The sequence below is a fragment of the Salvelinus fontinalis genome, chromosome 1 (genome assembly GCF_029448725.1).
Source record: "Salvelinus fontinalis isolate EN_2023a chromosome 1, ASM2944872v1, whole genome shotgun sequence".
In the NCBI taxonomy this organism is placed as follows: Eukaryota; Metazoa; Chordata; class Actinopteri; order Salmoniformes; family Salmonidae; genus Salvelinus; species Salvelinus fontinalis.
Genome location: NC_074665.1, coordinates 75,030,241 through 75,082,548, shown reverse-complemented (window position 1 = coordinate 75,082,548; position 52,308 = coordinate 75,030,241). Strand labels below are relative to the sequence as shown.

General features: G+C 43.0%; 2 protein-coding genes across 2 annotated transcripts; one reads left to right on the top strand and one right to left on the bottom strand.

Annotated features, from left to right (window-relative positions):
* Positions 1–95: 95 nt before the first annotated feature.
* On the bottom strand, positions 96–4,175 carry LOC129861980 (forkhead box protein J1-B-like). The gene is made up of 3 exons (XM_055933235.1): positions 3,865–4,175; positions 2,962–3,602; positions 96–1,974 (listed from the first exon to the last, which is right to left on the bottom strand). The coding sequence occupies exons 2-3, from the start codon at positions 3,529–3,531 to the stop codon at positions 1,126–1,128; spliced, it is 1,419 nt and encodes a 472-aa protein (XP_055789210.1). The 5' UTR covers positions 3,532–3,602; positions 3,865–4,175; the 3' UTR covers positions 96–1,125.
* A 5,235-nt stretch (positions 4,176–9,410) lies between these two features.
* On the top strand, positions 9,411–34,959 carry LOC129861972 (UBA-like domain-containing protein 1). Its single transcript, XM_055933223.1, has 3 exons — positions 9,411–9,734; positions 10,391–10,450; positions 32,955–34,959. The coding sequence occupies exons 1-3, from the start codon at positions 9,627–9,629 to the stop codon at positions 33,279–33,281; spliced, it is 495 nt and encodes a 164-aa protein (XP_055789198.1). The 5' UTR covers positions 9,411–9,626; the 3' UTR covers positions 33,282–34,959.
* The last annotated feature ends 17,349 nt before the right edge of the window (positions 34,960–52,308 follow it).

The following is a 52,308-nucleotide window of genomic DNA, read 5'->3' as shown; positions in this document are numbered from 1 at the left end:
TGTCTTCCCATCTATGAACAAGCTGTTCTTGACCCTTATTGACCAATGGATTGCATCTTTGACTTTCATATGCAGTATGGCAAACGAATGCAATAAAACATCTAAACTGCCATTTATTGCATTGACGCATGATTGCATTTTGAACAATTTATGAATTACACCAGAATTACATTGAAGACATCGTATCAAGTTTGAGCTGAACTTCACGATTGACTCAATAAGTACAAGCCTTTCATTGGTTCATCAGTTTTCCCAAACAAGATACCTTTTTAAATTAATCATCCTTTAAAAACATACAAAATTCTAGTAACTTGAAGTAATCAATCAGAAATCAATATCACTATAAGGAAGCCGAACACCCCAGAGAGAGAATTTAGATTTCCTCAGTATATCAATGGGTAGTCTAATTCTGAACAGACTCATCGACAGAGTTCAATCAAATGCAAGATTGGCAGAATATATCATGGAAAACTTGAACAAAAGCGTCTGTGCCTGCCAAGGCTGTGGTATTGTTGTCAAACAATGGAGTGTTCAATCTGTGTCATTGCATGTTTTATGGAACAAGGGCAAATAGCATTCTGACGGACAGCAGAGCATTAAAAAATTGAAATGTTTTCTATCCTCAAACATACCCGTTGTCTCTCATATGCTTGGATATTCTGATTGAGGCATTTCAGTTCATTTATGTCCCTCTCTCCACTTTGCCATAGCCTATGACTCAAAAGACTAGTGCCCAGCCAGACTCTTATCATAGACTCTAATGGATATATATTAAATTGACTACTTGAAAAGCATATTAAAATCTGATCTCTAGGTCCGACTACGACCCAACACCATAAGTGCATCTCCACTTCATTGACCTCTAGTCCTCCAGTCCGTGATCAAACCAGAAACATAGATAATCTTAAAGTCCTAAACATACAGTATAGATCTCTCAAAACATAAAGAAAAAAACATAATGTATATAAGACTTTATGATGCTAATGTAGCAAAATAGTAGTCTGTATGTAGGTCTCCTGGCCCACTGGTGATTTCTGACTTTCCTGTCCCAGCATTTACTGTAAGAAAGCCGTGGCTAGGGCCTGAATCCCTTGATTAATGGCTGGCGTAACAGTGGTTGGTCTGTCACAGGTAGGCCTCAGCCCTCTCCCAGGGTTGTATCTCTGAGAAGAATCCTTCACACAGCCCAAAGCCCTGATCCAGAGTCAGAGGGATAGCCTGCGCCTCCTCCTTCATCTCCTCCCAGGGGTGCACCTCCTGCTGCTCTGGAAACAGAGTCACCTCCTCGAACTGGTGCAGGTGGCTCTGTAACAACTGATCCTGGCTCAGCTGTTGCTGTTGAACGTGATGGTCCCCCATGTTACTGCTGTCACATCCCACTGAGCCACTCAGCTCCATGTAGTCGTAAGAGTAGTGGGTCTGCTGGGTCTGATTGTCCCCCTCTCCACACCACCTTCCCAGCCCAGCCGAGTGCCTCCCCTGCAGGGTCAGGTCCAAAGAGCAGCCCAGGGAACTCAGAGCAGTGTCGATATCCAGTTCTTCGAACGTACTGCAGTTACCACTGAGGACGTCATCAAACACAGACGCCAGGTCAAAATCTCCCCTCAGAACTATATCTGCGCTGTGTGCCTCCATGGCTAACAGCGGGGATTTGTGGGTCCGCGCCATCTTGCCGTGTTGCCTTGGAGAAGGTTGTTTACGCTTGCTGCTGGCTCCAGCTCCAAGGTAGTGGTAGCCATCTTGGCTCCCCTGAGTGCCTCTATGGTAGCCAGTTTCCTGGTTCTGTAGGAGCTTGCTCTGCCTGTTGGTGTTGTAAAGGTTGGAGGACATTCTCCTTCTCTTGAAGACTCCGTTAACGAACATGTCAGCGTACTGAGGGTCGATCTGCCAGAAGCCTCCTTTCCCTGGTTCATCCTTCTGCCGCGGCACCTTCATGAAACACTTGTTGAGCGAGAGGTTATGGCGGATAGAGTTCTGTTAGGGGAGGGGAGAAGGGGGGGGGTGGAGATGGGGAGGGGAGAATGGGAGAATGGGAGGGGGGAGGGGAGAAAGGGAGGGGGGAGGGGAGATGGGGAGGTGAAAGGGAGAAGAAGAGGGGGAGTGGATAAGGGGAGGGGAGAAGGGGGGAGTGGAGAAGGGGAGGAGGGGAGGGGGAGTGGAGAAGGGGAGGGGAGAAGGGGAGGGGAGAAGAAACAAATGTGTTATATCCATGTTGCATGTGATGTATATAATAATCTAATTTGATATAGTGTGTGTATGTGTGTTCGTATGCGTGTGTGTGTCAAATAGAGAGAAAAAGAGAGAGGGGGCCTTCTAAGGGGGAGGAGGAGTTATTGTTGTTGTTTGTGTAGGAAATGTACCTAATGAGGCTTTCTAGTGTAGAGCTCTGTGCATTTCAAACATGATCAACTGTGCTTAGCTGCCAAGGGAGATCTCATAGGGATACTCATTAACACACACACACACACACACACACACACACACACACACACACACACACACACACACACACACACACACACACACACACACACACACACAACCCCCTCCCTAGAGCAGTAAAGCACTTGTGTCTGACCCCCTGAGATAGAAGCCTGACAGAGATCTCTCGGAGGGTAGAAATAGCAGAGATGTACTCTTATTTGAGACACCTTTGTTTATAAAATTACAAATGTAAATTCAAATGAATATCACTAGGATCTAATAAAATACAGTATAAGTCACTGTTGATGATTATAAATTACTGTTGATGATTATAAGTTACTGGAGGATTATAATAAATAACAGGAACAATGTGTTTTAAATAGATGTTTGTGTATTAATATTCTTACAACAAAACAACAGGTTTAGTGTGCATATTGCAACCCTTCTGCTAGCCCTTATCTGGTCTCTCTCTCTTCTCTCCCTGTCGCCATTTAGCTCATCAATAATAGAGTGACAGAGGATAACCGGGTCATTTACCTGCCAGCTAGGATCTGCGTGTCTGTAGTAGCAGAAGTTGTCTGTGATCCAGTTATAGATGGTGGACAGAGTCACCTTGGGCTTCTTGCTAGCCTGCATGGCCATACAGATGAGAGAGGCGTAGGAATACGGCGGTTTGACTTTGGGGTTCGTTTTAAAGTCAATCTCCTCTGGTGAGATGATCTGCGCCTTGATGTGGTGGTCGTGGTGAGGGTAGTTCACCAAACGCACGTCGGTGGAGTTACTGCCAGAGGTAACCGGGCTCCCGAGGCAGAAAGGCATACCGGTAGCAGCGGTGTCCCCCGCTGGAGGGCTGGACGGGGAGTCGGTTCCACGGGGGTACATGCGCTGGTGGTAGGAAAGCAGGTGATGTGATGGGCAACCGGAGCCAGTGCCAGTGGGTCTTTCCTGGTTAGCGCTGAGGATGGAGAAGTTCTGCAGCCAGTGGAGGCTGGTCAGGCTATCGTCCAGGTGCACTGAGCCGGCTGCGCTGTCCTGAAGCTCCGGCTGGAGGTTCGGCCATTTCTCCTTAAACTTGGAGGCGATCTCCGGACTCAGCAGGACAGGCATTCTAAGCGTGAGTCACGGGACGTTCAATCGCGAAGATGTGGAAATTTTGAAGGACTGTTCAATGAGATGTCCTGCAGCAAAACAAATATTGAAATCGACCAAAACCACATGAAAAATTGCATTTGAGCCACCCCCCATTACAGTAGCCTATTAAAAACACACTATATAAAAAAGCCTATTTGTCTCAATAGTCGAATTCGAGTCACTACTCCCATTACAATAGCCTATTAAAAACATTCTATATAAAAAAAACTCTTTTTTCTCAACATGCCGACATGTCAAAACATGAAAATTAAACAAGTGATTATAACACAGTAGCCTATATACCCTTACCTCAAAAACAGGTCAGCGACAATGCTCGGGAACAGTGTACACCTGTTGCAGTGGTCGGTGATCGGTCGGTCCCTGTGCTCTATTCTCCTAGGACTCCGGAGAAGCAGCATCTATCTTCTGCGCAACAAGTGCAGAGGGGGAGGGCTCACCTAAGTATGATCCAGCAGTTTATATAGAAATGTAGAAGATTATTTAATCAATTTCAGTCCTTTTTGCATAATCCATAATATTTCAATCCCGGCCAATTGCTCACCAGAATGATACATGAAAAGGTCTGGGTGCTGGAAGGTTCTTGGATGCTCATAATAAAGGTGGAGAGACTCCCCACGAGCCCTTTAAACGTCTTAGAGGTCTCTGATTGGTTGCCTGCTCTCCAGGTTTCACTTGTCTTGACAGACAAAGCTGATGTGCATATGAGGATATGAGGAGCACGCTCAACTGCTCAACCAGGAATGTATCATTTTACCGACATTAGGCTGGCCCTATGTTAAGGTTACATTGCGGAATACAAGGATAACCACAAAATCAACAACAATTGACATCTCGTTCTTCTTTCCTAAATGCTATTGTTGTCCCGAGCCCGAGCCCAATCCTGATCCAAGACCTGTTGAGAGCAATATGGCGCGACAATGCCCCCACGGAGCGCTGAAATGTCGCGCCACAAGTCCCGCGCGTGTGCTACACTTTACACGCAGCATTCCATACCTTTTGTCAACATTTAGCTAACCCCTTATTAACTGTAGGCTATCAAATAGCACCATCCAACTGCAGAGAGGGTAATATGAGAGGGAATTCCTACACAATAGCATCATAGGCTATAGCAGGTCTAGGCCTACTATAACATATTACGGTATCTGAATTATTTCATTTTAAATAATGTAATGTATATTCAATTTGTCTCCAACTATAATGCTTGTGAAATAGAATACAAAATGACTCAAGTTGCACAACTTCACTCCTAGGGAATTAGCGTAATATTGGGGGATGACCTAACAAATTAGCCTACTCCAACAAATTATTGACATTTTGAGGGATTTTGTATAATCCCTATGGACATCTAGTTTTTGTCTTTACTACAATTCACAGTTTCTAAATGACAACAACAAAAAACCTGCCTCCATGGAAAGCTATCTCCGGTCCTCACATAGGGATGCACTGCCGCTCTGTGGAGATATAGTGTACTGCAGCCTAATTTGAGCAAGTTTGCGACAGAGGAAAATAATCCTCCAGCAACAAGAAATGTGAATTATTATGTGGATTATAAATCATATACATTTTTGTAGGGGTTGGTACATTTTTCATATCGGAAAATGAAGTCTGATATTTCAAGGTTTCAAAAAAACTCAAATGCCAACAACTCTAAATGTTCTGTATTTCAGGAAAGTTCTCCTGCAACTGGGTGATCATATTAAGATCCTACAAACTATACCTAGAGAGCTGAATCAATTTGTACTGATATGATAAAACTGGACAGGTGAAAGCAAATTCCCAGCAGGTTGGTGCATGTAGATCAATGCAAATTAAGGATAGGGCATGAGCAGAGGAAACCACATAAGACATTGAGATGCTGCCCATGGTGTTTTCAGCGTCTTCAAACAGATGGCCCCAGACCTAAGCCAGTAATAGATCAGAGATTTTCTAGAGGTTCGCAGAGATTAAGGATCCTAACCTGACCTTACCTCACTCTTCCTCACGCACACTGACCTGTCCTGCAATATTTTCCCTTTCACAGGCTTCATTTAACCTCTGTTGTAGTTGCTCTGAATCCATAGTCGTGGGAAGTAGGGGTGCTGAGGGTATTAATATATTAATATAAATTATATAATTTTTTTTCTCACAAAAGTAGTGCACTGGGAATTTACTAGTATTAGCGGACCGATATAGCGGGCATCTCTGATTTGGCAAGAAAGGTGGTTGTATAATTAAGAACAGTATCTTGCAGGATTCAATAGTTGGAATTGTAAGAGTTGTTGCCCTGTCCCCTTCTCTTCTAAATCCAGAAAGAACCAAACCCTGCCTGTCTTCAAATATTTACATCAAAAGGCATCAAGTTATGGGCGAAGACACAAAACATCCACATCAAAATCAATCTTTTTCTTAATCAAATAACATGGAAACCACCACTTTTTGTGCAGTATTATTTTACCATTCTTACAAACCACTTAATGTAAATGTACGTTACTGTATTGTACATAGGCTGGTCATCTAGGTTTGTACCTGTAGACTTTCTGTCACTAAAAACTATGCGCAATACAGTAATTGAGTACATTGAGACATCAAGTGGTTTGCAATGGTGTGATGACGTGGTGCAGTTGGTAGACCATGGTGCTTGCAATGCCAGGGATGTGGGTTTGATTCCCGTGGGGGACCAGTATGAAAAGGTATGTAAATGCAACTTATTTCTATGTGAAAACTGAAATGGTCTATTCATTCCTTTTCCATTTTAGTAGACACTCTTATCCAGAGAAACTTACAGTAGTGAGCGCATACATTTTCAAAGTGGACAACATATATCAACCAAATATTTTTAAATCCACAAGTATTATCAGATAATTATCAGACTCAAATTACAAATGCTTGTAAACACTCAAATACATTTAGGTTTAAAAAAAATCACAAATATAGTGGATCCCCCAATACATTTTTTAGAATTAACTGCCAACATGCCTACATTCCATTCAAATAATGCAGTCAACCCACAGCCGGTCACTGGCTGAAATCCGTTGATGATAGGACTTAGACAAGTTGTAAATGCAACAAGTACTGATATTGTATCATATAATAGCACTCACAGCTTTCCCCCACTTTTATTTTTTATTTGGACATCTATGGTCTGTTTACATATTTTAGAGGCTATTTATACAGAAAATTGGTATAAAACCTGTATAAACTATATTTATAATTATATGACAATATTCTAGGTTGACAAATGTGTTATTACTCCATTTCTGATATATTACATAACTTACGCTACTTTTAGTTTCCTGCTTTAAGTAAAATCAGGATTATGCCTCTACTGCCATTCATTCTAATTAGACTGGTTAGGATTTCTCCCTGACCAATATGGCTGCCATTTTCACCCATTCTGGAACTTTTAGGGTTTATGACATAGTCGCTCTAGTAATTTAATAGAATCTCTATTGCGTTTGCCCTGTAACTTGAGGGTTGGTGGTTGGAGCGCCGAGCTGGCTGTTCCCTCTCAGTTGTTACATTTGTGGCTGTAGTGGGAAAATACTGCAGACTCTCAATCATTACACTGTTAATAGTGGGCATACTAAAGAGCCTTTGGTCCATGCGCTTGTAGAAGAGCGGGTTCACAAACAGTAGGCTAGTTGCCTGAACAGATCTGGGGCAAAGCAGAGCTGTGAATGCTGGGACAAAGAAGAAGTGGGTCATTTTATGAGAGTGGAGCATGAATTACTGCATGTAAAAACTTAGATAAGCCAGTCCAGCTGTTGCAGGCTGTCTGTCACGGAAAGAAGGAGGCACCACATGGTTTCAAAATCCCACTGGGCACAGACGTCAATTCAACGTCTACTCCACGTTGGTTCAATGTAATTTAATTGAAATGACGTGCAATTAACATTGATTCAATCAGCGTGTGCCCAGTGGGATGTTCCCAGGTTCGTTTCTGGTCAATCCCGAAGGGACCTGGTGAAACAGGGTATTGTTTAACCAGCTGTTCTTATGGTTGCTAGAGGCAACAGCAGTGTTTGTCAAGAGAGGCCTATGGCATACAGTACGTCTACAGACGGGGGTCTGTTGTAATAGGGGATGTCTTGTAATCTGTCATTATTCACCTGTTTTGCATGACGTCTAGCCCACTTTACATGAGGACACTGAAATCAGGCCACGATATATGGTCTAGCTATGATGTCCTTAAGGGGTGATTATAAAGGTCATCAGACCAATCAAAAAGGGGATTATAGTACTAAAAGCAACAACATTGGCCATATTCATAGAGAGTCCAAAACTAGAATTTGTCAGTTTGGTTGTGCCCTGAGGATAGCTATATTATATTGATATAATGCATTTTTCAAAGGGACCATTTCACCAGCAGGTGTCTCTGTTTCCAAAACCTAACACAAACCCACGCACACACACCCACAGAGAGGCTGCGCATAAGAGAGGCTGCACACGGATAACAGGATATTTACAGTATCCAGTTTCCCACAATCCTTGTAGGTTTATTGACGGTATTGAGGGTTCGTTTTACACACAATCTACTCCAGGGATCATCAACTAGATTCAGGCGCGGGACGATTTTTCTTGAGCAGATGGTCAGGTGGCCGGAACGTAATTACAAATAATTTGTCAACTGCAAAATGACCGCAAGAAACCCAAACAGATATAATATTAGACTAAAACAGAATAATTTCAAACCTTGCTGATATTTGTATATGGTCACATACTGTATATATCTCTATTATGCGTGGGAATACTTTGGAACAGATTTCCAAAATTAAAATCACTTGGAGCTGATTTGCTGGTGTTTTTACAGTATTTTACGTCCAACAATAAAATAAACAAATATATATATTATTATTTTTTGCTCAGAAAACGCCAGCTGGGGAACCGTTGTCTACTCCCTGTGGCTGCACTGTTATTTTCCTTTCACCCTGCACCCACTTCAATGCAATTTAGGCGTTGGGGTCTGTTGTTAATAGGGGTCTCTTGGGGCCATTAAATGAAACATTGTCTTTCCTATGAGAGCTAATTGGGATGAAACAGTCTGCCAACTAGAGGCTCAGTACATAGGGTGTATGGACAAAGAGAGAAAATTATTGCAGATTCTCAAATCTGCACGAGCAGAATGAGAACAAGTCACACATGCAGTAGTCTCGCGTTACCAAACCTCCAAAATCACGTCGTTGTAACGCCTCCCTTGGATAAGCCTGGCTCTCGACGAGGCTACGCGTACAGTAATAGAGTCGTAGACAGTTTGAAACATATATATATATATAATATATTTATTATAAAGTATTCATAATACAAAACATAGATATAATTGGTTTATGACAACATTTAACAAGTAATTTATAAACATGTAATAAATTATTTAATGACTGCATATAGACAATCTAGGTTGTGCTGCGTGGTTTTGACTGCAATATTGACTTAAATCACCTCACTAAAGAAATGCGCAGACACGACGCTTCTGAATGTGGCTATATTAAATACACCCGTGAATAGACTGTCCCTAATGTAATTGTGGAAGTTCTGTTTACCATATTTGGCAAGATAGTGACACAGCGCGCATGGGAATTGGACAGGACCGGCCGTCATTCACAAAATTCCATCCCCTAGAACTTTACAAACAATGCATTGACTCATGGGATTTGTAGTCCAAAACAAACAAATTTAATAAATCCTAATTTTTGGGCACATAATCCTCTCATATTTGACGTTACTATTTTATATTTTCATGAACATGTGAACTGTCTAGATTCTAAGCATTTCCATGTTATTTTTTGCAAAATACTGACAATTCCTGTCTTGTGATTCGAGAACATGGAATAATTCATCAAGGTCCCTTAGTTAAGGCAGGACTTTTGCGGCATACATATCCCATTTGCAGTGCTTTCTCTTCACTGGCTGCCGTCACTCAAGGGGCATTACTGCTCCTACAGTAAATATTTGTGTTTTCTCAACGGGTTGTGATGGTGAACGACTGAGACCGAAAAGAGAGGAATAAAACCACGAATATCGAAGTCTAGACACAATACTACGAGACGCGAGTAGGAATAAAGATTCAGCGCAAAATGGAGGAGCTCAAACACCAAGTAATGATAAACCAGTTCGTCTTGACAGCGGGTTGTGCTGCAGATCAGGCAAAGCAGCTTTTGCAAGCAGCACATTGGCAATTTGAGGTATGGGGTTAGCTACGATCAGTAGCGAGATGGCTTGCTAATGTTTATGTTTGACTGCGTATGTGACAGACAGTAAATGTAGTTTTGACCGGGCAGCGATTTTCGTTGTTGTTGGTCACGGCCGAAATTTGATGTTGCACAAGAACATTCGAAGAGAAAGATCAGTATCAACACTTAATAAACTCAACTTCTGACATGTATTTATTTGTATTTTTATCGAATTGTGCTATTGTATTTGTGCTTTATAAATATCCGTAGTATCCATTATGTAAGGCTGGAATGGGAAACGTTTACCCAGTCAATATCCAATTATAATTTACTCTAGCGATTAAATGAACCTGTTCCCATGCAGTTGTTAGGCGAGGCTAGAAAATGCAAATATGCAATGAAGACAACCGTGAAGACAACCGTTCGTTTGTTTTGACTGCACATGATTGTTTAGTCTGCACAGAAAAGTGAAATAGATTTTTCACATCACGTTTGATTCAGCTCCATTGTTTATGTGCTGAATGTTTTTGTAAACACACTGTAATTACATAAATCTCTAAACAACATGGATTTATATTGATTTATAAAAATAAAACAATACATGTTCTGTGTTCTATGTATTAGAGTCTAAATGTAATTGATCAAATTATATTTTATTTTTGTTTTAGACTGCCCTCAGTGCCTTTTTTCAAGAAACGAATATTCCATACGGTCACCATCATCAAATGGTGAGTATGGGCTCCGTATCGGAATGCAGTCCACTCTTCACCTTAATCCTTTTTTAATATGATGCTGTCATTTATTTTTTAACAGTGTCAATAGTAGTATAGTAGAACTTCTCTTAGTTAATTAATTACTTAGAAAACGATCATTATGATGTAGCAACAATAACAAAGCACATGTCGGCCATGTTGCGTAGTTGGGGGCTCTGTAAACAGAGGCATGCTTGCAGCAGCAGCCACGTTCTTTTCAGCCAGCACAGGCTGTGTTCGATCAGAACGTTGGTGATCATGGAATGGACAGAGGAAAGTTGCGGATGGATTCGAAGAATATGTCGGTGAAATGTCGACTGCATAGTGGTGGATACACGTGAACGGATTTCACATTCTGTGTGCCACAAACACCATATATTGTAACATAGTCCGATAAATGGAGACACCAGGTAATGTCATTTCCCAGAAAAGGACAGCCAGTCCCTGCTGCTGCAGTTGTCTCCATTTGTCGGACTATGTTACATCATTATGTGTTGTTCTACGTGTATTACATGTGTAAAGCAATAGAGGAAACAACATCTCAAGCATAACATTGTCAGTCAGTCACTTGTTATGGTTTTGTAAGCACTACACTGCCCACTTAGTGGCACATAGGCCTTTGTGTTGAGCTGCATGTCATGGCAGGACCTAGCAACAGCTGCATTCTGGGACACACCAGAGATGAGGATTTGGGGAAATGTTGATCAGTTTGAAGCTGAGCAGAAACCCATCGCTATGTTTGTCCAGATTCTCTCTTTGTCAGGTGGCCTCACCACCTAGTGGACATTTTAGTGTTCATGCTGCTGTGTCAATGCAATGATTGGTATCAGATATACGTTTTATTTGTGTGCATGGCATGATGCTTACAGTACAGTGTATTCATCCAACGCTGTTTATTTAAACAGGAGAATATGGTGTTTTACCTGAAGCTTTTGTGATTGAAAATACAACACTGTAGGAGTATCAACCAAGACCTCTATTAGCTGTGCAGAAACAATACTTCTACCTTCCAACCTTTTTTTAGCCTATATGTGTGTCACCTGAAATGACTTTTTTATTTAGTAAGTCAACATTCACGCAGATATAGGTGAACCTGGGTCGTACACTTGTATTTGTGTACAGTAGCCTGTATCATATCAGTAGGGGGGATTTCATATCCATATACACAGAATAATGAACCTCCGTCTCAATACTGAACAGTTGGCTCTGTGTCTGTGTGTGTGTGGTAGTCTTCTTCATGACAGGCTGCAGCCATTGCCAACCCCCTGGAGCCTGTATGTGTGGCTTGGCTATAGAGACTTAATCCACTTTGCTCCAGTCTTTCCTCTGACTGACACACTTTATAGTGATTGACAGACCTGATGGATACAGCTAAAGCGCCGTAAAGGAAACCGGCATAAACCAGGTCCTGAGCAACTGTACTGAACATTAACCATGCCAATGCTCTACAGTACAATACACATGAATATAAATCTACCCCTAACATGAATGGTAAGATACTTAGCTATGTGTTTGTATGTAGTGTTCTAATGTATGCTAACCTCTTGTCCTCAAGCAGGTGGGATTTCTCTATTCTTTGCTCATGAATTCACATAAAGGTTTATCCTCAGTATAATGAGATGATGACTGTTCCAGAGTATACTATAAAATATTATCTTTATTAATTCTGACTTTCCTTTAGCTAAGTCTAAATCGTATTTACCCTAGCATCAACACATTCTACCAATGAGCTTTTTCCAGCTGGAGATTGATCACCAATTAAATATGGACTGGTTCCAGTAGCGGCATGCAGCAGCCCCTGTCTCTTCTTGCATAATGTTGTGAAAGGTGAGAGATTTAGCCTAACTTAAGCTTTTATTATTTTTTCAGCAGCTATTGCAAAGCTAGAGGAGTGCCGTGCCCTTTCCCTGGCACAACATAAACAAACGTTAAGCTTTGCACAGACACAGATTTGATGGGTGTGTGTTTGTGTGTGTGTTTGTACACAATCTTTTTTTCAGAGAGCATAACAGGCTTTAAATTAGTCGTGTTTATTGGATAGAATACTAATGAAGCATCCTCTGTTTGACAACACAAAGACTAATGGGCGTGAAGCAGACCCTTTACTGTGGACTTCAGTTCTGTGAGCCTGTTACTGATGTAAGGGGCTTAGTTAAAGCCTGTAGTTAAAGTGAGACTTAGCCTAGCCATGGTGGAGTTAGGAGCCTACTACTCAGTGTGGAGCTTAGGACCGAAGTAGTCTTTCTGGTACAGATCTAGGATCAGCTTTCCCTCCCTAAATCCTAACCTTAACCATCAGATGGACTAGAGACCTATAGACCTTTCAAATCAGTGGCGAGGGGAAATGTACTCCTAAACTCCTGCCGGCTGCCTGGGTAGATTCCCTCCCTACCCTCCACCCTGCTGCCCTGCCCCTCCCTACTCTCTTCCCTGCTCCGCCTGCCCCTCCCTACCCTCCAGCCTCATGCCCCCCCTACCCTCCACTCTGCTCCTCCAGTCCCTCCCTACTCTCTTCCCTGCTCCGCCTGCCCCTCCTTACCCTCCACTCTGCTCCTCCAGTCCCTCCCTACTCCCTTCCCTGCTCCGCCTGCCCCTCCTTACCCTCCACTCTGCCCCCCCCCCCCCCCCCCCCCTCCTGTCCCACCCTGGCTGTCTCCAGTCAGAGGTCACACGGCACCTGAATAGACAGAGGTCACACGGCACCTCTATGAGGGTGTGAGCTGGGGGACTTTCTGAATAGACAGAGGTCACACGGCACCTCTATGAGGGTGTGAGCTGGGGGACTTTCTGAATAGTCAGGTCACACGCACCTCTATGAGGGTGTGAGCTGGGGGACTTTCTGAATAGACAGAGGTCTCACGGCACCTCTATGAGGGTGTGAGCTGGGGGACTTTCTGAATAGACAGAGGTCTCACGGCACCTCTATGAGGGTGTGAGCTGGGGGACTTTCTGAATAGACAGAGGTCACACGGCACCTCTATGAGGGTGTGAGCTGGGGGACTTTCTGAATAGTCAGGTCACACGCACCTCTATGAGGGTGTGAGCTGGGGGACTTTCTGAATAGACAGAGGTCTCACGGCACCTCTATGAGGGTGTGAGCTGGGGGACTTTCTGAATAGACAGAGGTCTCACGGCACCTCTATGAGGGTGTGAGCTGGGGGACTTTCTGAATAGACAGAGGTCACACGGCACCTCTATGAGGGTGTGAGCTGGGGGACTTTCTGAATAGGAGGTGGTGAAACCACCCACTCTTTGAAGTGTGTGTGTGTGTGTGTGTGTGTGTGTGTGTTGTTGACTGGCGGCTTTGCTGGAGAGTGGAACTGAAAGTAACTTCTCTTATCTCTATCTGGGCCTTACAGCTGTAGTAAAGTGAATGGAGCATCACGTGACCTGGGAGAAGGAAGTGGGCTGACTTTCACTACAGCACATGTGACTGATCACTAACCTAGAGAACCAGCTATAGTAACAACCAGGAAATACAGTTTATAAAGCCTAGACTGATACAATATGCCTGTAGATTTGACTAATTTCATGTCACTATTGTATTATCAAAACCAGGGGATGTGACTCACTCCAACACAAATATACAGTTTGTGGATATGGATGTCATTGTTCATTCATGTCTGGTGTGATATTGTAGGTCTAGATGATCAATGAACAAACCATTAGACTCCATGTGTCGTCTTGTGGTCCAATGAACCACTCTTTACAATGCTGGCATTCACAGTAGCTGGCTAGCTGTCGTCTGGATACGCTGACGTAGTCAAGAAAGGATTGGACAGCAGAGTAAGTTAACAAGAGTAGTTGAACATTTGTTTCCTGGAACTATGAATACTCTGATGTTGGGTGGGAGAGAGGGATGGGGGTGGGAGAGAGGGATGGGATGGAGGAGGGTGTGGGAGAGGGATGGGTAGGGGTGGGCTGGGGAGAGAGGGAGGGGGTGGGAGAGGGGGGAGAGAGGGATGGGTAGGGGGTGGGATGGGGAGAGAAGAGGGAGGTGGGGGAGGGGTGGGAAAGAGGGAGGGAGAGGAGTAGGGGAAAGATGGGGGAGGAGGGAGAGAGAGATGGGGGAGAGAGGGATGGGCGGTGGGGAGGGGGGTGGGAGGGAGAGAGAGATGGGGAGTAGTTTCTGGTAACTAAACTTGTGATTTTGTTTCTGGGTGTGGCTAAAAAGACTGTTAGAAGAACTCTGATTAGCTGACACACACAAACAAACACACTCTTTCACACACGTACATTGTAATGTTGTAATATTGTGGTATTATACATTTTGTATTGTAGAAATATTGTGGTATAGAGTAGTGGTGTAATAATGTGTTGTATTGTAGATATGTGGTGGTAGAGTAGTGTGTAAAAATGTGTTGTATTGTAGACATGTTGTGGTAGAGTAGTGTGTAATAATGTGTTGTATTGTAGATATGTTGTGGTAGTGTGTAATAATGTGTTGTATTGTAGATATGTTGTGGTAGAGTAGTGTGTAATAATGTGTTGTATTGTAGATATGTGGTGGTAGAGTAGTGTGTTTATAATGTGTTGCATTGTAGATATGTTGTGGTAGAGTAGTGTGTAATAATGTGTTGTATTGTAGATATGTTGTGGTAGTGTGTAATAATGTGTTGTATTGTTGATATGTAGTGGTAGAGTAGTGGTGTAATAATGTGTTGTATTGTAGATATGTTGTGGTATAGTAGTGTGTAATAATGTGTTGTAGATATGTTGTGGTAGAGTAGTGTGTAATCATGTGTTGTATTGTAGATATGTTGTGGTAGAGTAGTGGTGTAATAATGTGTTGTATTGTAGATATGTTGTGGTATAGTGTGTTTAATGTGTTGTATTGTAGATATGTTGTGGTAGTGTGTAATAATGTGTTGTATTGTAGATATGTTGTGGTAGAGTAGTGTGTAATAATGTGTTGTATTGTAGATATGTTGTGGTATAGTGTGTTTAATGTGTTGTATTGTAGATATGTTGTGGTAGTGTGTAATAATGTGTTGTATTGTAGATATGTTGTGGTATAGTGTGTAATAATGTGTTGTATTGTAGATATGTTGTGGTAGAGTAGTGGTGTAATAATGTGTTGTATTGTAGATATGTTGTGGTAGTGTGTAATAATGTGTTGTATTGTAGATATGTTGTGGTAGAGTAGTGTGTAATAATGTGTTGTATTGTAGATATGTTGTGGTAGAGTAGTGGTGTAATAATGTGTTGTATTGTAGATATGTTGTGGTAGAGTAGTGGTGTAATAATGTGTTGTATTGTAGATATGTTGTGGTAGAGTAGTGGTGTAATAATGTGTTGTATTGTAGATATGTTGTGGTAGAGTAGTGTGTAATAATGTGTTGTATTGTAGATATGTTGTGGTAGAGTAGTGGTGTAATAATGTGTTGTATTGTAGATATGTTGTGGTAGAGTAGTGTGTAATAATGTGTTGTAGATATGTTGTGGTAGAGTAGTGTGTAATCATGTGTTGTATTGTAGATATGTTGTGGTAGAGTAGTGTGTAATAATGTGTTGTATTGTAGATATGTAGTGGTAGAGTAGTGGTGTAATAATGTGTTGTATTGTAGATATGTAGTGGTAGAGTAGTGGTGTAATAATGTGTTGTATTGTAGATATGTTGTGGTAGAGTAGTGTGTTATAATGTGTTGTATTGTAGATATGTTGTAGTAGAGTAGTGTGTAATAATGTGTTGTATTGTAGATATGTTGTGGTAGAGTAGTGGTGTAATAATGTGTTGTATTGTAGATATGTTGTGGTATAGTGTGTAATAATGTGTTATATTGTAGATATGTTGTGGTAGAGTAGTGGTGTAATAATGTGTTGTATTGTAGATATGTTGTGATAGAGTAGTGGTGTAATAATGTGTTGTATTGTAGATATGTTGTGGTAGAGTAGTGGTGTAATAATGTGTTGTATTGTAGATATGTTGTGGTAGAGTAGTGGTGTAATAATGTGTTGTATTGTAGATATGTAGTGGTAGAGTAGTGGTGTAATAATGTGTTGTATTGTAGATATGTAGTGGTAGAGTAGTGGTGTAATAATGTGTTGTATTGTAGATATGTTGTGGTAGAGTAGTGGTGTAATAATGTGTTGTATTGTAGATATGTTGTGGTAGAGTAGTGGTGTAATAATGTGTTGTATTGTAGATATGTTGTGGTAGGGTAGTGTGTAATAATGTGTTGTAGATATGTTGTGGTAGGGTAGTGTGTAATAATGTGTTGTAGATATGTTGTGGTAGAGTAGTGGTGTAATAATGTGTTGTATTGTAGATATGTTGTGGTAGAGTAGTGGTGTAATAATGTGTTGTATTGTAGATATGTTGTGGTAGAGTAGTGTGTAATAATGTGTTGTATTGTAGATATGTTGTGGTAGGGTAGTGGTGTAATAATGTGTTGTATTGTAGATATGTTGTGGTAGAGTAGTGGTGTAATAATGTGTTGTATTGTAGATATGTAGTGGTAGAGTAGTGTGTAATCATGTGTTGTATTGTAGATATGTTGTGGTAGAGTAGTGGTGTAATAATGTGTTGTATTGTAGATATGTTGTGGTAGAGTAGTGGTGTAATAATGTGTTGTATTGTAGATATGTTGTGGTAGGGTAGTGTGTAATAATGTGTTGTATTGTAGATATGTTGTGGTATAGTGTGTAATAATGTGTTATATTGTAGATATGTTGTGGTAGAGTAGTGGTGTAATAATGTGTTGTATTGTAGATATGTTGTGGTAGAGTAGTGGTGTAATAATGTGTTGTATTGTAGATATGTTGTGGTAGAGTAGTGGTGTAATAATGTGTTGTATTGTAGATATGTTGTGGTAGAGTAGTGGTGTAATAATGTGTTGTATTGTAGATATGTTGTGGTAGAGTAGTGGTGTAATAATGTGTTGTATTGTAGATATGTTGTGGTAGTGTAGTTTGTAATAATGTGTTGTATTGTAGATATGTTGTGGTAGTGTAGTGGTGTAATAATGTGTTGTATTGTAGATATGTTGTGGTAGAGTAGTGTGTTATAATGTGTTGTATTGTAGATATGTTGTGGTAGAGTAGTGTGTTATAATGTGTTGTATTGTAGATATGTTGTGGTAGAGTAGTGGTGTAATAATGTGTTGTATTGTAGATATGTTGTGATAGAGTAGTGTGTAATAATGTGTTGTATTGTAGATATGTGGTGGTAGAGTAGTGTGTAATAATGTGTTGTATTGTAGATATGTTGTGGTAGAGTAGTGTGTAATTGCCTTCATCTTGTTTGGACCACAGGAAGAATAGCTGCTGCCTTGGCAGGAAGTAATGCGTATCCTTAAAAAATACAAATACACGCACACATTTATTTTGAAGTCTCCATTAGGCTATAACTGGTCATGTTTTAGATGGGAAAATATTTATAATCACAGTCATAAATGACAACATGGCTGACTGACTGCACTTTTGCAATGGCTGCTAGGAGAGAAATGGTCCTATCCCTCTCTGTCTGACTGGCCCTGGACAATGACCATGATCTGTTTGTCACGAGGGCAGAGGGAGGGAGGGAAGAAGGGAGAGAAAAGAGAGGAGAGTAGTGAGGCAATAAGGAAGGGAGGAAAATAAAGTCAGAGTATTGGTTTTCCAGCAGGGTAGAATAGGGTAATAACAGGGTAATGATGATGAAGTATTTGGAGACGAGAGATTATTCTCCTCAGTTACTAACACAGATCATCTTTGTGTCTGTAGCAGTCTGCCTGGCTGGTGAAAAAAGTTCCTCTTTGTCTCTGGATAAATACTATTGGAATGAACTGAAATCCACTGTATGTTTCCCGTATTGAGAAAGACAGGTGTGTGTGTGGGTGCATGACTGTGTGTATCTGCGTGTATATTTTTGCTCGTAGTTCCAAGTTTACCATCTGTTCAGGCCACGCAGAGTGTATAGTATTTCCCTGTGTGGTGTGTGTGGGGTGTCACAGTACCAGGCAGGCTTGTCCTGAGCTCAGTATGTTCCAGCGTGCTGTTCTGCATGTTTCCACGAGCAACACTACCCAGAACACTTGACCTGGCTATCCACACGCACACACAGGTACAACACACACACAACACACACACACAGGTACAACACACACACACACACAGGTACAGTCGTGGCCAAAAGTTTTGAGAATGACACAAATATTAATTTTCACAAAGTCTGCTGCCTCAGTTTGTATGATGGCAATTTGCATATACTCCAGAATGTTATGAAGAGTGATCAGATGAATTGCAAAGTCCCTCTTTGCCATGCAAATGAACTGAATCCCCCAAAAACATTTCCACTGCATTTCAGCCCTGCCACAAAAGGACCAGCTGACATCATGTCAGTGATGGAGATCACTCTGTCATGCTGATTGAGTTGGAATAACAGACTGGAAGCTTCAAAAGGAGGGTGGTGCTTGGAATCATTGTTCTTCCTCTGTCAATCATGGTTACCTGCAAGGAAACACGTGCCGTCATCATTGCTTTGCACAAAAAGCCATCTCCTAAAATTGATTCAGCTGCGGGATCGGGGCACCAACAGTACAGAGCTTGCTCAGGAATGGCAGCAGGCAGGTGTGAGTGCATCTGCACGCACAGTGAGGCGAAGACTTTTGGAGGATGGACTGGTGTCAAGAAGGGCAGCAAAGAAGCCACTTTTCTTTAGGAAAAACATCAGGGACAGACTGACATTCTGCAAAAGGTACAGGGATTGGACTGCTGAGGACTGGGGTAAAGTCATTTTCTCTGAAGAATCCCCTTTCCGATTGTTTGGGGCATCCGGAAAAAAAGCTTGTCCTGAGAAGACAAGGTGAGCGCTACCATCAGTCCTGTGCCATGCCAACAGTAAAGCATCCTGAGACCATTCATGTGTGGGGTTGCTTCTCAGCCAAGGGAGTGGGCTCACTCACAATTTTTCCTAAGAACACAGCCATGAATAAAGAATGGTACCAACACATCCTCCGAGAGCAACTTCTCCCAACCATCCAGGAACAGTTTGGTGACAAACAATGCCTTTTCCAGCATGATGGAGCACCTTGCCATAAGGCAAAAGTGATAACTAAGTGGCTCGGGGAACAAAACATTTATATTTTGCGTCCATGGCCAGGAAACTCCCCAGACTTTAATCCCATTGAGAACATGTAGTCAATCCTCAAGAGGCGGGTGGACAAACAAAAACCCACGAATTCTGACTAACTCCAAGCATTGATTATGCAAGAATGAGCTGCCATCAGTCAGGATGTGGCCCAGAAGTTAATTGACAGCATGCCAGGGCGGATTGCAGAGGTCTTGAAAAAGAAGGGTCCACACTGCAAATATTGACTCTTTGCATCAACTTCATGTAACATACACACACACACAGGTACAGTGCACACACACACAGGTACAGCGAACAAACACACACACACACACACACACACACACACACACACACACACACACACACACACACACACACACACACACACACACACACACACACACACACACACAGGTACAGTGCGCACACACACACACACACACACACACACACACACACACACACACACACACACACACACACACACACACACACACACACAGGTGCAGAACACACACAGGTACAGCACACACACATACACACTAGAGGTCGACCAATTAATCGGAATGGCCAATTATTAGGGCCGATTTCAAGTTTTCATAACAATCTGTAATCAGCATTTTTGGACACCGATCATGGCCGATTATATTGCACTCCACGAGACTGCGTGGCAGGCTGGCTACCTGTTATGCGAGTGCAGCAAGGAGGTAAGGTGCTAGCTAGCATTAAATGTATCTTATAAAAAACAATAAATCTTAACATAATCACTAGTTAACTACACATGGTTGATGATACTACTAGTTCATCTAGCTTGTCCTGCGTTGCATATAATCGATCTGGTGCCTGTTAATTTATCATTGACTTCGCCAAACTGGTGATTTAACAAGTGCATTCGTGAAAAAAGCACTGTCGTTGCACCAATGTGTACCTAACTATAAACATCAATGCCTTTCTTAAAATCAATACACAAGTATATATTTTTAAACCTGCATATTTAGTTAATATTGCCTGCTAACATGAATTTCTTTTAACTAGGGGAATTGTGTCACTTCTCTTGCGTTCTGTGCAACAGCGTCAGGGTATATGCAGCAGTTTGGGCCGCCTGGCTCGTTGCGAACTGTGAAGACTATTTCTTCCTAACAAAGACAGCCAACTTCGCCAAACGGGGAATGATTTAACAAAAGCGCATTTGCGAAAAAAGCATAATCGTTGCACGAATGTACCTAACCGTAAACATCAATGCCTTTCTTAAAATCAATACACAGACATATATATTTTTAAACCTGCGTATTTAGTTAAAAGAAATTCATGTTAGCAGGCAATATTAAACTAGGGAAATTGTGTCACTTCTCTTGCGTTCAGTGCACCCAGAGTCAGGGTATATGCAACAGTTTGTGCCGCCTGGCTCGTTGCGAACTAATTTGCCAGAATTTTACGTAATTATGACATAACATTGAAGGTTGTGCAATGTAACAGGAATATTTAGACTTATGGATGCCACCCGTTAGATAAAATACGGAACAGTTCCGTATTTCACGTTTTATTTTCAAAATGATAGTTTCCGGATTTGACCATATTAATGACCTAAGGCTCGTATTTCTGTGTGTTATTATGTTATAATTAAGTGTATGATTTGATATTTGATAGAGCAGTCTGACTGAGCGGTGGTAGGCAGCAGCAGGCTCGTAAGCATTCATTCAAACAGCACTTTTGTGCTAGCAAAAGTAGCTCTTCGCAATGCTTCAAGCATTGCGCTGTTTATGACATCAAGCCTATCAACTCCCGAGATTAGGCTGGTGTAACCGATGTGAAATGGCTTGCTAGTTAGCGTTTCAAACTTCACTCGCTCTGAGACTTGGAGTAGTTGTTCCCCTTGCTCTGCGGCTTTTGTGGAGCGATGGGTAACGATGCTTCGAGGGTGGCTGTTGTCGATGTGTTCCTGGTTCCAGCCCAGGTAGGGCCGAGGAGAGGGACGGAAGCTATACTGTTACACTGGCAATACTAAAGCACCTATAAGAACATCCAATAGTCAAAGGTATATGAAATACAAATGGTATAGAGAGAAAAAGTCCTATATTTCCTATAATAACTACAACCTAAATCTTCTTACCTGGGAATATTGAAGACTCATGTTAAAAGGAACCACCAGCTTTCATATGTTCTCATGTTCTGAGCAAGGAACTTAAACGTTAGCTTTTTTACATGGCACATATTGCACTTTTACTTTCTTCTCCAACACTTTGTTTTTGCATTATTTAAACCAAATTGAACATGTTTCATTATTTATTTGAGGCTAAATTGATTTTATTGATGTATTATATTAAGGTATAATAAGTGTTCATTCAGTATTGTTGTAATTGTCATTATTACAAATAAATAAGTAATTAAAAAAATCGGCCTATTAATCGGTATCAGCTTTTTTGGTCCTCCAATAATCGGTATCGGCATTGAAAAATCATAATCGGTCGACCTCTAATACACACATATACAGGCACAGTACACACACACAGGCACAGTACACACACACACACACAGGTACAACACACACACACACACACACACACAGGTACAGCACACACACACACACACAGGCGCAGCATGCACACACACACACACACAGGCACAGTACACACACACGTACACGCACGCACGCTTTGGTTTCACACCCACACACTCTACTTTGTCTCAACCGATAACTGTGAGTGTTGTCCCGCTTGTACACTACATGACAAAAAGTATGTGGACACCTGCTCGTCAAACATTTCATTCCACTCTTCTGGGAAGGATTTCCACTAGATGTTGGAACATTGCTGCGGGGACTTGCTTCCATTCAGCCACAAGAGCATTAGTGAGGTCGGCACTGATGTTGGGAGATTAGGCCTGGCTCGCAGTTGACGTTCCAATTCATCCCAAAGATGTTCAATGGGGTTGGAGTCAGGGCTCTGCAGGCTCATCAAGTTCTTCCACACCGATCTCGACAAACCATTTCTGTATGGACTCGCTTTGTGTACGGGGGCATTGTCATGCTGAAACAGGAAAGGGCCTTCCCCAAACTGTTGCCACAAAGTTGGAAGCACAGAATTGTCTAGAATGTCATTGTATGCTGTAGTGTTAAGATGTCCCTTCACTGGAACTAAGGGGCCTTCCCCAAACCATGAAACCCCCAGACCATTATTCCTACTCCACCAAACTTTACAGTTGGCACTATGCATTGGGACAGGTAGTGTTCTCCTGGCATCTGCCAAACCCAGATTCGTCCGTCGAACTGCCAGATGGTGAAGCGTGATTCATCACTCCAGAGAACGCGTTTCCACTGCTCCAGAGTTCAATGGCGGTGAGCTTTACACCACTCCAGCCAACACTTGGCATTGCACATGGTAATCCTATGCATGTGTGCGTGGCTGCTCGGTCACGGAAACCCATTTCATGAAGCTCCTGACGAACAGTTCTTGTGCTGACATTGCTTCCAGAGGCAGTTTGGTAGTGAGTGTTGTAACAGAGGACAGACAATTTTTACATGCTACGCGCTTCAACACTCGGCGGTCTTGTTCTGTGAGCTTGTGTGGCCTACCACTTTGCGGCTGAGCCGTTGTTGCTCCTACACGTTTCCACTTCACAATAACAATCACAGCAGCAAGATTTGTGACCTGTTACCACAAGAAAAGGGCAACCCTCTGTCTCTCTTTCTGTCTCGGTCTCTCTCTGCCTCTTTGTCTCGGTCTCTGTCTTTGTCTCTCTGTCTCTCACTCTGTCAATCTCTTTCTCTCTCTGTCTCTCTTTCTCTCCGACAGTTCAACACTGCTACCAGTCTGTGCATCATTATGCGTCTTATCAGGTTGCTTTACAGTGGAACACAGAGACTCATCAATTATTCCATTACCTACCATGTAATTATATTAACTAGCATATTATTATATTAATTACAGGACATCCTAGTCACCTAGCCCCAAGGGTCCCTGATAGTCAGAGGAAGCATCCCAATAGTCTAAAGTTGATTGTTTTGCTTATCTCCTCTCCTGTATTTGCACAGACCTGAAAGGACTGGAGCTAGTCAGTCACTTTCTCCCTCTGTCACAACACAGGTCGATGACTTTGGAACAGACCTCCTCATTGGACAGAATAGATTTTGAAAACAATCCTGCACAATTCTACGTTATGCTCCGGTACATTCCACATTCAACCAGTTAAGACAGGTGCAGCTTTTTCATGGCTCTCGCAAAAAACTGTAAATACTTCCCTACCCTGTTTATTGAGCAAGGGATGTCATTGGACAGGGATTCATGCCGCGTTTATGTGCTAGTCGGAACTAGCAAACTCTGACATTTTTGACTAACTGGTTGTAGTTATACACGTGCTGCGTTCAACCAGTTAGCAAGTCGGAAATCAGTTAGCAAATCAAATGAACACGACACTAGAGGAAATGTTGGTGGAGAGATGATGTTGGCAAAATAAAAATCAAATCAAATTTTATTGGTCACATACACATGGTTAGCAGATGTTAATGCGAGTGTAGCGAAATGCTTGTGCTTCTAGTTCCGACCATGCAGTATAATCTAACAAGTAATCTTAACAATAGAAGTTACGCCTAGAAACTGATCTAAGGTCAGTTATGTGTTTGGCCCACATAATGGTTAGCGTTACGATTTGTGGAGGGTAGACTGATCCTAGATCATCTGTGCCTAAGGGCAACTTCTACCCAGATCTTTGTGGTTCTCTAGTTAAACTCTCATGAGTCTGTCTGCAAGGGGTGACATGAAACAGCCACTGGAAGAAGAGACAGACAGAGACAACTAACATGTGGTTGAATAATATGCAGGGCTACAGCATTCATGTAAAAGTTTGAACCTCTCCAGGCTGGATAGTGATCGGGAGGAATATCTGCTCCCCTTACAAATTCAACACATGTTGCTCCCTGTAAACAGGGTTTTATTCAGGAATGTCGTCGGTCAGAGACATTAGTGAAGAGTGAGGACTGGGGCTTAAGCCTCACCACAGTGGAGGGCTGGTTGGACAGAGAGACAGAAAGGCATGTCTAGAGTGGTGCAGTGTGAAATGTCAGATTGGAGTCCACAGTAAACTTAATGACAGACGTCCTACACACAAAAAAATGATGGTTCCTCAAGGGTTCTTTGGGATTGGTGATGGTTCTACGTGGGTCAACCTTTGAGCCCTTCAATGGTTCTTTACAGTTCACAAAAGGGTTATTTGCTCTTTTAGTGATCACTCAAATGTAGGGCCGGCAGCTCATTAGCATATTTTGAGGTGTGGTTTGCTCACAGCTCTTTTTGTGCAACCCTGAGTGAGAGTGTCATTCCAGTTGATCTAATGTTGTTGTGTAATGTCAGTACATATTAGTGATGGAAAATCCGGCTCTATTTGCGACTTCAGCTGTTTGACTGCTGCGAGAGAGATTTGCACAATAGGCTATCATTTGTGAAATGTAGCAGCCGCACAAACTATTGGTTTTGGAGTTTGAGTGTTGAGCAGAGGCAGGCTGTGTATGTTCTGGTTCTACAAAGCTGTGTCCATCCGTAACGTTCAATAATCAATTCATTCTTGCACCATGCAATCATTTCTCAGTTATTTCCCTTGTCAATGCTGCCTGCAGCATGATCTATATTATTACATGATAGACAGTTGGTGGTCTGAGCACCAGTCCGGAGCCGCTGAACCAGAGGAGCACGTATTAATCCTGCTTTAGAATTTATTGCGGACAGGCGAGCCAGCAGATCAAACAAACTATTAAAGTTAAAGAGTCACTCGGAAATACAAATCGTGACTCACGAGTCAGTTAAAAAGAGTGCGAACTGCACACCACTACTGCATGTTATACTGTATATGACTATGGCCAGTGTCTTGTGAGAGATTCACTTATGGCCTTCTGTCATTTGAAAATGGTTGACTAAATCAGTCACTAGTTGTCCATTCTCCCCTCAGAGACCCCCAGCTGTTCTAGAGGTAGCTGACTTGATTCAACTTGTCAATAAACACATAATAACACCTATGGAATTGAACAATATAATATGGCTGACCAGAATAAAAAAAAACATTATGGTTCTTCAAAAGGATTTTCAGATTGAGAAAGGTTATTTTATAGAACCGTTCTCCATAAAGGTTCTAGAAAGAACCATACAAACGTGTTCTATATAGCCCCAAAAGGGTTGTAGCCAGAGCGAAACCCTTTTTTGGTGCTGTATAGAACCTTTTATTAATGGTTCTTTATAGCATTTTAGTACAGGGTTCTTTATAGTACTATACAGGTTCCATTTAGAACCTTATCAGCATGGTTCTTTATATCAAAAAGGGTTCCACTAAGGTTACAAGCCAAATAACCCCTATCTGGTACAATTTAGCACCTTTATTTTTGTGTGTATCCATCACCACCAGATCTGTCTTCATCATAACAATGGGCCATCCCCATCACAACGCCTCAGTGTTTGCCTATTTTAGATCACTCTCCTTCTAGAACAAATACACTCTCTCTCTCTAAATAATGGATGCTGTGGTCGGGAACATGCATTTCTCTTAGTGTGTACATGTATGCATTTATGCACCTTTCTCATTTCAAGTGCACATGCCCCCACTCATCCAATCGGATTTTATGCTTTGCCCTCACACACTGTCCCAGCACCCATTTCAGCATTACCTGGCTGTGTCCTTCACAGACAGACAGGACCTAATTTTTATCTTCTGCCAGCCTGATCAAGCTACTATGGCTTTACAGCAGGCCGTAATGCTGTAGTCTGCAGTCTTCACAGCCCAGTGTGTGCTGCCTGGCTATGACTGAAAATAAACTGTACACAGACTATTCCTCTGAGCATGTGCTTCCTTCCAGCCTGGATACACATCAGCACTCTGTCACTGACTGCAAGGTTGAGGACAGACAGACCTCTACAGACACTGACTGCAAGGTTGAGGACAGACAGACCTCTACAGACACTGACTGCAAGGTTGAGGACAGACAGACAGACCTCTACAGCCACTGACTGCAAGGTTGAGGACAGACAGACCTCTACAGACACTGACTGCAAGGTTGAGGACAGACAGACCTCTACAGACACTGACTGCAAGGTTGAGGACAGACAGACCTCTACAGACACTGACTGCAAAGTTGAGGACAGACAGACCTCTACAGACACTGACTGGAAGGTTGAGGACAGACAGACCTCTACAGACAAGGAGTGTGTTGCAGCCTCTATACTGAGCACCGGTCCGTTTCCCTATGGATCAATGTGTGTGTGTGTGTGTGCGTGCGTGCGTGCGTGCGTGCGTGCGTGCGTGCGTGCGTGCGTGTCTAGGAGTGAATGTATGTGAGTGAGAAGGGCAAATGTGAGCTCAGCAGTAAGACAATCTGGGGTGGTCCGTTTAGCGTAGCGGTGTTACATACTAGTGGTGCTAGGGACAGCTGTATGTTCACCTGCATTTGCTAATAACCCATCCACAACCGCCTGACTATATGTGATAAAGTGAAAATCTCAGGCCCACACCCGACTCTAAACCGCTAATATAGAAAATGCGCTGTAGGCTACAGTCAGACGGCGGAACTATTTTTTTGACAGGGTGCAGGTTTGAATTTTTCTTTATATATAATTTCTGACATTTTGGCAGGCTATTTGTTAGTCAGCTTGTCTATAATTAGATACATGCAGCTTCTCTCCTGTCATTATATGTTTCCCTAGAATGCTAAATAAACCCTCACAAGAATAATGTTATAAATCGAAATAATGACCGCTTCAATCTAGTTGAAATCAGTAAAAAACTTATTTGGGGCTCCCAAGTGGCGCAATGGTTTCAGTGCAAAAACAACACTACAGTCCCTGGTTCAAATCCAGGCTGAATCACATCTGCCTGTGATTGGGAGTCCCATAGGGTGGCATGCAATGGCCCAGCGTTGTCTGGGTTTGGCTGGGGTAGGCTGTCATTGTAAATAAGAATTTGTTCTTCACTGGCTTGCCAAGTTACATATAGGATAAATACAATTATTTCTTGGAGCAAAGATGTTTAGGGACCGGGGGGGGAAACAGGAAAGATTTTTCTGAGCAATAAAGGGAATAGAAAGCTGTGAAAACGACTCATGTTTCTGATCAGATTTCAGTTCGGCTTGGATGCATATTTTATGTGGATGAAATACTATCAGCTTTTATGATGCTGATAAAGACAGCACCTCTACAGACGGCCCCTAACTGCACATTCACATTCTCTCAAGATGCTGATACAAAGAAATCATATATCCACTCCTGTTCCCAAGTCAAAATTTTGCCTAGATTTTGGTGTATAATTTTACTGCACGAAAGGGTCTGCAGGAGTTAATATTAAGGCTATGTGAGAGGTTATAGGCCTATAGTCAGTGTCCAGATTTCAGTTTCCATTTAACCCATCTCAACAATAGACTACAGTTCGCTTGACATCCCATAGGCCTATCCCCGTCTTGTAACCGTGGAATTTGTATAGCGCCTCACAATCATCACCAAATCTTTCCCAAACATGACTTTTCTGGCCCTCGCTTCTCTTTTATTTTCAACTCTCCATTTTGCAGCTTTTTGCCTCCGTGGATCGACGTTAACGTTTTCTGACTGTTCCCAAAAGCAATTGGTGTGTAGGCTATTTGGCAGGAGCACAGTTAGGCCCTAAAGCTTAGGGTAATGCACTAATGCCAGCTAGCCTAAAGTAAAGAAAAACCTCAATGTAGCCTATAGATATAAATTGCACAACAATGATACATTTATGAATTTTTCAAGGTATTGTTTTCTCTTTACTCAACCCGCCCTTCATCCTCCCTAAACTGTGGGTTATGAGTCAACACGCGTATCACTATTTCAATACCTAAGTAGAGGAAATAGGGAGGAAGTAGAGGGGTTAACCAGGAAGTAGAGGGGGTAACCATTAAGGACAGGACGTTTCCTCTCGCTGCTGGGTGTCTGTGTGCATACATGGCATTTATTTTGTTATAGGCTAACAGTGTTGTGTAGACACAGTACTCGTGAGCCATTCTCAAAATTAGCATTCATCGTCACAAGTTGGGCTATTCTAGTTTACCTCCTGTTCTGCCATTGGGAGTTGAAGGCTGTGTAACGTCTTGTTGTAGTTCAGGAATAGACAGTAGCTCTATGGGGCTGCCTGTGTAACGTATTGTTGTAGTTCAGGAATAGACAGTAGCTCTATGGGGCTGCCTGTGTAGCGTCTTGTTGTAGGTCAGGAATAGACAGTAGCTCTATGGGGCTGCCTGTGTAACGTCTTGTTGTAGTTCAGGAATAGACAGTAGCTCTATGGGGCTGCCTGTGTAACGTCTTGTTGTTGAGGTCAGGAATAGACAGTAGCTCTATTGGGCTGCCTGTGTAACGTCTTGTTGTTGAGGTCAGGAATAGACAGTAGCTCTATGGGGCTGCCTGTGGAACATCTTGTTGTTGAGGTCAGGAATAGACAGTAGCTCTATGGGGCTGCCTGTGTAACATCTTGTTGTTGAGGTCAGGAATAGACAGTAGCTCTATGGGGCTGCCTGTGTAACATCTTGTTGTTGAGGTCAGGAATAGACAGTAGCTCTATGGGGCTGCCTGTGTAACATCTTGTTGTTGAGGTCAGGAATAGACAGTAGCTCTATGGGGCTGCCTGTGTAACGTCTTGTTGTTGAGGTCAGGAATAGACAGTAGCTCTATTGGGCTGCCTGTGTAACGTCTTGTTGTTGAGGTCAGGAATAGACAGTAGCTCTATGGGGCTGCCTGTGTAACATCTTGTTGTTGAGGTCAGGAATAGACAGTAGCTCTATGGGGCTGCCTGTGTAACATCTTGTTGTTGAGGTCAGGAATAGACAGTAGCTCTATGGGGCTGCCTGTGTAACATCTTGTTGTTGAGGTCAGGAATAGACAGTAGCTCTATGGGGCTGCCTGTGTAACGTCTTGTTGTTGAGGTCAGGAATAGACAGTAGCTCTATGGGGCTGCCTGTGTAACGTCTTGTTGTTGAGGTCAGGAATAGACAGTAGCTCTATGGGGCTGCCTGTGTAACGTCTTGTTGTTGAGGTCAGGAATAGACAGTAGCTCTATGGGGCTGCCTGTGTAACGTCTTGTTGTTGAGGTCAGGAATAGACAGTAGCTCTATGGGGCTGCCTGTGTAACGTCTTGTTGTTGAGGTCAGGAATAGACAGTAGCTCTATGGGGCTGCCTGTGTAACGTCTTGTTGTTGAGGTCAGGAATAGACAGTAGCTCTATGGGGCTGCCTGTGTAACGTCTTGTTGTTGAGGTCAGGAATAGACACTAGTCTATAATAATAATATCGATGTGGAGTAAAGGAAACTGGCCCTGGAACAACCAGGCCTCTGGGAGTGAGATGCTGTGTGTTGTTGCTACAACAGTCTGAGGAGTGTGTTATGAAGACAGTGTTTACGCCTGCCTGGCCTGGCTCCTGAACTGCAGGGAGGTGATGGTTGTCTGGTGTTGTTTTTGGCAGGGTAGGGGGTTGTACTGTAGATGTTGTGACATTGTCTTCACCCCCACCACTATCATCTTCACTGAAGGAGTTACTACCAGAGATGGCGCCGTGACAATGGGGAGGGAGTATGGGGGTTGGCAGAGAGATTTGTCAGTGTACTGCTAACAGGATGTGAGGTCGTGGAGAGGCTGAACCCAAACACAGGTTGTTAGGAACCGAACAGAGAAAGGGGTGGGAGGAATGTCGTCAGGATCCTCAGGGAGAGAGAGGACGGGATTCCCCTAAATTCCTCTCTATTTTGGACTAACCATATACAGGCTTAGATACTGGCCTCCTCATCCTGGATGCAGTGATGGTGTGTAACATATAGTGATGGTGTGTAACATATAGTGATGGTGTGTAACATACAGTGACGGTGTGTAACATATAGGGATGGTGTGTAACATACAGTGATGGTGTGTAACATATAGGGATGGTGTGTAACATATAGGGATGGTGTGTAACATATAGGGATGGTGTGTAACATATAGGGATGGTGTGTAACATATAGGGATGGTGTGTAACATATAGGGATGGTGTGTAACATATAGGGATGGTGTGTAACATATAGGGATGGTGTGCAACATACAGTGATGGTGTGTAACATATAGTGATGTGTGTAACATATAGGGATGGTGTGTAACATATAGTGATGTGTGTAACAACATATAGGGATGGTGTGCAACATATAGGGATGGTGTGCAACATATAGGGATGGTGTGCAACATACAGTGATGGTGTGTAACATATAAGGATGGTGTGTAACATATAGTGATGGTGTGTAACATACATGTTACACACCATCACTGTATGTCACACACCATCACAATATGATATACAGTATTTACAAGAACAGTGTCAATAACAATATCAGTGATAGATGAGGTAGTTATATGCATACAGTCAGGGGTAAAGTGGCTGAGCAGCAGGATAAAAAAAGAAATAGTAGCAGCAACGTTTGGTGTGTGTTAGGAGCCGAACCACGCATGAACAAGGAAATCTATATTTGGAGAGCCACACTTGCCACACTTGCAAGGAGTTAAAAAGTAGATGGGACTTGGCTGCATAGAGCCAGAAGGATAGTGCCCCTGCAAACAACAAAATAACATTAAGATAAGTTCATGAAAAGAAAATGTGAAGTAAAACTTAATACCATTTATTTTATGCATCATTATCAGGTAAGTTTAACTTACCTACAAATGTGCAGAGCTGCAGCACTGCCTACAGAAACATCATCTTGGAAACTGGAAGTTAAAATAATAACACACAGCCCAACGACACGTACCTCTGGAAAATACAGAAATGATGTGATATCAATAAAAGTAATGACAATCATGTTGGAGGTCAATTAAATAATAAAGACGTGTTGTTTATGCTTTACATACCAAGGTGTAACTTGTGCTTGCTTGGTATTTTTGATGGGAGGCATTAGACCATTCTCCTTGTATGACTTGTGGAGGAGAGTCAGGCGTGTTCTACTGATGCTGAAAGACAAATTCCAGATACACATGTTTTGGCATTATTATTCAATAGATAGCCGTAATCACCGTCAGACACACCTGGCTAACTTGATGGGTCATGTAATCATCTGGCAAAGTGGAGTCTTTTTTGTTCAGACATGCTAGCTAAACAATGAAGCATAATGCCAATCCATAGAGTACCAGCCATACAAACCGATTGTCATAGCTAGCTTGGCATTCTGAGATATCATTACTACACACAGATCATAGATGTAATGTTAGCTAGCGAGCCAGCCATCTAACTTCAGCTAGCTAGCTAACAGTAAGCTTTAACTTGGTATTTTGTTTATACATGAAGCTAGCTAGCTAAACAATGAACCATAATCACCAATTAATAGAGTACTAGCAATACAAACTGATTGTTGTAGCTAGCTAAAGTTAACCAAATAGGTTCAGACTGCAACCCCTTTCATTAAATAAGACGTCCTGTATCGTTTCCTTTTTGTTTGTACAGCTTGCTTGGCCCGTTGTTGTGTCAAGTCACTCTGGTTCACACTGACTGTGTGCAATGCCATGAGAATCATCTTAAACTTCATCCCCCACCCAAACTCTAACCATTTTACTCGCCCTAGCAGAGCTGGTTAGGCTGTTTTCATGTTCTCCAGAGTGTTGGTGACTGTAACTGTTCTCCTGGCAACAATTTAATGACACTTTTTTGCCGTGTTTACTGACCACGGCCATATTCAACCGGTGTTGAGCGTGCGTAAATTCATCAGTTATTCTGCGCTCTGACACACTCAGACGAGAGTGCTCTGAAACAGTTGTTTGCGTTGACATTCTATTTAAATGGATAATTGCATAGTGGAGTCTTTTGTTAAGTTTTACTACGCAATAAAAAAAAATTAAAGCAGCGTTAGACAGGTTTCCTAGACATACTGACCAGCTCAAATAGACAGAAGCGTGCTATATGGCAGACCAATCCAAACTCTCGGCGTATGGGGCGACAGGTAGCCTAGTGGTTAGAGCGTTGGACTAGTAACCGAAAGGTTGAAAGATTGAATCCCCGAGCTGACAAGGTAAAAATCTGTTATTCTGCCCCTGAACAAGGCAGTTAACCCACTGTTCCCCGGTAGGCTGTTGTTGTAAATAAGAATTTGTCCTTAAGTAACTTGCCTAGATAAATAAAAATGAAGCCAATTGAAAATACACAAGGCATTTCTGCCCAAAAAACTATTTTGATTTTAGAGTTCAAACGGCTCTCCTGTGAAGTATTGGCCATGATATACGCCTAGTTTCCTGAAATGGTGTGTCACACACAGTGATGGTGTGTCACACACAGTGATGGTGTGTCACACACAGTGATGGTGTGTCACACACAGTGATGGTGTGTCACACACAGTGATGGTGTGTCACACACAGTGATGGTGTGTCACACACAGTGACGTTTATGAACGGTATGGGCTCCTCTTCTGTCCCTCTAACATCTCTGTCTCTCTCCTCCAGATGTGCACCCCAGCTAACACACCGGCCACCCCGCCCAACTTCCCTGACGCCCTTGCCATGTTCTCCCGGCTGAAGGCCTCAGAGAGCTTCACCACCAGCAGCCCCATGGCCTCCATGGCCACCTCTCCCCCTCCTCCACACGATTGCTGGGGCGTGCCACCGCCCCCCATGCCCATGAGCGGCCCACAGGGTCAGGGACTATGGATTCAGGGGGAGCCCCCCTCCCACCCCGCAGCCTGGCCCACGGGGGTCACCATTAACCCCCACACCCACCAACACCCGGCCACCGAACAGAAGGCGAGTGTGGCCATGGAGGCCGAGAGATGAGGGGCCAGGACTGGACGGCCCTGGATGGCGGAAGGGAGAGGGAGGGATTGGTGACGAGGAAAGGAAAGGTGAAGGTGTCTCTTTCCAATTGAGGATGGGAGGGTGGAGACAGAGACAGCTACATAAACCAAGAAAAACCAAGCAACTACATAATGTGGACATTTCAACAAGAGGTGGAGAAAATGATTCAAATAAGGAATCAAAAGTAAAACATTTAATGGAAAAAGCAGTGCACACACTTAGCAATAAGAGAGCAACTGAAATCTTTATTAGTTTGTTTTTCTTCTCTCTCAGTAAATGTATAGATAAGACAAAGAAATGTATGGAACTAAAAGTAATCACCATCATGCTGATGTTTTCTGACACTTAAAAGGCAGCAACTGTTTCTTCTCTTGTTCTTCTTTTCTTTTTGTCTGTCCATCCAGTGTTTTCCCTCTACTGGGGACCTGTGATAAGAAGTGTTTGTGCTGCATGGAGAGAGAGAATCTGTCCATCCAGTGTTTTCCCTCTACCGGGGACCTGTGATAAGAAGTGTTTGTGCTGCATGGAGAGAGAGAATCTGGCAGTGTAATGTTTTACTCTAGTATGCTCAACATGTGTCTGTGTGCAGTGTAACCGTCACAAACACTTACACACTCAACTAGCGAGCAGAAGAAACAGTTTTCATTACCCATCAGAAGGTGGAACTCTTCTTACCTCACCTGGTGGTCACCTGACTTCTTTCAGCCTATCAGGGATTCTCAACTGTTTGACAATGCAGATTTTTTTTTTAAACTGATTGTAATTTTTCAGCTCTGGTATTTTCTCATGATGATGACACTGTTCACTACTATAGCTTTTCTTTCCAACGAGGGGTGATGCTTTACTATTAACCTGTTCTGGAAGATAGAACTGGCCACTGCAATGGTTCTGCAGATTTGGGTATTATATAAAAATCATGGTTTGATATATTAAAGTTCATGTTTTTCTTGGTGGGAGGGATGGGCGGGGTTTTGGAGGGATTTGTTTATGTTGTGTTTGGGAAGAGCCAATCGGAGAAGCTAAAAATAAATCTACAGAAAAAACAGACTACTGTAAATACATTGACCATTTGTAAAGCAGAACTTGCCACTTTGCATGATGTATACTGTCTTGTAGCAAACACTTGAAACCGAGACATGTTTCTGGCTGTTGGCGCAGGGGATACTACATGGTTTATCCCTCTGATTTATAATTTGTATAGCAGCATTATATAACTGGTTATGATCACATGTGTACTGTGATCCTGCCTATAGCAGATTATGTAAAGCATTGTTTAAGACAATATTCACATGCAGGGTCGGCCCCATTCAGTTTTGTTGTCCTTGGGTTATTTCAATTGAATAAAGAATATAAAATAAAACCCAGCTAGAAATCTTTGTTTATGTAAGTTCTTTTTTTAGGAAGAACATGTTCAGGAAAATATCATTATAATTCTGAGTAAACCATCTTTAATTTTACTAAAATAATGTTTCAGTTCATCCCTTTTCCATAATTTTTGTTTGAATCTGGGCATCTTGGGATGGCCTGTACCTGAATGGTTTCTCAGTGTATGTTTCCCCCTGTGTGACTGTATTACCATTCCCACAATATTTGTGGACTACCTGATAATTAACTTAGCATTTTTTGTGTTCCTAAATAAATATTGTATGTCGACCTACACAGTATGATCTTTCTTTGGTTGTGACTGAACTGAATGTAGCCATCAGCTGGTGAAAGAGATGGAGATAGATTTTAGAGAAGAGAAGGGTAGATATAGATAGAGAAAAGAGTTGGGGGAGAAAGGGTGAGTCAGTTTGGGTGAATCTAAATGTGTTAACCGTGACACAGAGAAGATGGATGAATCCTAATCGACATGCCTGGCTACGCTAGAGAGGAACAGGGATTTAATCTACCAGTCCAGTGTCAAAACGAAGTACCCCTAATAGTTTAACCAGTAGACTACTGTCTGTCTGTTGGTCCCTCCAGACTCCTAACTAGTTTAACCAGTAGACTTGTTTACGTGCTGCTGTGTGGTTTGTTGCTAACCTTACTTTGCTACCTGCCAACTTAACGGTTTTTAGTTACCGTTTATATTTTTTGTTTTTCCCTCGCACGACTTTTTTCATTCAACTTTTTCACCCCGGACGCTTTATCTGGACGTGGTTCGTCAGGACCTCCACCAACCGAAGCTAAGTAGTAACATTAACACGATGCCTTCTACTTGCAGTCGCTGTAATCATAATATACAGGAGAACTATATGGCGAGGATAGCTGTGCTGCAAGGCCAGCTTCAGACGCAATCGTTAGGCAAGGGTCATTTCAGTGTAGGAAAGGATGAAACAGCGGCTGTGCCACCAGTAAGTACAGATAGTAGTATAAATCCCCTCGCACAGTCCCCGCAGCCGGACAATTTTCTCATGGCTTCTGGAAGGAAATGCTGTAGGAATGCTCAACCGGTGTCGCTCATTCAGCCGACAGAAACTTTCAATCGGTTCTCCCCATTAAGCAACGGGTTGGAGTCAAAGGCCGAGCCTTCTCTGGTCTCTACTCCCGTTATGGGGTCTGAGATGCCGAAGCCTCCCACCATTAGCTCTGACAAATTGAAAACCCTAGTCATTGGCGACTCCATTACCCGCAGTATTAGACTTAAATGTAACGGTTTTCCTCTTCCTCTTCATCAGAAGAGGAGCAGGGATTGAACCAAAATGCAGCGGAGTTTGAAGACATAATTTATTCAAGAAAACACGAAAACACGAACTAGACTAATTAACTAACAAAACAACAAACGGTATAGACAGACCTGGACGACGGACTCACATAACACACGAGAACGCACGAACAGGGAAAATAGCCTACACATAACAATGACTATGAACAAAACAAACCGAACAGTCCCGTATGGTGCGACAAACACGGACACAGGAGACAACCACCCACAACGAACACTGTGAAAACACCTACCTAAATATGACTCTTAATTAGAGGAACGCCAAACACCTGCCTCTAATTAAGAGCCATACCAGGCAACCCATAAACACATAGAAACAGAAAACATAGAATGCCCACCCAAACTCACGTCCTGACCAACTAACACATACAACAAACTAACAGAAATAGGTCAGGAACGTGACATTAAAACGAATCATCCAGCGATCATACACTGTTTACCAGGGGGCAGGGCTACCGACGTTAAGGCTAATCTGAAGATGGTGTTGGCTAAAACTGCCGAGTATAGGGATGTTGTTATCCACATCAGCACCAACAATGTTAGGATGAAACAGTCAGAGGTCACCAAGCACAACATAGCTTTAGCGTGTAAATCAGCTAGAAAGATGTGTCGGCATCGAGTAATTGTCTCTGGCCCCCTCCCAGTTAGAGAGAGGGCCAGAGACACAACTCAATCGCTGGTTGAAAACTGTTTTCTGCCCCTCCCAAAAGATAGAATTTGTAGATAATTGGCCCTCTTTCTGGGACTCACCCACAAACGGGACCAAGCCTGGCCTGCTGAGGAGTGATTGACTCCAACCTAGCTGGAGGGGTGCTCTCATCTTATTGCTACGAACATAGACAGGGCTATAACTCCTCTAGCTCCACAATGAGATAGGGTGCAGGCCAAGCAGCAGGCTGTTAGCCAGCCTGCCAGCTTAGTGGAGTCAGCTCAGCTATCCCATTAAGACCGTGTCTGTGCCTCGATCTAGGTTGGGCAAAACTAAACATGGCGGTGTTCACTTTAGCAATCTCACTGGAATAAAGACCTCCTCCATTCCTGTCATTATTGGAAGACATTGTGATATCTTACATCTCAAAATAGGGCTACTTAATGTTAGATCCCTCACTTCCAAGGCAGTTATAGTCAATTAACTAATCACTGATCATAATCTTGATGTGATTGGCCTGACTGAAACATGGCTTAAGCCTGATGAATTTACTGTGTTGAATGAGGCCTGAGCTCCTGGTTACACTAGTGACCATAACCCCCACACATCCCGCAAATGCGGAGGTGTTGCTAACATTTACGATAGCAAATAAAGCATTTTTAAAAACGACTGGGTTTTCGTCTTTTGAGCTTCTAGTCATGAAATCTATGCAGCCTACTCAATCACTTTTTATAGCTACTGTTAACAGGCCTCCTGGGCCATATACAGCATTCGTCACTGAGTTCTCTGGATTCCTATCGGACTTTGTAGTCATGGCAGATAATATTCTAATTTTTGGTGGCTAATTTTCACATTGAAAAGTCCACAGACCCACCCCAAAAAGCTTTCGGAGCCATCATCGACTCAGTGGGTTTTGTCCAACATGTCTCCGGACCTACTCACTGCCACAGTCATACTCTGAACCTAGTTTTGTCCCATGGAATAAATGTTGTGGATCTTAATGTTTTTCCTCATAATCGTGGACTATCGGACCACCCTTGTATTACGTTTGCAATTGCAACAAATAATCTGCTCAGACCCAAACCAAGGATCATCAAAAGCCATGCTATAAATTCTCGGACAACCCAATGATTCCTAGATGCCCTTCCAGACTCCCTCCACCTACCCAAGGACAAGAGTACAAAAATCAGTTGACCACCTAACTGAGGAACTCAATTTAACCTTGCGTAATACCCTAGATGCAGTCGCACCCCTAAAAACAAAAAACATTTGTCATAAGAAACTAGCTCCCTGGTATACAGAAAATACCCGAGCTCTGAAGCAAGCTTCCAGAAAATTGGAACGGAAATGGTGCTACACCAAACTGGAAGTCTTCCGACTAGCTTGGAAAGACGGTACTGTACAGTATCGACGAGCCCTCACTGCTGCTTGATCATCCTATTTTTCCAACTTAATTGAGGAGAATAAGAACAATCCATAATGTATTTTTGATACTGTCGCAAAAGCAGCATTCCCCAAGAGAGGATGGCTTTCACTTCAGCAGAGATAAATTCATGAACTTCTTTGACGAAAAGGTCATGATCATTAGAAAGCAAATTACGGACTCCTCTTTAAATCTGCGTATTCCTCCAAAGCTCAGTTGTCCTGAGTCTACACAACACTGCCAGGACCTAGGATCAAGGCAGACACTCAAGTTTTTAATACTATATCTCTTGACATATTGCTGAAAATAATCATGGCCTCCAAACCTTCAAGCTGCCTACTGGACCCTATTCCAACTAAACTACTGAAAGAGCTGCTTCCTGTGCTTGGCCCTCCTATATTGACTATAATAAATGGCTCTCTATCCACCGGATGTGTACCAAACTCACTAAAAGTGGCAGTAATAAAGCCTCTCTTGAAAAAAACAGAACTTGACCCAGAAAATATAAAAAACCATCAGCCTATATCGAATCTCCCATTCCTCTCAAAAAGTTTTGAAAAAGCTGTTGCACGGCAACTCACTTCCTTCCTGACAAACAATGTATACAAAATGCTTCAGTCTGGTTTTAGACCCCATCATAGCACTGAGACTGCACTTGTGAAGGTGGTAAATGACCTTTTAATGGCGTCAGACCGAGGCTCTGCATCTGTCCTCGTGCTCCTAGACCTTAGTGCTGCCTTTGATACCATCGATCACCACATTCTTTTGGAGAGATTGGAAACCCAAATTGGTCTACACGGGCAAGTTCTGGCCTGGTTTAGATCTTATCTGTCAGAAAGATATCAGTTTGTCTCTGTAGATGGTTTGTCCTCTGACAAATCAACTGTACATTTCAGTGTTCCTCAAGCCTCCGTTTTAGGACCACAATTGTTTTTCTATATATTTTACCTCTTGGGGATGTCATTCGGAAACATAATGTTAACTTTCACTGCTATGCGGACAATACACAGCTGTACATTTTGATGAAACATGGTGAAGCCCCAGAATTGCCTACTCTGGAAGCCTGTGTTTCAGACATAAGGAAGTGGATGGCTGCAAACGTTCTACTTTTAAACCTGGACAAAACAGAGATGCTTGTTCTAGGTCCCAAGAAACAAAGAGATCTTCTGTTGAATCTGACAATTATTCTTGATGGTTGTACAGTCATCTCAAATAAAACTGTGAAAGACCTCGGCGTTACTCTGGACCCTGATCTCTCTTTTAACGAACTTATCAAGATTGTTTCAAGGACAGCTTTTTTCCATCTACGTAACATTGCAAAAATCAAGAACTTTCTGTCCAAAAATGATGCAGAAAAATTAATCCATGCTTTTTTAGGATAGACTACTGCAATGCTCTACTTTCTGGCTACCCGGATAAAGCAATAAATAAACTTCAGTTAGTGCTAAACACGGCTGCTAGAATCCTGACTAGAACCCAAAAATGTGATCACATTACTCCAGTGCTAGCCTCTCTACACTGGCTTCCTGTTAAGGCTAGGGCTGATTTCAAGGTTTTACTGCTAACCTACACAGCATTACATGGGCTTGCTCCTACCTATCTCTCCGATTTGGTCCTGCCATACATACCTACACGTACGCTACGGTCACAAGACGCAGGCCTCCTAATTGTCCCTAAAATTCTAAGCAAACAGCTGGAGGCAGGGCTTTCTTTAAGTCTTTATTGAAGACTCACCTCTTCAGTAGGTCTTATGATTGAGGGTAGTCTGGTCCAGGAGTATGAGGTGAACGGAAAGGCACTGAAGAAACGAACCGCCCTTGCTGTCTCTGCCTGGCCGGTTCCCCTCTCTCCACTGGGATTCTCTGCCTCAAACCCCATTACAGGGGCTGAGTCACTGGCTTACTGGTGCTCTTCCATGCCATCCCTAGGAGGGGTGCTTCACTTGAGTGGGTTGAGTCACTGACGTGATCTTCCTGTCCGGGTTGGCGTCCCCCCTTGGGTTGTGCCGTGGCGGAGATCTTTGTGGGCTATACTCTGCCTTGTCTCAGGATGGTAGGTTGGTGGTTGAAGATATCCCTCTAGTGGTGTGGGGGCTGCGCTTTGGCAAAGTGGGTGGGGTTATATCCTGCCTGTTTGGCCCTGTCCGGGGTAATCATCGGATGGGGCCACAGTGTTTCCTGACCCCTCCTGTCTCAGCCTCCAGTATTTATGCTGCAGTAGTTTATGTGTCGGGGGGCTAGGGCCAGTCTGTTATATTTCTCCTGTCTTATCCGGTGTCCTGTGTGAATTTAAGTATGCTCTCTCTAATTCTCTCTTTCTCTCTCTGAGGACCTGAGCCCTAGGACCATACCTCAGGACTACCTGGCATGATGACTCCTTGCTGTCCCCAGTCCACCTGGCCGTGCTGCTGCTCCAGTTTCAACTGTTCTGGCGGCTATGGAACCCTGACCTGTTCACCGGACCTGCTACCTGTCCCAGACCTGCTGTTTTCAACTCTCTAGAGACAGCAGGAGTGGTAGAGATACTCTGAATGATCGGCTATGAAAAGCCAACTGACATTTACTCCTGAGGTGCTGACCTGTTGCACCCTCTACAACCACTGTGATTATTATTATTTGACCCTGCTGATCATCTATGAACATTTGAACATCTTGGCCATGTTCTGTTATAATCTTCACCTGGCACAGCCAGAAGAGGACTGGCCACCCCTCATAGCCTGGTTCCTCTCTAGGTTTCTTCCTAGGTTCTGGCCTTTCTAGGGAGTTATTCCTAGCCACCTTGCTTCTACACCTGCATTGCTTGCTGTTTGGGGTTTTAGGCTGAGTTTCTGTACAGCACTTTGTGACATCAGCTGATGTAAGAAGGGCTTTATAAATACATTTGATTGATTTGATTGACTACTGTCTGTCTGTTGGTCCCTCCAGACTCCTAACTCTTGTTTAACCAGTATACTACTGTCTGTCTGTTGGCCTCTCCAGACTCCTAACTCTTGTTTAACCAGTATACTACTGTCTGTCTGTTGGTCCCTCCAGACTCCTAACTCTTGTTTAACCAGTATACTACTGTCTGTCTGTTAGTCTCTCCAGACTCCTAACTCTTGTTTAACCAGTATACTACTGTCTGTCTGTTGGTCCCTCCAGACTCCTAACTCTAGTTTAACCAGTATACTACTGTCTGTCTGTTGGTCTCTCCAGACTCCTAACTCTAGTTTAACCAGTATACTACTGTGTGTCTGTTGGTCCCTCCAGACTCCTAACTCTTGTTTAACCAGTATACTACTGTCTGTCTGTTGGTCCCTCCAGACTCCTGACTAGTTTAACTAGTATACTACTGTCTGTCTGTTGGTCCCTCCAGACTCCTAACTCTTGTTTAACCAGTATACTACTGTCTGTCTGTTGGTCCCTCCAGACTCCTAACTCTAGTTTAACCAGTATACTACTGTCTGTCTGTTGGTCCCTCCAGACTCCTGACTAGTTTAACTAGTATACTACTGTCTGTCTGTTGGTCTCTCCAGACTCCTAACTCTTGTTTAACCAGTATACTACTGTCTGTCTGTTGGTCCCTCCAGACTCCTAACTCTAGTTTAACCAGTATACTACTGTCTGTCTGTTGGTCTCTCCAGACTCCTAACTCTAGTTTAACTAGTATACTACTGTCTGTCTGTTGGTCCCTCCAGACTCCTAACTCTAGTTTAACCAGTATACTACTGTCTGTCTGTTGGTCCCTCCAGACTGCTGACTAGTTTAACTAGTATACTACTGTCTGTCTGTTGGTCCCTCCAGACTCCTAACTCTAGTTTAACCAGTATACTACTGTCTGTCTGTTGGTCCCTCCAGACTCCTAACTCTAGTTTAACCAGTATACTACTGTCTGTCTGTTGGTCTCTCCAGACTCCTAACTCTAGTTTAACTAGTATACTACTGTCTGTCTGTTGGTCCCTCCAGACTCCTAACTCTAGCTTAACCAGTATACTACTGTCTGTCTGTTGGTCTCTCCAGACTCCTAACTCTTGTTTAACCAGTATACTACTGTCTGTCTGTTGGTCCCTCCAGACTCCTAACTCTAGTTTAACCAGTATACTACTGTCTGTCTGTTGGTCCCTCCAGACTCCTAACTCTAGTTTAACCAGTATACTACTGTCTGTCTGTTGGTCCCTCCAGACTGCTGACTAGTTTAACTAGTATACTACTGTCTGTCTGTTGGTCTCTCCAGACTCCTAACTCTAGTTTAACCAGTATACTACTGTCTGTCTGTTGGTCCCTCCAGACTCCTAACTCTAGTTTAACCAGTATACTACTGTGTGTCTGTTGGTCCCTCCAGACTCCTAACTCTTGTTTAACCAGTATACTACTGTCTGTCTGTTGGTCCCTCCAGACTCCTGACTAGTTTAACTAGTATACTACTGTCTGTCTGTTGGTCCCTCCAGACTCCTAACTCTTGTTTAACCAGTATACTACTGTCTGTCTGTTGGTCCCTCCAGACTCCTAACTCTAGTTTAACCAGTATACTACTGTCTGTCTGTTGGTCCCTCCAGACTCCTAACTCTAGTTTAACCAGTATACTACTGTCTGTCTGTTGGTCTCTCCAGACTCCTAACTCTTGTTTAACCAGTATACTACTGTCTGTCTGTTGGTCCCTCCAGACTCCTAACTCTTGTTTAACCAGTATACTACTGTCTGTCTGTTAGTCTCTCCAGACTCCTAACTCTTGTTTAACCAGTATACTACTGTCTGTCTGTTGGTCCCTCCAGACTCCTAACTCTTGTTTAACCAGTATACTACTGTCTGTCTGTTGGTCCCTCCAGACTCCTAACTCTAGTTTAACTAGTATACTACTGTCTGTCTGTTGGTCCCTCCAGACTCCTAACTCTAGTTTAACCAGTATACTACTGTCTGTCTGTTGGTCCCTCCAGACTCCTGACTAGTTTAACTAGTATACTACTGTCTGTCTGTTGGTCTCTCCAGACTCCTAACTCTTGTTTAACCAGTATACTACTGTCTGTCTGTTGGTCCCTCCAGACTCCTAACTCTAGTTTAACCAGTATACTACTGTCTGTCTGTTGGTCTCTCCAGACTCCTAACTCTAGTTTAACTAGTATACTACTGTCTGTCTGTTGGTCCCTCCAGACTCCTAACTCTAGTTTAACCAGTATACTACTGTCTGTCTGTTGGTCTCTCCAGACTCCTAACTCTTGTTTAACCAGTATACTACTGTCTGTCTGTTGGTCCATCCAGACTCCTAACTCTAGTTTAATCAGTATACTACTGTCTGTCTGTTGGTCCCTCCAGACTCCTAACTCTAGTTTAACCAGTATACTACTGTCTGTCTGTTGGTCCCTCCAGACTGCTGACTAGTTTAACTAGTATACTACTGTCTGTCTGTTGGTCTCTCCAGACTCCTAACTCTAGTTTAACCAGTATACTACTGTCTGTCTGTTGGTCCCTCCAGACTCCTAACTCTAGTTTAACCAGTATACTACTGTCTGTCTGTTGGTCCCTCCAGACTCCTAACTCTAGTTTAACCAGTATACTACTGTCTGTCTGTTGGTCCCTCCAGACTCCTAACTCTTGTTTAACCAGTATACTACTGTCTGTCTGTTGGTCCCTCCAGACTCCTAACTCTTGTTTAACCAGTATACTACTGTCTGTCTGTTAGTCTCTCCAGACTCCTAACTCTTGTTTAACCAGTATACTACTGTCTGTCTGTTGGTCCCTCCAGACTCCTAACTCTAGTTTAACCAGTATACTACTGTCTGTCTGTTGGTCTCTCCAGACTCCTAACTCTAGTTTAACCAGTATACTACTGTGTGTCTGTTGGTCCCTCCAGACTCCTAACTCTTGTTTAACCAGTATACTACTGTCTGTCTGTTGGTCCCTCCAGACTCCTGACTAGTTTAACTAGTATACTACTGTCTGTCTGTTGGTCCCTCCAGACTCCTAACTCTTGTTTAACCAGTATACTACTGTCTGTCTGTTGGTCCCTCCAGACTCCTAACTCTAGTTTAACCAGTATACTACTGTCTGTCTGTTGGTCCCTCCAGACTCCTGACTAGTTTAACTAGTATACTACTGTCTGTCTGTTGGTCTCTCCAGACTCCTAACTCTTGTTTAACCAGTATACTACTGTCTGTCTGTTGGTCCCTCCAGACTCCTAACTCTAGTTTAACCAGTATACTACTGTCTGTCTGTTGGTCTCTCCAGACTCCTAACTCTAGTTTAACTAGTATACTACTGTCTGTCTGTTGGTCCCTCCAGACTCCTAACTCTAGTTTAACCAGTATACTACTGTCTGTCTGTTGGTCCCTCCAGACTGCTGACTAGTTTAACTAGTATACTACTGTCTGTCTGTTGGTCCCTCCAGACTCCTAACTCTAGTTTAACCAGTATACTACTGTCTGTCTGTTGGTCCCTCCAGACTCCTAACTCTAGTTTAACCAGTATACTACTGTCTGTCTGTTGGTCTCTCCAGACTCCTAACTCTAGTTTAACTAGTATACTACTGTCTGTCTGTTGGTCCCTCCAGACTCCTAACTCTAGTTTAACCAGTATACTACTGTCTGTCTGTTGGTCTCTCCAGACTCCTAACTCTTGTTTAACCAGTATACTACTGTCTGTCTGTTGGTCCCTCCAGACTCCTAACTCTAGTTTAACCAGTATACTACTGTCTGTCTGTTGGTCCCTCCAGACTCCTAACTCTAGTTTAACCAGTATACTACTGTCTGTCTGTTGGTCCCTCCAGACTGCTGACTAGTTTAACTAGTATACTACTGTCTGTCTGTTGGTCTCTCCAGACTCCTAACTCTAGTTTAACCAGTATACTACTGTCTGTCTGTTGGTCCCTCCAGACTCCTAACTCTAGTTTAACCAGTATACTACTGTGTGTCTGTTGGTCCCTCCAGACTCCTAACTCTTGTTTAACCAGTATACTACTGTCTGTCTGTTGGTCCCTCCAGACTCCTGACTAGTTTAACTAGTATACTACTGTCTGTCTGTTGGTCCCTCCAGACTCCTAACTCTTGTTTAACCAGTATACTACTGTCTGTCTGTTGGTCCCTCCAGACTCCTAACTCTAGTTTAACCAGTATACTACTGTCTGTCTGTTGGTCCCTCCAGACTCCTAACTCTAGTTTAACCAGTATACTACTGTCTGTCTGTTGGTCTCTCCAGACTCCTAACTCTTGTTTAACCAGTATACTACTGTCTGTCTGTTGGTCCCTCCAGACTCCTAACTCTTGTTTAACCAGTATACTACTGTCTGTCTGTTAGTCTCTCCAGACTCCTAACTCTTGTTTAACCAGTATACTACTGTCTGTCTGTTGGTCCCTCCAGACTCCTAACTCTTGTTTAACCAGTATACTACTGTCTGTCTGTTGGTCCCTCCAGACTCCTAACTCTAGTTTAACTAGTATACTACTGTCTGTCTGTTGGTCCCTCCAGACTCCTAACTCTAGTTTAACCAGTATACTACTGTCTGTCTGTTGGTCCCTCCAGACTCCTGACTAGTTTAACTAGTATACTACTGTCTGTCTGTTGGTCTCTCCAGACTCCTAACTCTTGTTTAACCAGTATACTACTGTCTGTCTGTTGGTCCCTCCAGACTCCTAACTCTAGTTTAACCAGTATACTACTGTCTGTCTGTTGGTCTCTCCAGACTCCTAACTCTAGTTTAACTAGTATACTACTGTCTGTCTGTTGGTCCCTCCAGACTCCTAACTCTAGTTTAACCAGTATACTACTGTCTGTCTGTTGGTCTCTCCAGACTCCTAACTCTTGTTTAACCAGTATACTACTGTCTGTCTGTTGGTCCATCCAGACTCCTAACTCTAGTTTAATCAGTATACTACTGTCTGTCTGTTGGTCCCTCCAGACTCCTAACTCTAGTTTAACCAGTATACTACTGTCTGTCTGTTGGTCCCTCCAGACTGCTGACTAGTTTAACTAGTATACTACTGTCTGTCTGTTGGTCTCTCCAGACTCCTAACTCTAGTTTAACCAGTATACTACTGTCTGTCTGTTGGTCCCTCCAGACTCCTAACTCTAGTTTAACCAGTATACTACTGTCTGTCTGTTGGTCCCTCCAGACTCCTAACTCTAGTTTAACCAGTATACTACTGTCTGTCTGTTGGTCCCTCCAGACTCCTGACTAGTTTAACTAGTATACTACTGTCTGTCTGTTGGTCTCTCCAGACTCCTAACTCTAGTTTAACCAGTATACTATTGTCTGTCTGTTGGTCCCTCCAGACTCCTGACTAGTTTAACTAGTATACTACTGTCTGTCTGTTGGTCCCTCCAGACTCCTAACTCTAGTTTAACCAGTATACTACTGTCTGTCTGTTGGTCCCTCCAGACTCCTAACTCTAGTTTAACCAGTATACTACTGTCTGTCTGTTGGTCTCTCCAGACTCCTAACTCTAGTTTAACTAGTATACTACTGTCTGTCTGTTGGTCCCTCCAGACTCCTAACTCTAGTTTAACCAGTATACTACTGTCTGTCTGTTGGTCTCTCCAGACTCCTAACTCTTGTTTAACCAGTATACTACTGTCTGTCTGTTGGTCCCTCCAGACTCCTAACTCTAGTTTAACCAGTATACTACTGTCTGTCTGTTGGTCCCTCCAGACTCCTAACTCTAGTTTAACCAGTATACTACTGTCTGTCTGTTGGTCCCTCCAGACTGCTGACTAGTTTAACTAGTATACTACTGTCTGTCTGTTGGTCTCTCCAGACTCCTAACTCTAGTTTAACCAGTATACTACTGTCTGTCTGTTGGTCCCTCCAGACTCCTAACTCTAGTTTAACCAGTATACTACTGTCTGTCTGTTGGTCCCTCCAGACTCCTAACTCTAGTTTAACCAGTATACTACTGTCTGTCTGTTGGTCTCTCCAGACTCCTAACTCTAGTTTAACTAGTATACTACTGTCTGTCTGTTGGTCCCTCCAGACTCCTAACTCTTGTTTAACCAGTATACTACTGTCTGTCTGTTGGTCCCTCCAGACTCCTGACTAGTTTAACTAGTATACTACTGTCTGTCTGTTGGTCCCTCCAGACTCCTAACTCTTGTTTAACTAGTAGACTACTGTCTGTCTGTTGGTCCCTCCAGACTCCTAACTCTTGTTTAACCAGTATACTACTGTCTGTCTGTTGGTCCCTCCAGACTCCTAACTCTAGTTTAACCAGTATACTACTGTCTGTCTGTTGGTCTCTCCAGACTCCTAACTCTTGTTTAACCAGTATACTACTGTCTGTCTGTTGGTCCCTCCAGACTCCTAACTCTTGTTTAACCAGTATACTACTGTCTGTCTGTTGGTCTCTCCAGACTCCTGACTAGTTTAACCAGTATACTACTGTCTGTCTGTTGGTCCCTCCAGACTCCTAACTCTAGTTTAACTAGTATACTACTGTCTGTCTGTTGGTCCCTCCAGACTCCTGACTAGTTTAACCAGTATACTACTGTCTGTCTGTTGGTCCCTCCAGACTCCTAACTCTAGTTTAACCAGTATACTACTGTCTGTCTGTTGGTCCCTCCAGACTCCTAACTCTTGTTTAACCAGTATACTACTGTCTGTCTGTTGGTCCCTCCAGACTCCTAACTCTAGTTTAACTAGTATACTACTGTCTGTCTGTTGGTCCCTCCAGACTCCTAACTCTTGTTTAACTAGTATACTACTGTCTGTCTGTTGGTCCTTCCAGACTCCTGACTAGTTTAACCAGTATACTACTGTCTGTCTGTTGGTCCCTCCAGACTCCTAACTCTTGTTTAACCAGTATACTACTGTCTTTCTGTTGGTCCCTCCAGACTCCTAACTCTAGTTTAACCAGTATACTACTGTCTGTCTGTTGGTCCCTCCAGACTCCTGACTAGTTTAACTAGTAGACTACTGTCTGTCTGTTGGTCCCTCCAGACTCCTGACTAGTTTAACTAGTAGACTACTGTCTGTCTGTTGGTCCCTCCAGACTCCTAACTCTAGTTTAACCAGTATACTACTGTCTGTCTGTTGGTCCCTCCAGACTCCTAACTCTTGTTTAACCAGTACACTACTGTCTGTCTGTTGGTCCCTCCAGACTCCTAACTCTAGTTTAACTAGTATACTACTGTCTGTCTGTTGGTCCCTCCAGACTCCTAACTCTTGTTTAACTAGTATACTACTGTCTGTCTGTTGGTCTCTCCAGACTCCTAACTCTAGTTTAACCAGTATACTACTGTCTGTCTGTTGGTCCCTCCAGACTCCTAACTCTAGTTTAACCAGTATACTACTGTCTGTCTGTTGGTCCCTCCAGACTCCTGACTAGTTTAACTAGTATACTACTGTCTGTCTGTTGGTCTCTCCAGACTCCTAACTCTAGTTTAACCAGTATACTACTGTCTGTCTGTTGGTCCCTCCAGACTCCTGACTAGTTTAACTAGTATACTACTGTCTGTCTGTTGGTCCCTCCAGACTCCTAACTCTAGTTTAACCAGTATACTACTGTCTGTCTGTTGGTCCCTCCAGACTCCTAACTCTAGTTTAACCAGTATACTACTGTCTGTCTGTTGGTCTCTCCAGACTCCTAACTCTAGTTTAACTAGTATACTACTGTCTGTCTGTTGGTCCCTCCAGACTCCTAACTCTAGTTTAACCAGTATACTACTGTCTGTCTGTTGGTCTCTCCAGACTCCTAACTCTTGTTTAACCAGTATACTACTGTCTGTCTGTTGGTCCCTCCAGACTCCTAACTCTAGTTTAACCAGTATACTACTGTCTGTCTGTTGGTCCCTCCAGACTCCTAACTCTAGTTTAACCAGTATACTACTGTCTGTCTGTTGGTCCCTCCAGACTGCTGACTAGTTTAACTAGTATACTACTGTCTGTCTGTTGGTCTCTCCAGACTCCTAACTCTAGTTTAACCAGTATACTACTGTCTGTCTGTTGGTCCCTCCAGACTCCTAACTCTAGTTTAACCAGTATACTACTGTCTGTCTGTTGGTCCCTCCAGACTCCTAACTCTAGTTTAACCAGTATACTACTGTCTGTCTGTTGGTCTCTCCAGACTCCTAACTCTAGTTTAACTAGTATACTACTGTCTGTCTGTTGGTCCCTCCAGACTCCTAACTCTTGTTTAACCAGTATACTACTGTCTGTCTGTTGGTCCCTCCAGACTCCTGACTAGTTTAACTAGTATACTACTGTCTGTCTGTTGGTCCCTCCAGACTCCTAACTCTTGTTTAACTAGTAGACTACTGTCTGTCTGTTGGTCCCTCCAGACTCCTAACTCTTGTTTAACCAGTATACTACTGTCTGTCTGTTGGTCCCTCCAGACTCCTAACTCTTGTTTAACCAGTATACTACTGTCTGTCTGTTGGTCTCTCCAGACTCCTGACTAGTTTAACCAGTATACTACTGTCTGTCTGTTGGTCCCTCCAGACTCCTAACTCTAGTTTAACTAGTATACTACTGTCTGTCTGTTGGTCCCTCCAGACTCCTGACTAGTTTAACCAGTATACTACTGTCTGTCTGTTGGTCCCTCCAGACTCCTAACTCTAGTTTAACCAGTATACTACTGTCTGTCTGTTGGTCCCTCCAGACTCCTAACTCTTGTTTAACCAGTATACTACTGTCTGTCTGTTGGTCCCTCCAGACTCCTAACTCTAGTTTAACTAGTATACTACTGTCTGTCTGTTGGTCCCTCCAGACTCCTAACTCTTGTTTAACTAGTATACTACTGTCTGTCTGTTGGTCCTTCCAGACTCCTGACTAGTTTAACCAGTATACTACTGTCTGTCTGTTGGTCCCTCCAGACTCCTAACTCTTGTTTAACCAGTATACTACTGTCTTTCTGTTGGTCCCTCCAGACTCCTAACTCTAGTTTAACCAGTATACTACTGTCTGTCTGTTGGTCCCTCCAGACTCCTGACTAGTTTAACTAGTAGACTACTGTCTGTCTGTTGGTCCCTCCAGACTCCTGACTAGTTTAACTAGTAGACTACTGTCTGTCTGTTGGTCCCTCCAGACTCCTAACTCTAGTTTAACCAGTATACTACTGTCTGTCTGTTGGTCCCTCCAGACTCCTAACTCTTGTTTAACCAGTACACTACTGTCTGTCTGTTGGTCCCTCCAGACTCCTAACTCTAGTTTAACTAGTATACTACTGTCTGTCTGTTGGTCCCTCCAGACTCCTAACTCTTGTTTAACTAGTATACTACTGTCTGTCTGTTGGTCTCTCCAGACTCCTAACTCTAGTTTAACCAGTATACTACTGTCTGTCTGTTGGTCCCTCCAGACTCCTAACTCTAGTTTAACCAGTATACTACTGTCTGTCTGTTGGTCCCTCCAGACTCCTGACTAGTTTAACTAGTATACTACTGTCTGTCTGTTGGTCTCTCCAGACTCCTAACTCTAGTTTAACCAGTATACTACTGTCTGTCTGTTGGTCCCTCCAGACTCCTGACTAGTTTAACTAGTATACTACTGTCTGTCTGTTGGTCCCTCCAGACTCCTAACTCTAGTTTAACCAGTATACTACTGTCTGTCTGTTGGTCCCTCCAGACTCCTAACTCTAGTTTAACCAGTATACTACTGTCTGTCTGTTGGTCTCTCCAGACTCCTAACTCTAGTTTAACTAGTATACTACTGTCTGTCTGTTGGTCCCTCCAGACTCCTAACTCTAGTTTAACCAGTATACTACTGTCTGTCTGTTGGTCTCTCCAGACTCCTAACTCTTGTTTAACCAGTATACTACTGTCTGTCTGTTGGTCCCTCCAGACTCCTAACTCTAGTTTAACCAGTATACTACTGTCTGTCTGTTGGTCCCTCCAGACTCCTAACTCTAGTTTAACCAGTATACTACTGTCTGTCTGTTGGTCCCTCCAGACTGCTGACTAGTTTAACTAGTATACTACTGTCTGTCTGTTGGTCTCTCCAGACTCCTAACTCTAGTTTAACCAGTATACTACTGTCTGTCTGTTGGTCCCTCCAGACTCCTAACTCTAGTTTAACCAGTATACTACTGTCTGTCTGTTGGTCCCTCCAGACTCCTAACTCTAGTTTAACCAGTATACTACTGTCTGTCTGTTGGTCTCTCCAGACTCCTAACTCTAGTTTAACTAGTATACTACTGTCTGTCTGTTGGTCCCTCCAGACTCCTAACTCTTGTTTAACCAGTATACTACTGTCTGTCTGTTGGTCCCTCCAGACTCCTGACTAGTTTAACTAGTATACTACTGTCTGTCTGTTGGTCCCTCCAGACTCCTAACTCTTGTTTAACTAGTAGACTACTGTCTGTCTGTTGGTCCCTCCAGACTCCTAACTCTTGTTTAACCAGTATACTACTGTCTGTCTGTTGGTCCCTCCAGACTCCTAACTCTAGTTTAACCAGTATACTACTGTCTGTCTGTTGGTCTCTCCAGACTCCTAACTCTTGTTTAACCAGTATACTACTGTCTGTCTGTTGGTCCCTCCAGACTCCTAACTCTTGTTTAACCAGTATACTACTGTCTGTCTGTTGGTCTCTCCAGACTCCTGACTAGTTTAACCAGTATACTACTGTCTGTCTGTTGGTCCCTCCAGACTCCTAACTCTAGTTTAACTAGTATACTACTGTCTGTCTGTTGGTCCCTCCAGACTCCTGACTAGTTTAACCAGTATACTACTGTCTGTCTGTTGGTCCCTCCAGACTCCTAACTCTAGTTTAACCAGTATACTACTGTCTGTCTGTTGGTCCCTCCAGACTCCTAACTCTTGTTTAACCAGTATACTACTGTCTGTCTGTTGGTCCCTCCAGACTCCTAACTCTAGTTTAACTAGTATACTACTGTCTGTCTGTTGGTCCCTCCAGACTCCTAACTCTTGTTTAACTAGTATACTACTGTCTGTCTGTTGGTCTCTCCAGACTCCTAACTCTAGTTTAACCAGTATACTACTGTCTGTCTGTTGGTCCCTCCAGACTCCTAACTCTTGTTTAACCAGTATACTACTGTCTTTCTGTTGGTCCCTCCAGACTCCTAACTCTAGTTTAACCAGTATACTACTGTCTGTCTGTTGGTCCCTCCAGACTCCTGACTAGTTTAACTAGTAGACTACTGTCTGTCTGTTGGTCCCTCCAGACTCCTGACTAGTTTAACTAGTAGACTACTGTCTGTCTGTTGGTCCCTCCAGACTCCTAACTCTAGTTTAACCAGTATACTACTGTCTGTCTGTTGGTCCCTCCAGACTCCTAACTCTAGTTTAACCAGTATACTACTGTCTGTCTGTT

Excerpts from the sequence above, each read along its gene's own strand:
- LOC129861980 (XM_055933235.1), bottom strand. The coding sequence starts at position 3,531 with ATGCCTGTCCTGCTGAGTCCGGAGATCGCCTCCAAGTTTAAGGAGAAA. Across the intron at positions 1,975-2,961 it reads ACGCAGATCCTAGCTGGCAG|AACTCTATCCGCCATAACCT; the intron begins GTAAATGACCCG and ends CTCCCCTAACAG.
- LOC129861972 (XM_055933223.1), top strand. The coding sequence starts at position 9,627 with ATGGAGGAGCTCAAACACCAAGTAATGATAAACCAGTTCGTCTTGACA. Across the intron at positions 9,735-10,390 it reads CAGCACATTGGCAATTTGAG|ACTGCCCTCAGTGCCTTTTT; the intron begins GTATGGGGTTAG and ends TTTTTGTTTTAG. Across the intron at positions 10,451-32,954 it reads ACGGTCACCATCATCAAATG|ATGTGCACCCCAGCTAACAC; the intron begins GTGAGTATGGGC and ends TCTCTCCTCCAG.